The sequence below is a fragment of the Lampetra fluviatilis genome, chromosome 28, assembly GCF_964198595.1.
Source record: "Lampetra fluviatilis chromosome 28, kcLamFluv1.1, whole genome shotgun sequence".
NCBI lineage: Eukaryota > Metazoa > Chordata > Hyperoartia > Petromyzontiformes > Petromyzontidae > Lampetra > Lampetra fluviatilis.
In genome coordinates this window covers 12866158-12938246 of record NC_136302.1, presented here as the reverse complement: position 1 = coordinate 12938246, position 72089 = coordinate 12866158, and the positions used below count along the sequence as shown (strand labels likewise).

Below are 72089 nucleotides of genomic sequence, written 5' to 3'. Positions count from 1 at the left end.
CGCAGGGCGCGTGTCGACTGCAGCATCCGTGGGAAGTGTGGAATAACTCCGTGCGGGTGAGGCGCGGTGCATTCAGTGGCATGGGCCCTGTTGACCCTCCACTGGAAACGCTAAGCTGCAGCATAACATCGGGTTGGCCATCATGAAACACGAATATGTTACCGCCACTGAATGCACCGCGTGTCAATGAAACGCGCGTCAATAAAACGTTGTTGTTGACCTACATCTCAGGACGCGAATGCTCTTCCAATTCGAAGGCAATGAGATGGCACTGAAAAAATACTGGGAGTGAATCGAGGGCGTCCGCCCAAGGTTAAACCAGGTTTATGAACGAAGAGAGTTTCACGATAGGAGCGTGCGTGGTCTCCGGCGACTGCACAGCCTCAACAACCAACCCGTTCAGTTTACTCTCTTTCTGTTTAATCATCAAACCAAGCACTTAGTCCAGTCACACTCCGCGCAGCTGTCAATGGGAGATTAGCGAGCTGGCGTGATCTGTGCTGTTGTGGGATTTTGGAGGGATGCTTGTGATGCTGTTGATGGGTATTTGTAAGCGGTGTCGGAGGCGAGGGCAGCTCTATATCTAAAATAAATGATCCCATCATTGGTATAATGTCATGAATGAACAACAAATAGTTTTGGCTGTGTGTTGGCACTGACTCACCTTTCACACATGTGCATTTCCACACTTACTCTTTGGTTATTTCGGTAAAGTCACGTAGGTATAAAATAAAATAAATTAAATCACGACGTTTCGATCGCAACACAAGCAACCGATACAGCAGGCGAAACCGATACAGCAGGACAACTGCTGATTTAGGAGTCAGCATGACAACTGTTGATTTAGGAGTCAGCAGTTGATTTAGGAGTCAGCAATTGATTTAGGAATCAGCAGTTGTCCTGCTGTATCGGTTCCGCCTGATGACTGTCGCTTGTGTTGCGATCGAAACGTCGTGATTTAATTTATTTTATACCTACGTGACTTTACCGAAAGAACCAAAGAGTATGGATCCCTGCAGTCACGAAAACTTCAAATCTAGATTATTTCCACACTTGCTCCAAAAGGGGAAGTATTTTTGTTTCTCTCTGAATATCTCATTATGGGGTGCAGCGGTGGTGCAGGTGGATCCCCAGCCACGACTCACATCAGTGACAAGTGAACCGGTCTGGAGCCCCCTTGTCACCATCCGGCACTGACCAGAATGGATAAGTATGGTCAAGCAGCCCCCTTGACGAACACGGTGTGCGAAGGCTTTTGTTCAGCGTTGGATTAACCTCGGGTTATACATTATTGTTATTTTAGCTTGTATGTATAGTCACCTGGTGAAAAAAATTGCGATGCATTGTGTGAAGTATGATTTTGCAGTTTGGCCCCCAGTAATATTTCGAATATCTTGTGATTATCCTGCTGATAAAGCCGTATTAGAAACAACGCTTTTCACTCTGCGTCTACGTAGGAGATGTTATCTGCAAGCCGCCATGCCAAAAGAGCAGATGTGGGCTCTTGCATCAAGATAGATAGAAATCCTCCATTCAAAGCGTGAAATCTCGTCAGAGAGCTTGAGAACGCTCTGCCTTTAAATCTTGACATTTTGTGATTACAATGCATTCTTATGTAACAAAAACACAAACAAAAGCAAAAGAAACACGTTTCAAAACCAGCGTCAACCTCGGCGAGTGACGTATTTTGGTGTGAATTCACCACTGGAGCTAAAATATCTCAATAATAATTTTCATTGCGCCTCCAAGCTAACGAAACATCTGAGAGAGCATTTTTCTTAGCACAGGGGACCACCCAGTAACAGCTGTTCCTGTGCAGTACAAGCTAACGCAGCACTGGCCTGCAAGTTGGCATTAGTCTGTCAGTAGAGGATGATGATTGCTAAGAGTAATCCCAATTAAGTCATTTGCGTTGCTCACTAATGACCTCTGTGGTTATGTATGTATGTTGAACTTCTTTCGCACCGTACGTAGCCAACCATGTTCATCGGAGGTTCGGGGGAAGGACAACACACTAAACACAGAAAGCAGTCCTAAAGAAAGGAGTTGTCAATCTCGATTTAAAAGTGCACAGCTCCAGCGGATTCCTCATATTGGAAGAAAGAGCGTTCCAGATGGCCACAGAAGCACATCTGAAAGCACGCGATGCGGTGACCGTCTTTGTTCGATGGCCAGCAGCCAAAAGCCGCTGCGAGGATGGTGGTTTATGCTCCTTGACGAGATCAGCAAGGTATTGTGGTTCATTTGTGGCAAGCACTCTGTGTGTAATGGGTGCATCATTATAATGTTTTCGTTCGGCAACCAGAAGCCAATGCAGCTCGGTGAACACTGAACATCATCGCTTCTTGCAGTACCCATCACGACACGTACCAAATAATCTTGTACACGCTGCAGCTTGGTAATGGTTTTTTTCCAGACGTAGAGTAGTGAGTTGCAATAATCGAGCCTTGTCGAGACTATGCAACACGCCACCGCGTTGGCTATGTCACGACTACATCGTGACATAGCCAACACGCCACCGCGTTGGCTATGTCACGACTACATCGTGACATAGCCAACACGCCACCGTGTTGGCTATGTCACGACTACATCGTGGATACTACTCGCAATTGCAGTGCAACGCTATTCATTTTCACAATCTTCGCGAAAGGATATTCATCGTCATCACTTAACACCACGATGACATTCCGAGCACAGCATCTGTATCTTTGGGACACCCTGAGCAGTTCAGCCTAGAAACTTGAACATGGACGGGCAGGAATGAACAGATGTGATCGGATATCGAAACATTCGGACATGAAGATACTTCGGCTGGAGAAGCATCATCTTGGTGAAACATTCCCTTACCCATAATTATTAAGATATTGAGACCACCACCATAACAACCGCAACATTAATCACTGAGAGAACAACTAAACCCCTCAAACAATCTCCGTTAAACTTATCTCCTGCCCTGGAGCCACAAAAATGTATATTCTGTCGAAATTTACTCAAGAAATACATTTAAAAATGCAATTAATATAGCCAGCACCCCATTCCCGGGAAGCTTCTAGATTCGTTTTCCCAGAAAACCACGCAGACTCACATGAGAACAAGTGTAGCGATAGCCCAACGGAACACACTGGAGAATCGATCGTTGCATTGTCATCCATCTTGTCCTCTGTTAAGTTAACTGCTTACGTAACCTACAATTACAGAACTCGAGGTGGGGTTTCCCGCCTGCTGTGCATGAGAATGTGGGTGCGTGGGTGTCGGGGCACGCACCTCCACACGCGGACATGCACACGCGTGCTCGCTTTACTGTTTCTCGAGGCACAATTCCACAGCCAATTCCAGTAGCAGAATGGAAGCTCTCGTCATTAACTGGATTGCCAGCTTGTATGGCCTTGATTCGTAATTGAAGAGTGGGATCAGCCACGTAATGATCTGGCCAAATTTCTGTGAAAAAACTCTCCACAACCCAATTACTATTGTTTCAGCTCACGGGCAAGTGCAAGAACAATTCTCGCAACCAAATACAAATTGCATCCAATTGCTACATTTGGTTGTGAGAAATTACCGATGAGCTGGAACGATAACAATTGGCGTGTAATAGGCTTGTACACCACGTGACAGTCCAACTTGTTTGGCCATGTCAGCGGGTGCAGGGTCTTACACAGAAACTTGGCCAGAACATTTTGTGGCATAACCCAAACTCATGCCACTCCATGACATTGTCTATGACACGCGACTGGGTGGTGTTGTACGATAGTGCGACATCGCGGTGTGTGTTTTAGCAGTCACTCGCAGGAGCCTGTATTCTCTTCCCGTTTTTATTTCGTATAACATGCGACTCCTGGGAAATCACAACAAAGTAATTCCACGACATTTGCTTATGTAGTAACACATAGAATGTGGACAGACTGTCCATGGATAGACTTGCCCCCGCCATAGGAATGTGGAAGTTTGCTTCCACTGACTGTCAAGAGGCGATGGGCACCATTTGAGCCTGAACTCACGTTGAATGTTGGCGACCACAAAATGCAGTGAACGCCTTGATTACATAGTAACAGCACCAATTCTCAGAAACATTTATAAGGTGTGTAAAATTAAGCAGGATAACTACTGTTTCAATGGGTTTTACTACCGCTGGATATTTTTATGAATTCATTAGTGACATTTTTTTTTACGTGCCTTTCCTAAAAAAGGGAATGCCTCACAAGTACTCCGTTTATATATATTTTTTACAATTTAAAATGCCTTTTTAACATAAGCTGTAATTTTTACAATCTACCGAAAATCTACTTTAGTTTTACGACTTCATGCGTTGTACGGGAATGTTTGTAACAGGTGTGTTGGCCGTAACTCAAAACATGACACCACCTGCTCAACTGAGACAGCCAGAAACGTTGACATGGATACTGTGCTGCAGAGGTGTAATCAGGGCCGGTGCTAGGCGGTTCTGGGATGTTCCTTTGCCCCTTCCAAGTTAACTTTCTTGCGCTGTATTATTCTAACTGTTATTGTGGCGCACACAACAGGTCTGCTGGGACCCTCATCCAAGAGGAGCTGGAGCCTGGTGTGATATTGCGTCGTCATCCATTACCACCGATTCTTAAGCTCACAACACGGGCATTAAAATGCACGTGTCAGGATCAGTGTATTGGATTGCCCCGGGTAGGACAGGATAGGTGAGGGCCGATTGCCGAGACAGGCATCGGAGTGGTCTCCACGAATCCCACGACCTGGCGGGACAAGAGAAGACCGAGAAGGGGAGTCCAGGGACCAAGGGGAAGAGAAGAACCAGACGGTGGCAGACTGTCATGGCAAGATCCTGCCGGTCGTATGTTGACTGTGCTGCAACTGTGGGATCTGGCAGAAAGTAGAATGTGTCCTGACATTGATCGTGCACTGGAACGTTTGACCAATTATTTCTTAAGGAGGGTTTAGCTTATGAGAATAAATCAGAGAAACCCCACTCTTACCAGATAAGCAAGTGGTTGTATGAGCCTGTTAACAAACCCAGTTCCTGTACTGCGGGTTTGGGAGTCTTGCAACTATTCTTTGGTTCTTTCGGTAAAGTCACGTATAAAGATAAAATAATAAATTAAATAATAGCATACTACGACGTTTCGATTGCAACACAAGCAATCATCATCAGGTATAAAAGAAATAGCAACACAAATCTAACCAGAAAACTATAGACAGACATATAAGCAGGCAGACATCATAAAGATACACAGAGAGAGAACACGTATCGGCACAAAGATTAAGATTGAACCACTTGAACCACTTCTACGGGGAAGTTTTAAGCTTATTTTTTCTCTCTCTCTCTGGTTTTTGTTTTCTCTCTCTGCCTGTGTCCTCTCTTTGGAATTTTCACACTTAAATTCTAACTTAGCAATCTTTGAAATACGTAATCAACCGGGCTATGCGTTAATGGTGTGTTGACCGACTCTCTGTGTTGCATTACATTACATTTCGATATTTTACTAGGTTATTTAATTTTAGTGTGTCTTTCTCCTAATTTTCAAGCTTGCGTACCGTACCACGTTGTTGTCCACTCATTGCCATGCTAATTTTTTCTCTGCCCCCTCCCTCTTACTTTCACAGCCCACACCCTATCAATTTAACATTTCCCATTATAATAACGCAACATGTTGATTCTCTCGTTTCGTTATTATATTTAACGTTTGTTATCCAGGAAAGCCTCGTGGAGTGTCTGGTGGATTTTAGGATAATATCCACCCTCTTTAGAATGTAGGTGTTGAATTTTAGGGTTTGCACATTTTTGTTGGCGTGTCACTGAACTTTATTTCTTGGATTCTTAGATTCAATATAATGACTCCTGTATTGTCAGGGTCCTATGGTAAGAAAACGTCACGTGATGCTTTGTTTTTATTTGCTGTTGCCGCCGTGTGCGTGTGTCGCTGTTACGCTGCATTGCATTCTCTGTCAATGATGCTGCGTGTTATATTTGTTGACTGCGGTCTCCCCGAGTGCTTATAGAAGTAAAGCGGTTGGATAATTATGAAACACAGTCCGTATTTGACTTAGGATGGGTCCGTTGTATCTGAAAAGAGGCTCGTAAAATCGCGGGAATTTAAATCTTCTGGCAGACCACATCCTGCTGACAAATATCACAGGGAAATATTTCCAACACTTCTAATTTTCACTTCAGTTAATACCGTGGATGTATTTACAATAAAAATGCGTGCTACCTACGCTCTAAGACGTGTTATTACATTGTGGGCGCAATATATGCAAATATTATTATTATTCAAGGTCAAATAAAGGTAAGTATGTAAGTGGTACATAGTACTGGGAATGATCAGTTTAAGTCTGGGTTACGTTCCTGGAAAATACGACTAAAACGGATTTAACGTTAACTGATTAGCTATTTCCCATAGGAATTAACTAAAATACAGGAGATACGTTCCAACACTCAAATACTCCATATGTAAAGTCTTAATAAATAATAAATTATCCAATGTAATGTGGAAGAATAATCTTCCATCTTCTTTCTTCTATATATAAGTCAAAAATTGTGGATTTGTGGGTTTGTGTGTGGGTTTGTGTGTGGTCGCGCGCTTGGCTCTCCAACGGTGGGGTTCACGTAAAAAAAATATCCAGATACCACGCCGTAAGCTCCGCGGTCAGCAAGCGCTATTCCTTTTTTACATCCGTCAACTTAAAATTAGTTTAATTAGCGATTCAGTGTGTTTTTAGTGCGCTTCTCTATTTTTAATGTATGACGCGTGCACGACCATACCAACTCACGCGCCTTTGATGGGGGGAACGGCCCATGCCAAGTCGCACGCCTTCGGTGGGAGTCAGGGGGACATTTTCTTTCACGTTAAAAATGCTATAAAAATACGGTGTTAAAATCACTGTGTCATGTCCCCCACACCCCGATGCGTGCAGTTACTAATATTTACAGTCGCTAGATGCTAGCACTATGGCAGTATACCTTTTATATATTTATCACGCGCGCACGACCATACCAAAATACACTAAACGCTCGGATAAATTCTTCACTGTGTGATGTCTCCCCCACCCAGATGCGTGCAGTTATTACTACTATACAGTCGCTAGATGTAGCAGGTACCACCACTGTCGCTATGCACTGCTGTATCATAGCAGGTACCACTGCCGGGACTAGGCCTCACCACGCCACTCTGTCAAGTGAGTACTTTGTGTTATAGAGTCGATAAATACTGCTATCGAGTCAGCATGTACTACTGTAGTGATAGCAGGTACCACCACAATCGCTATGCACTGCTATAATCATAGCAAGTACCACCACAGTCGGTATGCACTGCTATAATCATAGCAAGTACCACCACAGTCGGTATGCACTGCTGTAATCATAGCAAGTACCACCACAGTCGGTATGCACTGCTGTAACCATAACAGGTACCACCACAGTTGTTATTCACTGCTGTAATCATAGCAGGTACCACCACAGTCAGTATGCACTGATGTAATCATAGCAGGTACCACCACAGTCGGCATGCACTGCTGTAATCATGGCAGGTACCACCACAGTCAGTATGCACTGCTGTAATCATAGAAAGTACCACCACATGGGACTAGGCCTCACCACGCCACTCTGTCAGGTGAGTACTTTGTGCTATATAGTCGTTAAATATTGCTATAGAGTCAACATGTACTACTGTAGTGATAGCAGGTACCACCACAGTAGCTATGCACTGCTGTAACCATTGCAGGGACCACCACAGTATGCACTGCTGTAATCATAGCAGGTACCATCACAGTCAGTACGCACTGCTGTTAGATTTTTAAGAGTAGTTTTGAATTATTTTTAAGACCCGGGCAATGCCGGGTACTTCCCTCTAGTACTACTGTATATAAAAGAGGAAAGTAAGTACAAAATATATTTACACACATCAATTATGTATTATAAAACAATCAAATAAGATACGTAAGACGTACTTGTAGTTTCAAAGGTACATCAATATTTACATCGGGTATATTTGCTCACATTTATATGGGGGGGGGGGGCGGGGGTGATGTGGTCATGTACAATGCTAAACCATTGCAAATGTTTATTGGAGGAACAACTGTAAAGCATAGCAGAGTTATTGTACCTAGGGCAGCTTTCGAAAGTGGACCGGGATACAAAAGATTAAATGAAGAGATGAACTAGAGCAAGTAAGAGTGATTTTATGAAACTGAATGTGATGATGAAAAGTAACAATGTGCCTAAAGAAAATGGCCAAAACATAATGGAATTTGAGCCAAGGAATGGTATGCATCCGAGAGGATGTCTAGCAAGGAGATGGAGCGTTGACCTGATCTATACACAGCAAATCAAATTACACCAACAGACAGTGAAACCAGTGGATTAAAGAACGAATGGCAATCAAGACATCATCGTGACTGCTGAGAAAAGTGGACTTAAATAGGACTCATGACTGAAAGAGATGATGGCTGATGGAAGAGGCAGCCAAAGGAGAGAACGTCCCCCAGAGGAATATCACCAGGGAGATGGAACGATGAGATCAGCTCACGTACAGGAGTGAGAGGGATTGTGGCATTTAACGCACGACCATGAGGAATGGCGATGGCGTTGGGAGGCCTTGATAATAATTATAAATCCACATGTATTGCAAATCATGTCGTAACGCATCAAAATAGTCGCCCGGACACTACTACTATAACTGCTGCTGCTCAGCAGTTATAGTAGTAGTGTGGGCAGTAGTAGTGGTGTCAGGAACATGTCAGTTCAAGGTCAAAGGCAGTGTGAACACACATGGGTGCGATGTGTACATGACCCCTCAGGCAGGTTTCTTTGTGTCTGAAAAAAATCCCCAAAACACAAACCTTGTGGTGAGGATAGAAGCCAATTGTTTCATTTCAATATTTTTATAAACGCACGCTTCCTGGTGAGCCGTGCTCACAAGATAAAGTTCTCAACGACAGCTGAACAAAGCGGCACGCACACAGAATGACGTCGGTTGCCTTTCAGTTGTCGGTTAACTTTAAACGTGGTGGAGAGAAAACCTGAGTCAAATTTGTATTTTTTTGCCCTTTTCAGCAGTGGAATTTTTCGTCACTTCTTTTTTTTTGACAATTGATGTGAAAAATTTCCATATAATTTATTGCCATAGCATCACTGATTTGACAGGGGTGTGGAAACCGGACTCACAAATTCGCCCGAAGCTAACTATTTGAAATATTTGGTTTATTTTAAACTTCTTGGTTCTTTCGGTAAAGTCACGTAGAAGGGAAATAATACAATTATATAAATATAAAATAATAAAAAATTCTCACTCTTTTTTTATTTCCCTTCTACGTGACTTTACCGAAAAAACCAAGAATATGAATCCCTGCAGTCACGAAAGCTTTAAATCAAAATTTATTTCAAACTGTTGGCTTCGGAAGGACCCCGTCACAGATTGTTTTGAGAAATCAACCCAGAACAGCCAAACCCATGGCAAAGGCCTCAACGCGAACTACACTTGTCACTTCCAACCCGTGGGACATAGGTTGCAGCGTGGATACCGTACGGAAGAAATATTTCATTTGCATGGGCAGACAGTTGCCTCGATGTCGCGGTAACATAACATGCAAATGAGCAACATGATACAAATGCCTTACTAACATCACATTGAATAGAGACGTGGACATGTGATCTCCCTGTATTTTTGCCTTAATAACCCGGGGGGAGGTGGGGGACATGGGGACCAGTGGTCTTGAATGGGGGGCTTCTATAACATTAGGGTTGAGAACTACTAGATTAGACTAATAGCAGGGCCTGGAGGTTTGTTGGTGACAGTACAACAGTTGCAGAATGTTTCAGAAAACAATAATAGCTTGATTTGGTGGTGGTGGCAACCACACTATTCAAATCTATGCCTATCTTCTGACCCAACTCCACACACAGGTGATGTACCTGCACCAATTGGCAACTCTGACCACTGCCTAATTACTGTAAAACACCCCTACATCACTCTAAAGGCTTATTTAACTAAGGTTGGAATACTGCTGTGGAATACCCGTCAAACAATCCTCGTAACCTACAGAGCATGGGCAGGCCTTCATCCAGCAGTGGATTGACAAAGGACTGTAGCTTGATTATTATTGTTGTTGCGGTTGCCTTGCTAGTACAGGTTACCTCAAGCAAGAACACTACCATCTCTGAATAGTACGCATCTGGAACAAGGTTATTGTGTACTAGTGTATTAATCATTTACTGTAGAGGTGCTGCTGCTTGGAATTTGCCTGAAGCGAGCTGGAAATATCAAAAACAGCCTTTTCTTCTTCACTTCACAAACGTGTTCAAATGGCAGTTACAAGCGCAGAATGACGCGACCTGCAATTTTAACAAAAAACCTCACTATTTGTCATATGTTATATCTTTGTGACTCTAATTGGCAAACCTTAATACCACAAGTGTTTGAAATTTAAAGCGACTTTACTTGTTATGTGAATAACACGTCCATATCTGCTTAAGTGTTAGATAACAGGATAAAATTAAAGTTAAAAAAAATTTCTCACTGTTAAATGTCTGAGAATATTACCCCTTTACGCTCAAGTCTTGGCATCAAGTCTTAATTGAGCTCTAGGCCAGGTGCACACCTTGAGGGATCGTGCTTCTGTGCCTTTACGTGTGTGTGATATTAAGCAGCCACTTCTGGGTAGAGAACACGGCCCTTGGACAGACTCCAACTGCTCAGGAGATGGGCCCCTGAGAGGTGAAACGAGTCTTGGTAAGGTGTTGAGCTACTTCTTATCGACACGTATTGTGGGGCAGCTTTAAAGTTGTTCCAAAGAATACTGTTGCTTGTCTGGGTTGCACACCACGGCGTAGTATTGCACACCCCAGTGCCTGGTGTTCCAATTGTTCGGCATGGTAAAAAGACAAAGGTACAGACCTGTAATAGCTTGCTCACGCCACTGCTGACGGAAGGGCTTCCGCTCGAGGGGGCTCTGTAGAAACCACTTGAGATATTTTTTGGCCTACTCTTCCATGCTGGCCAGACATCTCGAGAGAGGTCGAAGCACCCTCACCTTTCCTACGGCACGTGACGTGGCGATCAACTGATGGTGGGTTAATAAAGTTTCACCGTCGTTTCGACTGCCACACTGTGGCATCAAAGTGTGCCGGCGACCTATGGATTGCAGGTCCAGCGGACTAACAATGACACCGTGGTATCATCCATCTCCTTTGGGCAGTGTTTCATCCATTATGCAAAATCCGTTGGGTTTCTGTCAGGAGGAACTGGAAACTCCGTGTTTATTGTGAGGGCAGGTCAAATTAAATAGTGAATGGGGGCATCATTGGGCAATGGACATTTTTTCTAAAGGTGTGTGCTTGATGTTCCACATGTGTTTATGAGCCACACACGACAAGCTAACCTTTTACTGTTTGCTTGGTCCACACATGGTGCATTGTGCTTGTATTTCACAGGAGACCTATGCAAGCATAGCTTCAGTTCTGTCCACAAGCTGCATTAACATTTGAGTCCTTTTGGAAGAGGAAGCTCACGTTCATGGAAGGAAGGTTATGATTGTCGATTGTCGCATGTTAAATCTTGACTTAAAGCTTGCTTGTGTTGCGATCGAAACGTCGTGATATTAATTTGTATTTATTAACTTTATTTTTATTTTTGTTATTTTATTGTTCTATCTACGTGACTTTGCCGAAAGACCCAAAGAATATTGTAGCATGTTGGGGGTAGCATTTGTTAATGCTACCCCCCTTCCCCCTCCCTTTGATGCTGCTAATCCTGCATAATGCACGGGCATAATATTAATTTGAAACCCCCCCGCCCACGTCCTACGCATTTTCCATATGCTAAATTCCTCTTGATATGCAAATTATTTTGTCAAGGCGCTCTTCTTCCCACCTCCCCCCCTCCAACCCAGCTTAAATATACGCTCCAAGCTTGGTAGTGTTTCATTCTTCACCTGAGGACGGCTGCTTGCGTTGTGGCCGAAACGTCGTGAGAATTATTTTATTATGTTTTGTTTTTATTATTTTATTACTTCCCTTCTACGTGACTTTACCGAAAGAACCAAGAAGATGAATCCCTGCAGTCACGAAAGCTTTAAATCGAAAAATAATTGGATACCTCAGGAATGATAAAAGTTGTGGTCATTATGAAGCTGCTCTACAACCCTCCTCAGCATCAGTTGGTTCACCTCTCTCCATAATGTGTTCCGGTATTTCAGCTGCTCAGTATCATAAAACATACACGTGCATCTTAAATATAAAGCAGAAAATACATCTGTTTGTTTGTGTGAACAAACTGATGCAGCAAAAAAACTCTCTGGCGTCATGAAGTTTGCACAGCTCGCTACGTCATTCCCTTCCCCAGTTGCCAAAATCGACCTTGCGTATAAGTGGGTTAAGGTTGAATTTCCTTGAGTGAAAAACATCCGATTTAGTTAAATTGATTTGTTTTGGCTTTTTTCTTTCTTGCAAGCATCAATTTTTGTCAGGGGTTTTAGTTAAATATAAGGGAATATGAAATTAATCCAAGACAAGAATCCAAGTCCCGGGTGAAGCCGGGTAGTAAAGCTAGTACTTTCATAATATCTATGGCTTTTAAAGTTCTAAAGATATTGATCTAGTTTTCCACGCTATCATACAAAATAAAGTGTCACGATATGACAATTGTCGTGATATTAGTTTCTCACAACATTATCATTTTATTTCGCATCTCCAATGTATTGTTTGTTTGCTTTTCTGTACTTCCAGTATTCATACCATTTACTAAAACATTCTACAACTGCAGTGCGCTCAACATAAGCCTGCCTGCCGAAAAAAATGTATAATCATTAGAATCTGTAACGCTTACAATGCACATGCCGTCAGTTACAAAATATTGTTCATAAAAACGATGGTGTTATAATGGCCATGCTGTCAATTACTATTGTTGCGAGTTCAACCGAGTCGAAGACGTACTCTTTAGGAGGCAACACATTTATTGATACCAACACAAAGGGGTAACTGCCCCTTTACCAAATAACAACCTATGGTGGTGGACCACCAGGCGAACTACACTAATCACACTGGGAGTAGCTACAACGGACAGGACCCCAGCTTGGGTCCAGGTCCACGTGTTGGTGACTCTTCTCGGATGTAGAACGTAGAACGTAGATTCTTCAAGATAACCACAGCAGCCGGTCACTCTCGGGGACCCGGCTTATATCCTCTGTGGTGTGGCTGGCTCCGCCCTTAGCCACGACCACCTTCGAGAACCCTCCAGCAGGATCTCGGCCCTGACACGAGACCACCCCTAGCCCCCACCTGGGGGCCCTGTGTAGACTTTACCGGTCACGTGTCCTTCAACAATTGTACAAATATAGAACGTGTCAAACATCGGCAAATCATTCCTCTTTACGTTGACATTAAATGACATTTCCTGAAATGTCAAGGTTGTTGCAGAGCTAAATGAAATTAAACTATTATATATATGCACACAAGTGTAATGGCGGTCAAATGCTTTTAAAATCGTGTTTAAAAGTGTTGCAATAAGCTACAATTAGACTTATTTTTAAGACTCGATTTTACGTAAACAGTTTGATAATGAACTTATAGGAGCTCTTCACTGTCTCCCATTTCAGTTCCAGATGAACTTCAAGATCGCACTCCTCATCTTCAAGATCCTTCAATGGACTTGTCCCTACTTGTCTCTCCCCAATGACTCGCTCTACTCCCCTCCACGCACTCTCCTACCTCTCACCTTTCTTTTCACTCTACTCCCCACCATACGCTCTCTCCTCATGCAATGAAGGCTCTTTGTTGAAGCCCCCAGTTAACGTGCACTCGGTGGGAGGTTGCTTATTCTCGTCTGTTGCCCCCATTGTCTGTAACTCCCTTCCACCTGCCATCTTTGCTGTCTACTCCCTGTCCCTGTTCAATTCCAGATTTGTTTCCCTCTGGCTGTGACTGACTGCCCCTCTCTAAATTAAGTATGCACATTGTTTCTGAAGAGCATATACGGTTGCATTTAGACACCGTGTAAATCAAGGCCGATGATGATGCATTTTGGGTGGAACGATGCATCTGTAGCAAGTGTGAGCTCACCTGTGATTGATCACACCCTGTATAACTGTGCACTCTGCAGCATATTGGAACCTAAGAGACAATTTTGCATAGTTACGGGTAGCCAGTGAATGCAATGGCGATAAAGGATTGGACCCCGTGCCCTACCTCTCTCTTCTCGTCGAGGACGAAACATGCCCCCAATTTAGATTTGGGCGGATTTCGTGCTGTTAAGCTGAATCCTACATTAGCTTCAATAATAAATAACTTAAATTGATATTAATTGACTGTTAAGTCAACTGACAGGAACTCGGTAATGGTAATTGACTGTTGATTGAGTTATTGGGTAGTCGTGAAAATATGCATAATTAAGCCTTTGATATTCAAGTTGATTTCAATATGTTAAATAATGAGGTGTTTTGGGTTAGATCGCGTCAATATAAATGTGTCATTAAACCCGCCGTCACCCGACACAGCCAACTAGTAAGGTTTGTCATGTAAACGGAACTTGCCAATTCATTACTAGTGTAATGCGGGCGTAAACGGCCTCGCGGATATGACGTCACGGGGGGTAGGAGTTAGGTCACGTATGAGAGAGGGGTGAGGTCTTAAGGGAAAGATACCGGAAGAGACGGGAGAGTGTGGGAAATAGAGATAGAGTGAGGCCACGCAGGGCGGAGGTTGGAGAGTGGCGAGATCGCCACACACACAGAGTAAGACTCGGCACCGTCGGCCAGCGGTGACCGAGCACGGAGGAACGAGGAGCAGCGGTGGAGCTGCAGTGAGGGCAGCCGGAGGACTGCACAGGGAGCCTGTAGCGGAGCTGCAGAGGTGAAGAGGCTATGGGAGCGAAGGCAGCTGTGGAGCTGCCAAGCGGAGAGGCTCTGAGCGAGGGCCATGTGGGACAAGTGTAAAGAACCCAAATAAAGGACAACGGAGACAGACCCAGTGATCGAGTCCTTTATTACACTGGTGTCAGAAGTGAAACGGCATGTCAAAACAGCTCAGAAAAAAGAATATTCCTGCGCCATCATCTGCATCATCATCCGACGACGACGACCTTCCTCAGGCGGTGGACTTGCCTGCGATGGAGGAGGAGATCCGTGCGAGAACGAGTACGGGTCCGGGAGTCCAAGATGTCGCCGCGTCGGTAGACCCGTCTGCGCCAGAGGACGCGGATTGGCGATGGAGGCAGATGGCGGCGCAGCTGGAGACACTGAAAATCGTGCTCGCGCAATTGTGCGAGCTCGTCACGCCGAGGACGGCGTTGGGGAGAGCCGATGGAGGTCCGCAGGTCGCCGCCTTGCCTCCGCTGTCGGCGCCATCGGCCACGCGGCACGAAGACGCCATCTTGGGCGTGGCAGGAGAAGAACGGTGGGAAGCCGCCATCTTGCGCTCTCCGCGGCGAGAGGCCGCCATCTTGAACACGTTGCGATGCGACGCCATTTTGAATATGCCGCCTGGTGAGTCATCGGCTGAGGACGGCGCAACAAGGAGTCGCAGTCGTCATCTCACGACCGTTAAAGAATTCTCCATTGGTGGCAATTGGAGTGCTTTCGCCTGCAGATTTTTGGCGGCGGTACGCTCAGCAAGGTGGACGTACGTTGAGGAATTGGAGGTTTTACCGACTCTTCTCGATGACGAGTCGGTGAGATTCTTCCGTTCTATAAAGGCCGAGAAGAAGAAAACATTGAGAGGAGTTTTCGACGAGATGGCAGATGCATATGAGCCACCGGATGATGCTCATCGCCGGTTTGTTCAACGTCAGCGAGCACCCGAAGAGTCGCCGGTGGCATTCAGGGGTGCAGTATTGGAGTTGGCCATGGCTGCATACCCGGAGACGGAGCCTGACCTGCTTGAACCTCTCATCTTGGGTAAGATGCTCGAGCTGTCCCGGGATTTGGGGATTCCTATGCCGGTGTGTGGCCACGAAAAGCTGACATCCCGGGCGGCCGCTAAATGTCTTGATGCCCAGTTCAACCTGCGCCGTTGGAAGCAAGTCACGGCGTGGACGGGGGGGCCCATCGTCGAAGGAGGTGCCGCAGGTTGGGATCCCAAGAAGGCGGTGTACGTTCCTGACGGGGGGGGCCCGCAGGAGCTGACAGCCGCCTCTGCTCAGTGGTCGGCCCGCAGTAGGCCGGGGCCGCGATCTGCGCCGCCGCCACGGGAGCGTCGGGACAGGGGGCCTGCGGCGCGGCGCAACGACATCGACTGCTTCCGCTGCGGCCGTAAAGGCCATTACGCCAGGGACTGCTGGGCCCGTGTCCCGGGTCCGCCCCAGCAGGAGGCCTCGACAGCGGACGTGCCATGGAAGGATCCTCCAGGACAGGCAAGTCGGTGCGCACCAGACACCCGGCAAGGCTTGACACCTCACTCATCACCGTTGTCGTGCGATCCGGGTGTTGTTAATAACGGGGGGAGGCCATCGACTGGGCCACGTCGCTCGGTAACGCAGTGGCGTAAATTGGCACGGCGGGTCGTCGCGGCCGCTACTGGTTCGTCCACTGTACCCGGTTATATACAAGGGGTGGACGTGCGTATTTTAGTGGATTCCGGGGCGTCCGCGACCATTATATCGGATGTAATTTTCCATCTGTTGGACATCCCACCTGAGGCCGTGCGTCCGGTTTACGATTCCTGCGTCGCTGTGAACGGGGGTAGCATGGGCATTGTGGGCCAGGTGGACGCTAAAATATCTATCGGGGGAGTGTCGGCCTCGGGAATTGTGTTAATTTCGAGGTCCCTTGCGGTTCCTTGCTTGTTGGGAACTGACTTCCTGGCCAAGATGCCCATTCTAATTCGAATTAATCAAAACTGCATTGAATTACCGGGTGGGCGAAAAATTACATTTCTACCGTCGCCCTGGGGGTGACCTGCTCCGGTCGCTCAGGTGCAGGCGCTGTCCGAGGTATCTGTTGATATTCCACCTGGCTCACAGATGCTTATCCCCTTGCGATATCGGAAGCCTGTACCTGGTCGTCAAGGTGCAATTGGGGTTTTGTTGTCGCCATCCGCCACCATAACGGGCGGATCGGCGCTCGTTGGGGCGCAAACTATTGTCCGGCCAGACCAGCAGCCGTTTCTGCAGGTGCTTAATGCAAGTACCGAAAATGTGTGTGTGCCGGCTGGTACGGTTGTGGCACATGCCACTACGGCATTTACGGCACAAGATCATCTGGGCAGCCAGGTCATGGTTGGTGGTGTTTCAGGTCCTGGTGCCGCAGATAATCGCTGGATTGCCGAATTGTGTGGGGAAAATTCTTCCCTTTCCGGTGAACAACGTTGCGCGCTTTGTAAATTATTATTGAGTTATTCTGATGTGTTTAGCTCCGACGATTTGGACTTGGGACGCACCTCGTTGCTTTACCATCATATTAACACAGGGGACGCTGCCCCTATTCGGTTAAACTCGCATCGGATGAGTCCGGCGGAGCGAGATCAGGTTCGAGGGGCAGTGGATGATGACATGTTGGCTGCGGACATAATATCTCCATCTAACAGCCCATGGGGCGCGCCTGTTGTTTTGGTTAAAAAGAAGGATGGCAAATTGCGATTTTGTGTGGACTTTCGAAAATTGAATAAAGTGTCTGTGGCAGATGCGTACCCCCTGCCGCTTATGGACGACTCCCTCGATGCCTTGTCGGGGGCGAAGTTCTTTTCAACGCTAGATCTCTCTTCGGGATTCTGGCAGCTTCCCCTTGACGAGCCCTCGCGGGAGAAGACTGCTTTCCGTACGCCGCAGGGGTTATTCCAATTTAATTGTCTTCCGATGGGGTTGAATGCTGCCCCTGCCACATTTCAAAGGTTGATGGAGTTGGTGTTAACGGGGTTGGAGTGGGAGACATGTCTGATATATTTAGACGATATTATCGTATTCAGCCGCACATTTGATGAGCATTTACTGCGGTTGGAGGCTGTGTTCGCCAGGATGCGTTCCGCTAATTTGAAATTTAAGCCTAAGAAATGTCACCTACTGCAACGGTCTGTGCGCTACTTGGGGCATATCGTCAGTGCGGACGGGGTGGCCACGGATCCGGACAAGACAGCATGCGTCCTTGACTGGCCAACCCCGGCCACGGTGGGGGATGTATGTCGGTTTTTGGGGTTTGCCTCATATTATCGGAGGTTTGTTCCGAATTTCGCGACGATCGCGAGGCCCTTGCACCTCCTTACGGGTTAAGGACGGAAATTTGCTTGGGGACCGCCAGAAGAGGCGGCGTTTCAGGGCCTGCGCGATCGACTGGCTACGGCACCGACGTTGGATTATCCTGATTTCGATCACCCCTTCATTCTGGATACGGACGCGAGTGACACGGGCATTGGGGCCGTGTTGTCTCAGTCAAAAGGTGGTGTGGAGCGCGTGGTGGCGTACGGTAGCCGGGTTTTGTCTCCCGCAGAAACCCGCTACTGCGTCACACGCAGGGAACTTTTGGCAATTGTTTTCTTTCTCCGCCAATTTCGACCGTATCTCTACGGTCGTTCGTTTATTGTACGCACGGATTATGCGGCCTTGCAGTATGCTCTCAAGATGGACCAACCATCCGGCCAGTTGGCGCAGTGGTTGGACACGCTGCAAGAATTTTCCTTCCAAATTCACCATCAGAAGGGGGTGCGTCACGCGAATGCGGACGCGCTTTCTAGGTTGCCGCAGCGATCCCCTTGCGCGTGCGCGTCTGGGACGCATAGATGTGCGCCGATTCAGCACTTCCCTCAGCCTGTTGCGTTGGCGGTCGATGTGCCTGAAGCTCCAAAGGAGCCGGGACCGGCTGATGGGATTTTTAATCTTCCAAGGGCTGTGTGGATTCGGGAACAAATGTTGGATGATTCATTGGTCATGTTACGGAATCTGACTGCGAAGAAGAGTGGGGGACTGGGTACGGGGGGTATGCCGGAAACCGCTCTCCGCGATGGTCTGCTGATGTGGAGGGAAGGGTTACAGGAACGCTGGCGTCTGGTTGTACCGGCATCCTTGCGGTACGAATTGATTAGGACTCTGCATGGGGACACGCGTTTACATCTGGGGGTGCAGAAGACCCTATTGACGTTGCAGCGAGACTACTTTTGGCACGGCATGACAACGGATGTCGTCGGTCACGTTCGCGCGTGTCCCGATTGTGCCCGGCGAAAACCACCTAAACAACCATATGTGCCGCCGATACAGTCTATTCAGGTGTCTAGAGTTAACGAATTGGTGGCGTTGGACATTTTGGGACCCTTCCCGCCATCCGCTAAGGGTAATAAATACTTGCTAGTTGGAGTGGAGTACCTCTCCCGCTGGCCGATGGCCTGGCCTTTGCCTGACCAGTCAGCGGCGTCTATCACAGACACCTTTCTATTTGGGTATGTTATGGACAAGGGGGCGCCAGAGAGGCTCCTCACAGACTAAGGCCAGAATTTTTCTTCTAAATTGTTGGGGGAGGTGTGTGCGGCTCTTGGAACTAAAAAGATACGGACATCTCCCTACCACCCAAAACGGATGGTATGGTCGAACGGCTAAATCGGACTTTGTCCGCCATGTTGTGTCACACCGTGAGTGAAAAACAATCGGATTGGGATTTGCATATCCCTGGGGTACTTTCGGCATACCGGATGACGCCGCATGCGGCTACAGGATATTCGCCGTTTTTCCTTATGTATGGTCGCGAAAACGTGCCGCCAATAGATGTGCAGTTGGGAACTGGAGTGAGGGGACCTGCTAAGCCTCTTCCTGATTACATTCAGGATACCGTTCGCCGTGTTACTGAGGCGCGGGAAGGGGCCCGCATGGCTATTGCCAAAGCCCAGGCCCGGAACGAGCGGTGTGCTCGACGCTCAAAGGGGGAGTGCCCCTGGAAGGTGGGGGACATGGCCTGGCTCCATTGCCCGCAGGTGCGGCCAGGTACCTCTCCTAAATTATACAAACCATGGCAAGGGCCGGTTCGCCTCATCGAGATTCCCAACCCACAGTCCGCGCGTGTTCGGTTTGGATCTCGGCGTTGGTTCGTTCAAACTTCGCGCTTGAAACCATATGTGGCCCCTCGAAACGATGCGTCATTTCCTGATGTTGCCTTGCCGGGGTCTGTTGCTGCCGACTCATCCTTGCCTGTGCCTGTTGACCTTGCAAGAGCGCCTGTCGTGCCTTTTACAGACAAGCCGGCCGTGACATTGCTGGAGACAGGAGACTCTGCTCGGGGTGTGCCTACCACGGCTGCGGGGACTCCGAGCCCCGCCGCCCTTCCGACCCCGCCGCAGACACGATCGCGACGCACCCCCGACGCTGGGCCTTCAGGGACACGGGACCGGGACGTTGACGGGCCTCCAATAGCGACAGGAGGACTTCATCCTGTCGCTCCTAAAACCCCGTCACGTTCCCGGTCTGCAGGAGGGCCGCCGCCCGTCCGGGATGGACCGGCGACCCGCACGCGCTCAAAGTCCCTTACATTTCGTTGAATTTTACTGTTGTGTTTTCTTGTTGTTATATTTATTGTATGCTTCGTTGTCCTTGCATGTGTGATGGTTGTGTTCGCTCGCATCACTTGTGTCGTTATTGTTCAGCCGAGGTCGGCTGGATTTTCTCTACGGGGGAGGGTGGTGTAATGCGGGCGTAAACGGCCTCGCGGATATGACGTCACGGGGGGGAGGAGTTAGGTCACGTGTGAGAGAGGGGTGAGGTCTTAAGGGAGAGATACCGGAAGAGACGGGAGAGTGTGGGAGATAGAGATAGAGTGAGGCCACGCAGGGTGGAGGTTGGAGAGTGGCGAGATCGCACACACACAGAGTAAGACTCGGCACCGTCGGCCAGCGGTGACCGAGCACGGAGGAACGAGGAGCAGCGGTGGAGCTGCAGTGAGGGCAGCCGGAGGACTGCAGAGGGAGCCTGCAGCGGAGCTGCAGAGGCGAAGAGGCTACGGGAGCGAAGGCAGCTGTGGAGCTGCCAAGCGGAGAGGCTCTGAGCGAGGGCCGTGTGGGACAAGTGTAAAGAACCCAAATAAAGGACAACGGAGACAGACCCAGTGATCGAGTCCTTTATTACACTAGTACCGCACACCGGTGTGTTGGAGAGCAAATCCACAACATTTACAATCTGAGTACGATGTTTCGGCAGTAATTACAACATCAGGCAGACAGCCAGATTTGTGGAGAAATCCTCCTGTTTTGTTCCTTAAATAGAGGGATAGATGTTATGCCATCACTTGTGAGCACTTCTAGTGTGCAGGGGGGGGCATTAACGAATGCATATACTTTACAATGGGTATCTATTGCCGGATTGGGTTATTCATATGGTAATTAGCGTACATTGTGCATGCACATTATACATGTACATTGTTATTGTACTTTCTGTCGTTGGTGTGCACTAAAATAGTAGTCCCTGTTATTGTCTGCGTACAGGTAATCCCTATTGATGTATGGTGACCTGTATAGGCATGCATTTAAACAATGTATTATTTGATGATTAGCTTCCAAGCAGCACTAAGCCTGTAGCTATCCGAACGGTTACAATTATTTGTATATCTCTCAATTTCAATAGATTATCTAATTAGTCTTGGCCAGTAGTACCTTGTTTTGCACAGAACTTCAACATTATCAAAATCAATTGAGTGTCCTTGTTGGCACGCGTGTTCTGCCTTTGCCAATAGTTGTATTTGGGAGTATTTAATATTTATTTGGCGTTCTTTTATTCTCGTGCTGATCATTCGTCCTGTCTGCCCAACATAGCATTTGCCGCAAGTGAAATTAATCCGGTACACACCTTCTGTTCGTAACTTCGGTAATACATCTTTAGTACCAGATATTAGTTTCTTTATTTTATGTACCATGCCAAATCTGACTAGGATGTTTTGTTTTTCCAAAAATCTGGCTAGTTTATCAGTTAATCCCACAATGTTCTAAAATATTAACACTGGCACTCAATCCAATTAACAGAGGAATTCAGCTGCTGTGTTTGGACGTGGAAGGTATTTCTGATCGCTATTGCAGGTGTAATGTAGCACTCAGAGATGCTGTCTTCTTAAGTTATATATACATTTATTATACAAAACAGTCCACCCGACTTGATTACGTGTTATCAGATGGACGCAGATTGACTATATTACAATTGGGTGACTCTATGTCGCTGATACACGACGTTCACTCCATAGCTGACTGACTATATAGGAGCCGTCGATGTAGTAGCCATGGCGTAGATATATCACTTCCTTCGCTAGCTTTCCAAGACGACGAGGGTGATCCACAGCGATGACAGCGACGACGGGCTCGACTTTGATTCCCCGCGGCAGCCTCGAGCCTCTCTCCGTGCTGCCTTTTATCTCCCCTGGGCTCGGCCCCGCCCCTTTTCCCGAACGCTGTCTTATCGGAGATTCTGTAGCCTATCTAACACCTCGTGGGTTCCACCCCTCCCCCTGCGGTCACTCCTCACCCAGATACCTCACTTGATCTTGCCTGTCCTCATCGCTGCAATCCTTATTTGCGGCCATTAGGCCCCGTACTGTCCTTACACAGGTACAAAATATTAACTTGTTTTTTAGTTGTATATATATATTTTGTAGTTTTTGCGTGGGAAATCGAATAATACGATGGCGTGGCGCCATGTGGTGAGTTATTTAATGTATTATTACGTTTGTTCATGATTTATTTATGTTGATAAATTCAACCCGAAGCAAAATATATAACGGAGTTGGAAGATTATTAGAGTGTTTTGGTGATGAAAATATAAGTTTTGTAATAGTTTATAACATTTGATATTGTGTTGCGTTGTACTGTTCAATAGAAAGGCACACAATGGCTGACTTAGAGCTTAATTTTAACATTGAGCTAATGGGGTGGGCAGCACAGGTGTTCTTGCAGAGGTCACGTTCCCGATTCGAGGATAAGAAAGAATAATAGTTTTTATATGTATTGTCAGTAAAACATAATTTATAAAATTTACATATTGTTAATATAATTTGATGTTAAAATTGTATTTATTTTTGTGTAATGACCGAAAAATTACCCCAAGCCATAATGTGAACCTTATGGCGGGACCCTAGGGTCCCATAAGCTCCCGGCGCTCACATAAACTGCGTTGCGACGTAATTTTATGTCTGTTGACGGTGAACAATACGGCAATCTATTCCTCTAGACGAGCTCTCCACGATGCGCCAATCAACGTTTCAAAGTTTTGTTTCTTCTGCGCATTTGTTCTCGCTGCACTTGGACGACATGACAACAGAATGATCCGTGCCAGGTGGGTCGCAGCATTTATGTGCGTGGTGGGACGAAGTCACCTAAAATAAATTACTTCATTAAGATTTTGACTTCCATTTATTCGGGACCTCTGGGTCCCGCCATAAGGTTCATATGCAGCCTAAACGGCTATTTAAAAATAAACAACGGTCTCCGATTGGAGGAGAGTCCCTCACTGTGATTGGTCGGGAGGCAGACTTTAAAGGGAACGGAGAATAGTGTTTGAGCGGGCAAACAAAAGGGATCCATTAAAGGGAAAGTATAGGGATTGGCTAGAGCTAAAAACAAGGACAAGAAGGTTCAAGAAAGGGGGCTGAGGGAGATATAAGGGAAGAACACGAGGATTGGGGACGTTCGGAGGAAGATACAAGCTGGAAGACAAGCACGAATCCTAAGGTCCCTTATTGTGGAAGTCTTCAAATAAAAGTGGCTCTTCATATAACTTGTCGTTGAGTCGTTATCATTGTATAAGTATGTATTCTTGTTTATGTTGTGTTAGCAGGGGCTGTCGGATGCGTTCCAGATGTTTTCGGCAGATGTTTGATGTTATTGATATATTAAAATGTTTCCTGTTAAATAATATGTATGTTAAATATGACAAGCGGTTGTTATCATAATTGAGATTTGGGCTGTCTTCTGGACCGAGGAATTCAGCTGCGGTGTTGTGACGTGGAGGGTATCTCTGATCGCTATTGCAGGTACACAATTGCCCTTCTGAAGAGGACTTTGGAAATAAAGTTTTGCCGTTTCACAAACTCCTGGTGTTCAGCCGTTGTCAAGTCGCCCACTTCTCCGGAGGACAGAACACAACGCAGAGTCACTACTTGTCGTCTTTATTTTGTTCAGTTTATTTTGAAGTATCCTGTGAGTCAAGAAGCTCTTAAATCGGGTTTCATCATCACCATCGGGTGGTTGTTGCCCCCCCCACTCCCCTCGAAAGGGTTCCTGGCGGGAGCAGAGTGGACGGGGTGGATCGGGTTACACATCATTTCATAAATTAAAATCTATTATGTAAGCTCGAGATGCATGCATCAAAACACGAGTAATCGTCAACCAACCTGTTTAGATTCGTATTATATGTATTCACATGACATGTGCTGTGTACAATGGTCATCTTCACCAATGTACAAAAAGAAATTGGACTCTTAACTCCAACCTTGACCCTGAATCACGTCACATATATTTGAAGAGTGACAGGTTGTGTGTCATTCCTCCACGGCTGTGTTTAGAATGTTGAGGGAGCACGTTCAGAGTTATGTTTTGTAACGTCAAACTGCCAAAGCAGCATTAACAATAAACAGGAGATTAGATTTACTGTATATGTTTGATGTCAGCTTTTACGTCTTGGGTGCGTCACGTCGCACTCAGACGCCTGAAAGATCGGGCAGTTGATTGTCACTCAGTCTATGGATTATTTACAAACGGGGCAGCTGTGGTGCAGTGTTCACGTAGTGAGGAAAGAAGTTAGAGATAGCTGAGTGTGTGGAGGAGAGTATAGTGAGATGAGAGGTAGGAGAGTGTGGAGGGGAGTCGAGTGAGATGAGAGGTAGGAGAGGGTGGAGGGGAGTCGAGTGAGATGAGAGGTAGGAGAGGGTGGAGGGGAGTCGAGTGAGATGGGAGGTAGGAGAGTATGGAGGGGAGTATAGTGAGATGAGAGGTAGGAGAGAGTGAAGGGGAGTAGAGTGAGATGAGAGGTAGGAGAGTGTGAAGGAGAGTCGAGTGAGATGAGAGGTAGGAGAGTGTGGAAGGGAGTAGAGTGAGATGAGAGGTAGGAAAGTGTGAAGGGGAGTAGAGTGAGATGAGAGGTAGGAGAGTGTGGAGGGGAGTCGAGTGAGATGAGAGATAGGAGAGTGTGGAGGGGAGTAGAGTGAGATGAGAGGTCGTAGAGTGTGGAGGGGAGTAGAGTGAGATGAGAGGTAGGAGAGTGTGGAGGGGAGTAAAGTGAGATGAGAGGTAGGAGAGTGTGGAGGGGAGTCGAGTGAGATGAGAGGTCGGAGAGTGTGGAGGGGAGTAGAGTGAGATGAGAGGTAGGAGAGTGTGGAGGGGAGTAAAGTGAGATGAGAGGTAGGAGAGTGTGGAGGGGAGTAGAGTGAGATGAGAGGGGGAAAGGTAGAGGAGTGCGTGGGAGTAGCGAGCTGAGAATGGAGTGGTAGGAGGGTGGGTTTCAATGGGCTAATTGAAACTGACACTGTTATTGAAAATTGCTTTGTGCTAAGAGTATGCACGCAACGCATGAGCGAGGTGTGGTTTTAAGGGCTTTGGTCATGGTGACATCTTGATACTTTAAGCATTTTTTTTATTTAAAGCTTTCGTGACTGCAGGGATTCATATTCTTGGTTGTTTCGGTAAAGTCACGTAGAAGGGAAATAATAAAATAATACAAATATAAAACAATAAAAATACTTTAAGCATTGTTTACTTGATGCAAACGGATGCTTTTAATATATTTTTTACAAACCTCAAATACGTCACGTCAGTTTCAGTCTCTTGTGAAAATTTTAGTTGAAAAAAAACCCAAGAGTAATAGTAAAGGCCGTGTGTGGCATGGAAGTTCATAAACATATTTTCTGAAAAAAAATGGTTGTCTCATGCTTTGCTCACACTCACATTTCCATCACCACAGAACAAATGTGTTAGTTTAAACACACGTAAAAGCAAGCAAACCCATCTCCCGATGACAAGAGAGGCTATTGACTCAACCCATGGGTGAAGGCCTCATTGTTTTGTAGACGGCGGTGCTGGGCATGGACGAGTGCAAGTGCTTGCTCACAGCGATGTTCCCTCTGCCACTATTCACCTGTCCATAGTAGCACGTCTTGCCTTAAGCACAGTGCCAATTACACCATAGCAACTGATTTGTGTTAAGACCACCCGGCCACCGGTGGCGGGCTGCATGTCTTATTGCTGTGCCACGTTACGGATGCAAAACACGCGTCTCTTCCACTGCAACGCCGTGAGGTGCCAGGTTTTCCACTTCAGAAGGCGAACCATGCCACTGACGTTACGTGCGATGAACGCGTCGAGACGCGTCTAGTTGAGGCGTGATGCACACACTCGCCATGCCAACACGGTTCGTCAATACTATTGTGGTCTCAAAAGGTACATTGTGTTAAACGAAACGTCGCCTATTATATACGTGTCCTTTTAAGGCCACAGTATTATTGAAGAATGTGTTGTTTATTTTGTTATTTGTGGCTGTGCACCACTTTCCACAAATGCAAAATGTAACACTGTCCAATGTGCGACTGAGGTCATCGAGAACAGACCGTCCAACGTATAACGACGCAATGTCCAATCCACAAATACGAAGGGGACATCACAGCGATTACACTCTGCTGCTCCTGACGTGGTTATCTGGCCTGACCACCTGAAGGTGAAACATTTTAGTTGTTGTTCTGCATCTACATCAGCTGCCGTACGAAAGATGAAGACAACCACTGCCAACATAGAAACACCGATATATCGTTTAATACTGGCACGTTAGTGTGGCGGCAGAAGGGAGACAAGGGCTTTAGAGTATGTGGCTGCTGCTATAAATGTCCACGTGATGATACGCCACTTCGTTGAGCTATCATTTGTGGCCAGGTCGCTTCTGAATAAAAACTCCATAGCTCAGTGGGCCTTACCTGGAAAAATAAAAATAAATCTAGTTTGGATAGTTTGGGGGCGGAGGGTACCACAAAGGTTGAGAATCAATGAGACATCAATTGCGGTAATTTTGGGCCACATGTCCAGACGATATATTTTTCCCTTGCCCAGTCTTTGATGTTATCTCCATCTGAGCGCCAGCTGTGCCCGCCGGGCTATTGTGCCTTGATCTACGAGCCCAAGCGAGCGCTGGGTCCAGGGTCCAGATCTCGCCCTCCCTGGCCACGAGGCTTGGCTCCTGTGGTGCCTGAACAGTTGGGTTCTAAATATATTGAGCGTTTAAGCCCCATCCTGTTCAAAAACAGTGACTCCTTCAAGACAGGTTTGCCAACTGTTCGGATATTAATAGCTCAGTTGATATTAATATTGTGTTGACTGCAGTGCGCCTTAAGTCCATTGTTTGATTTACGTCATGATTTAATTTTTCAGCCTCCATTATCACAACTATGGTTAATGCTCTGTTTGCAGTGTGGATTACGAGCGTGGCTTGCATAGTTACTGGAAGTGCTGTGCAGTCTGGTGGCAATTCAATGTACATGATCACACCTTAGCAATGTGACTTTTCACCCCTGCAATAAAACACGTTCACGATTCAATTCCAAAACTGAAGAGGACACAGCAAGAAAACCCTAGTTTCGATTCCGAATTGGCATCTGTCTGTGTGAAGTTTGTATGTTTTTCCCCTTTTTGCATGCGTTTTCTCTGAGTTCTCCGGTTTTCTCCCATAGCTAACATAGATATCACACAATGTAACTGCTATTAGATAAACATGCCAACGCTGAAAAAAGTACCAGAAAATTACTCAATTGTGACAGCCCATGGCAGTATTGGCTCTTCCTGCAACAACTTGATCAGAGCCAGCAAGGCTTTCCTGGATTAAAAAAAAGTAATCAGAATTCAATCTTGGTTATCTTTTTTCCTTTAAAAATTTGCTCTGTCTATACTATTTTTCTTAACTATATTTTACTGTGGCTTGCTCGCCATGGTTTGTCGCATCCCTCACAAACCATGGCAGTAGATACACATACCTGATACACAAATGAAAAATTATAAACTCTCCAGTCGTAGTGTGCGACTGTGGTCATCCAGAACAGAACGTAGTACGACGTGTAACGACGCAAGGCCCCGATCCACAAACACGAAGACATCACCGCGATAATTATAACTCCGCTGCTCCTGAGGCGGTTATCTGGCTTGACCACCTGAATGTGAAATAGTAGTTGAAGCTCTGCATCTACACCAGCAGCCATACGAATAAAAAGTCGAATGTATACAAGTCTCTGTAGGCTTTAATAGTATTACACATATGTTCTTTGGCAGTGTGTATTTGATCTATGACTTCTTTGAGGGCAGCTGCACATTAGAAGGCCGTCAAAACATTTCCGTGCACTGGGATATTCGCTGGCAGATTGACGTCACGTCGGTTACGCGGGAATTACAGCAAAGTGTTTTCAGTATTGCTCCGGTGACTGCAATGACGAAGTATGTTTTTGTAACTGTTCGTGTTGGGCGTTGATGGAGCTGCAGATTAATTATTGCTTATTCATGTTGATGTCAGCTCACGAGAGAAATCTAGATCGGCACAAGCGCGGCTGATTGATGACATCGGCCAGTGGTTTCACAACACCTGGCGTGGGCTTTTTCGACAGATTTTGCTGTCAAAGCATTCCAGAGAGGTCTCTGTCACCCCCCCCGAGGTCTTGGCTCTCCTTGGTGCAGCCCCCGAGGGGAGGGGAGGGGGCAGGTGAATGTCACAGAGCTACCTGCCGAGTCTGCCTCCAGCCAAGTCAACACAACGTTTGAGGAGCTACTTCAGTTAAGGGATAGATGGCAGAAAGAGATGTTTAACTTTTTTTTATTTATCAGGGAATAGTTGTTTATTGGGCTTTCTCCCACCTTCATGAGAAGAGATAAAGACTGGGGTTGTTGAATGATAACCGCTAAATCGGTAACCGTTTTGAGCATTGGTTACCGGTTCTAAACCTCATGAACCAAATGTGGTGTACCCATTTATAGGGGGGGGGGGGGGGGGGTTGGACGTTCTTTATCGTCAGACATTCCTCCAGGACTGGTGTGGAGAATATGAAACCGATTTAATTTTTTGTTATGCAGTTACTGGTATTGCAAATGAATCTGATTTGAACAGCCCTGAGTGAAGATGGCCACAGTTACGGGCTGCAGTGTGGATACTTTTCAGCTGCTTGGAGTGTACATGTGGAGTAAATTGTTTCAAAGTATTTCATCGTGAAATAACTTCCAGTCATTCCTCGAAAAAACTCCTTCTCACTGCGCAACGCGACTTCCAGGAATGGAGATACGCCCATCCCACACATTGCTCTCTAAACGTGTACTTGAAAGTTTTCCTCGGGCAGTTCCGAGCCCCGCAGTGAGCCGTCGCAGGTGATTGTCGTGATTACACGCGGAGGGCTGGCTGGCCGTGGAGAGACAAAGAAGGGTTTAGATTCATCTTGAAATAATAAAAATAAAACAATAAAATAATATTATTTTATTATTTCCATTCTACGTGACTTTACCGAAAGAACCAAGAAGATTAATCCCTGCAGTCACGAAAGCTTTAAATCGAAATTTAGGGTTTAGATTATTTCCGTAAAGGCCATCTGGCCTATGGGATGTAAACAAATATACTATTATTTATTTTATGTGGATGAATTGTCTGCTTATTTATTGTTACTGAATCTCTCTATAACGACAATAATTATTGTGATATATCCACTGCTAGATTAAAGCCTCCCCAGCCGTTGCCATCTCTCATGGTCTCGCAATGTATTTAAGTACAGTACGTTGAAATTATTTCGCACCGTACGTAGCCAACCGTGCTAATCGGAGGTGCGGGGAAGGACAACAAATTAAACACAAAAAGCAGTTCCAAAGAAATGAATTTTCAATCTACACGAGCTGCCTTCACCGCTCCGTCTTCACGGTGGACGTTCTCTCCGTCGTCTTCCTTTGAGTGCCACTCCTGCGATCGTTCCCATCACCGGCCCTCCCGTATAGGGGACGCATCCTGACAAACCCAACCACTTATTGTGTGCAGTTTGAACGAGGTCTCTAATTTGCGCGTTCTCTAATCAATGTGTTGATATTTCCATCTCCGAGTGTAATTTCAACTTTGTGCACTTTTCAATGTCCGTGTTTCTGATCCACAGCAGATTATACCCGCCGATTATAACCGCTCCTATATATGCTCGCTGATTTTAATCTCGGTATAAGGGGCCATCCATTTAGAACGTACGCATGGAGGGGGGAGGGGGGGTTGATCCATATGCATACGCTTGCCCTAGGGGGGGTCTACTGACAATGTCCGTACGTGTAGTGGGCTCCACGGAGGCACACACTTGGAGGCAACACGTTTATTACACGGCCCCAACAGGGCTACTACTTAAACGTGCACAGACCCCAACAGGGTAACTACATAACCGGGTCAGTCAGTAACATTCTGACTGATCCACGATGCCGAGCGAAGTCCGAAGATCGAAGAGACGCAGCACCGAGGGTTGATCCCAGAGAACAGCCGCGATCGCTCTCGGGACTTCCCCTTTTTGCTCCCGAGAGGCGTGGCCTCGCTCCACCCTCGACCACGCCCCCTTCTGGATCTTACCAGAAGGCTCTCGTCCAAGCACCACGTGTCCCTCGAGCCCCCTTTGGGCCACTTTGCTACCCTGCTCCAGTCACGTGCCCTCTCGGGTTCACTCATACTGCCATGTCTTTACTTGCCCTCTCTCAGACCATCAACAGAACTATGCCCCCTCAAGCGTACGTACGCAAGTGGGGGGGGGGGAAGTATGCGTGCGTACAGGGAGGGGGGAGGGGTCAAGTTTTGAGCGATTTTTGCGTACGTACTAAATGGATGGTCCCTAAAATGGATGGTCCCTAAAGTTACGTTTTTCAAAAGTATTGTGACCCGTTCTCGACCACCACGGGGGACGCTGCACCTCTGAACCCCCCAGGGGTGGAAGGGGATCTGTGTAGAGCCTGGGCAGCAGAAGCAGCAGCCTCTCCTCATAGTCCATTGTGCTGCCGCTGGTGGCAATGAATCGTGCTCTTTGAAGAGCCGAACCTTTGTGGCGGTGTGGTGGAAGGCAGCCAATTCCTCCAGTCGTAGCTTGTACCATGACATCCAATGGCAGTGTGCACCACCTTGTAGGGCAGCAGTGAACGAACTTGTCCGTACGAGACCATTCTGTCTGCTTATTTAATTCCATATGCTCTATTTATGTCGTGTTGCCAAAAAAACCATGACTGTGTGGGCCAAGAGGATATGTAAAGAACGACTTATTATCTGCGTAATTATTGTATCGTCAAAACTGAACGCTTTCGTCAATATACACGTTGGCTTTAAAATAAGAACTGCATAATAGGAAATGTTTGGGGCATGAATTGATTTACATACCATGAAGGGTCATTACACAAACGTCGCCCCTATCATATTGGTTTTCTTTTAAGGTCAAATTGTTATTGACGAATATGTTGAGTTTTGTGAGTTGTGCTTGTGCTAATTTTAACCCGAGTTCTTAAAAGCTGGTCAGCAAGACTGGCGACAGTGAGCGATTGCTGGAAATGTTTGATGGCAGCACGAACATTCACAAGTCACCTACCTGAATGTCCCCAGAATAGCACGGCATTGTTGCACAACATTACACAACGTTACACGACTTCACGCAATGGGACACGGCAGCTTGTGCAACAAACACATCGCCCTCAACCGATCAAGAAAGTGGTTTAGTTTCCTAGCCGATGTTCGTTTACATGAAATGTGTTTTCTTTATTTTATCACATTATTTTATATATATATTATATTTGAGCAGTTTTTGATTTCCTCTGCAACACTTTTTTCTTGTTTTTGCTCTGGTTTTTATTTGCTTCATCGTTGTACTTGTTTTTATGTTGTATTTGTTTTTCTGCTATTGCCTTTGAAATGTTGGTAACCCAGGTTACTCTTGTACATGAGACTTTATCAATGTTAAACCAAATTAACCTTAAATTGTATTTAAGCCAGGGCACGGTGGCTATGCTTTGCTTGCTTTGGAGGCAGGGGGTTAGCAGCTGGCAGAGTGAAACTCCCCAACGTGCTGGGTCGCTTTGTGGCCTCGAGATGGCAGTACAGCAAGTGTGTTGTTGAACCCATCTGTACGCACCTTTCAGGATTACGCTCCCATACGCGTGCTGGGTTTTCTCCGGTCCCTCTAGGATTTCACTTACATGAAGACAGACTTTGCTTAAAGTGGAATTTGTAAACTATGCCACGGTGCAGTACCCTCCTAATGAAAGGGCCTTGAGAATCCGTGAAACTGTCCCCTACATATACGACACTGGAGTTCTTTACATTGTATACAATAAAACAGCACCACGTTTAATGTCAAATAATTTATTTCTGCTTGTACTGTAGGGGATTTTAACCATTCTTTTAAAACAATGAAGAAATATGAATAAGTCAATTATACTGTTCAACAATGCCTCAACATGTAAACTCAAATGTTTCTCAAACGTTCATCCTGTTTTATTTGGCTACATTCCTCTTCATTTCTCACTTTAGATAACTGTGGGGTAAGTGTGTAATTTTAATAATGTGATTTATTTGAATATTGGTTACATTTTTATTAAACTGTCTTTGTTCGATGTTCTGTCATTATGAAAGTTATTTGAATTGTTCCTCTCCATAATAAAATAACATTTCAACAAAACAACATTTTCTGTATAAACATTCCAGTTCCTCATAAAACGATGGTCACTCTATTGCCAATTTAGTTTCAGTGGGATTTGTTTCAGTCTAATACACAGTAACTGTACGAATGTTCACATATATAGTCTGAGGTCCAAACATGTAAACCTTACAAGAACAAAACTTCCCTTCCAGAAAACAGATATATATGTTTTTACTCAATGCACATGTTTTTAAAAACAAGACACATTATTTAATATTTCTTCAGCTCGAAGTTTCACTATAAATCCCATGTGCCTTGCAGAAATACATGCATTAATTAGGGTATTATAAGCATGTGTTGTGTGTGAACACGCGCCAAGTGGCTCATCAGCCACGGCAGGGGCTCAGCACGTGTCTACACTCCTCTAGAATCACATTCACATGCGATGTGAATCACACAGCAGTGGCTGCCACGAGGCTCCAGATTGAGGAGGCAATGTTGTTATCACAATTGAGTGATTTGTAAGTAATTTTTCAGCAACGGTATGTTTGGTTAATACCAGTTGCATTCTACGTTTTTAGAAACCCATGCAGGCAAAGGGTGAGAATATACAAATCCCATATGCAGACCGGCGCATATGTCGTAATGCGAACCGAGGCCCTTCTTGCTGTGAGGCGCAAGTGTTACCACTGCGCCATCCTGCCGCCATACACGTGGAGCAGTGGAGGTGGAGTCTTTCGATAATTAGAACACAAAGGCATTGTGAAATAATTGCAGTTCCTTAATTCATATCTAAGCACGTTTCTGGATCTCCATGCGAGTTCAAGTGTATCTGTAAGATAATCTGGGTCTGTGTGTAAGTCTATGTGCGTCTGTGTGAGAATCAGGGTCCCATGTGAGTGGAGTGGAAGTGAGATATCAAGACTTAATGGCATCATCACCCCGGCGACCGAACATCGATCAATGATCTCCTGGTCTCCAGAGCAAAAACTTAACTGTGTGAGTGGTTCAATTTGTGAGTCTATTGGTATCTGTGTGAGATGGAACTGATAATGAAACCAATGCATTTGAGTGTCTCGGTGATTCACCACCTGCGTGCATCATCACCTGAGAAGTGAAAACTCCGTCGGACTTTGTGTCTACCTTAGCCTGGAGCCTCGACGTGCCTCTTGCGATGTAGCCGCGTTAGTTACACATTCCAAACATATGTATACCTGGTTCAATATGTAACATTCATATTGTACATCAACTCATGTCATGGTCATGATTCGAAAATGTTAATCTAAGCACTGTAACATGGACCTCTACAAAGTGGTTTTGTTTACTTAAGATTAAGAATTGCACGGAATTCACCACCGATACCGTGGGTCCACGAACCACGGGACTTGAGTAGGCACTTCAGTTGCCCCCCACCCCCCCCCAAAGAAGCCCCTCCCCGTTTCCACGTTTATATTCAACTTGAAGTTGGCTGGCAATTTAGGCTGGAGCCCGCAATCTCTGGGCCGGTTTTTCTTCATGGGCAGGCCTGGGATTCCCTACATTCGAATTTTTTGGACGGAATCAAAGTTCGACGCCATGTGGAAACGGGTTACAATGCTACAGGCCATTTAGTTTTCTGCGTGTAAATGCAACACCACAACTTGTGAGTGAATCATGGCATGTGATCGTCATGTTACAGTTCTCGGTTATCCCACGTAACGCACCATGACCCGCATACACCGTGGTGGACGTGCTTTTCCTGTGGGGCAGCCCACATGTCGGCGTCTTGTGGGCCTTACACAGATCGCTACTCGTACTGGCTCATCGCCGGGTTGTCAAATGCTGTCGCTCTTGGCAGACGCACCTAAATGGGAGATAGGGGTTTGATGTAAATCCACAGAAGCGGCGCGATTTATATTGTCGTGAGACTCCATGCACGGTGAGCAGACTGGTGTGGGCTTGGTGACAGTGTGAGAGTGAGCGAAGGCCAAAGTGCTTACACACAGTCACGACTTCATCGTAAGCCATTGTCTCTCCGCTGCTGGATGCTGCAGGATGAAGGCATCCCTTACGGTCCTGTGATTTTACAGTTCATCTCAGTCCTGCACATCTACCTATCCTGACGCCGGCACACAATGGCCTACTCTTGCGAAGGACGTCAGGGGATCTTTACCGTCCCCTGCGAGTGAAGCAGACTGCACGTGGTACTATTTTGGTTATTACACCGACAGTGTTAATCAGGCGGCCGCTGAGTGCAAGCACGCCACGTTCTCACCTCCTTGTGAGGGTCGGGCTTGCTGTTTTCACGATAGGACAGCGTCTTGATTCCTGCAGCGTCGCTCAAAATCGTGCTCTCCGGCATTGTGGTTATCCCTGTCCGTGTACACACGTGCAGTCAAACACATCAACACGAGATCGTAATGCGTAATACTGATTTTCATAGCGCGCTGCTTCCCTTTACACCGAGACGTCTCATCTCAATACATTTGAAAGGGCACCCTGCCGAGGCGGTAGGATCCCGCCCAGTGTGCCGAAGAGGGTGGCAAGAACACTCGCGAGATGAGCATCACCTCTTCACACCAGGTTCTCTGGCCTGCAAGCGGACGTGAGTCTGCCAGTAGGGGGCGATGATTGCTACTACGTGTAATCCCAATGGAGTAATTTGTTGGTCATTTTGCGGTTTAGGCAAATTTGGACCGTGACGCCGGTACCCGATGGTCTACTCATTTAGAATGTCAGGAGATGTTTTATGTCCACTATGAAGCAGACGGTGCGTATTTATGGATAATAAAAAGTCGCAGTAGTAACCAGAGTGGCCTGTCGGATTCGAATTTCGAGCCTCTGCAGCAAGTGGCGAACATGATATCCCTGGGCCGTGTCACCGAAACTTACACAAGGAAGACGCGGTGTGATGTGATTTCCAATGTCTATGATCGTAGCCAACAGGGCAGTGCAGCAAGAACTACGGTTGTGATCTTGTACCTCTCTGCCTTCACTGCCTTCACCAACCCACATTGCACTATACCTGCACTATACCTGCACAACCCACACGGTATTGGGGAGGCCCTTATCCACAAGCTGATTGTCAAAGTTATAGGTTTAAAATGTCTGTATTTGTGTCATTTGCTATGAATGTGTCACTTGAAAAACGAGATGTCCAATCTCAGGAGATTACCCAGGTGAAATGTTGTAAAAAGAATGCACAAAAGTAAAGAAAAACGGCCTGGACACTTACATAAGTATTTCAGGGTCGTGTGACAAGCCAAATACATAGACGCATGTGACACACATTTTGAGTGTAAGATTCTGACAAGTGAGAATTGTTGATGTAATAAAATAGCGCAACTTACAGGGGATGTACGAGCCTTTCCTTGAGAAACTTGGGAACCGCGAGCGATTCGTCCCAAGGCTGTTGAGGAACAAAGACTATTTAAAAAAATATTTTACTTTGCGTTCCAGTTACAATCCGTCCCTAAATACATAGCGCATGATATTAGCACGTATGAGGTTGAACATGTTTTGCACTAATTTTGAGTACTCGGCATTTTTGTCATATACCAATTCGTATGTTCACCTGCAGACAGGTGTATACAATGTGATGTGTTGGGCCAGATAAATATTTGGCATTACAATAAAAACATGCCATTAATATAACGATGCGTTAATCACCGAGTGATACGGATCGTGGCTTCGCAGGGCCATGACAGATAGCGACAGCCCGGGCAGGCCTGCGTGCAGCAATGGATAGACAGTGGCCGATGTCGATGCTGATGAAGACGAGGATAACGATGACGACGAATAATCTGCGGCGTGTTGTCTACGGATCACGCTTCACTTGTGCGGCCCTCCCAGCTGCTGTGGGTTTGCGTGGCCCCCGTTGGCGGCTTTGAAGAGGGCCTTGTAACGGTCCAACTCACCTGCCCGTGTCACTGAAGCGGTCCCAGGCCTTCTTGCGGCGGTACAGCATGTAGCCAAGCAGGCCTGCGAGCAGCAGCAGTAGCAGGATGCCACCCAGTGTGCCAAAGAGGATGGCGAAGAACACTCGCGAGATGAGCGTCACCTCTTCGCACCGGCTTCCCGTCGTCTGGTAAATGCCTTTGTTGTTACACCTGTGGGGTCGCCAGGTATTAGTTCATGAGTTATTTTTAAACGCAGTTGCTGGGCACAGGGCTCAAATGCCGAAACGGTAAAGCGACCAGCAACAAACAGCACTGTAAGACGTGTAATACGTAAGAGTGTAACACGCTGTTTGTATGAAGAAAGATTATTATAGGAATTTGAGCAACAAGACGATGAGATGGAATTACAAAGTGGAGCAGTGCGAGGGAAGACGCATAAAGCTAAGTGTTGTGACCTGCAATATCGTGGGTGGGTATGTGATTGAATGCTTTATTGAGTGGGTGGGAAGATGAGCGAGTATGTTATAACCTGCAGTGTTGCGACTGATCACAGTATGGAAAAGATGAAACAGTCTGGCAGACCCGAGACCTCCACATGGTTGGAGGAATCAGTGAGTGAAGCTCACGGGAACAGTAACTATGTTAGTAGCGATATCGATAGAAGAGTGATAATGAGGTGACTGACCACCGGTGAGCGAGTTACTAGTTTAAAGCAATGAATGCTGGATCATCAATTTGTCAGTTGCGTAAAGATGGAGACATGCTGTTTAGTCTCAGTGAATTACGGAAATAGTAGTTTTGGCAAGCACCTCTGAATGCCAATATGGCCGATGCAAGGAGTGCTGTAACCAGTGCCAATCCCAGACACTTCCCACCCCACCCAACCCACCACACAATGCTCATGTCGAGACACAAAGCAGCAGCTGCCCACTTTAGTCTAACAAGTCAAGCCCAAGCCAAAGGGAGATATCAATCGCCACTGCTGATTTACAAAGTATAAACCGCTACGCCGCCACCCCCCACACTTTAGACACGCACGCAATCGTCCCGCGAAGGGTTCCATGGACCGTCTGCGAGCGACTGCCGCCGTGGCTGACGTGATGCACAAAGCGCGTGGCGGGGGGGGGGGCAGCACCACGGACAGAGGTGTGCGAGCGATGCCGTTGCTTGTCGGCACGCTGGCCGCTGAGTGGTGCGAGCGACTCGGAGCTGCAGGGGCGTTACTCACACACACACGGTGCCCGTCTGGAGGTGCTGGCATTCTCCGTTTTTGTTGCAGTGGTTCTCGTTGGCACACGGGGACAGGCAGACAGGGCCGCTGGTCTCCGGCAGGCTGAGCGTGTAGCCCGTGAATGTGGTGTTACAGTTGTACACCTGGTCCAGTTGGTTTTGCGGAACTGGAATGCATCAATGCCGTGGTGATTACAGTTGCCATTAGTGATGCACTCATCTCAACAGCAAAGTAGTTTGAGATCACGCTGCCTACGATTAAATGTTACCAATTGGCAGATATTTGTCAAACTGGCAGATATAGGGCTGCCTACACAATGTCAGTCACTGAGTTGCTTGACTATACTTCACCACACCGGTCAGTGCTTATTGGCTACTTCATAATTTATTGGATAGAGGTTATTCAATGCCAAATCTAAGTTTAGTCCGTTCAGATGCATGAAAAAAGATTTCTATTCAAGAACGATTACTTAATTACGAGCTCATTGCCGCAGGTCACCTGCTAGAAAACTTACACACAGCCACACATCTCAAAAGTGGCGTATCTCACCGACTGTCTGCTGAATGTCTTCCAGAAGAATGTTCCCCAAGTATCGCATAAACCCAAACTTGGACCTGATGAGGGCCAGCTGGGTCCCATTGTAGATGGCATGGATGCTGCTGTCGAGTGGGTAGTCAAAGTTGGCCATGCAGTTCGATTTAATTGTGGAGTTCCCGGTAGAGCTGATGAATATAAAGGACAGAAATGAATACCAGTTAACTTAACGCGTTTCATAATTGACGTTTGGGTTAGGTTATGTCACGATCGAGCCAAAGTTAGGCTACGTTATGATCTAGCCAAAGTTACCCTGTGAACCCTCCACCACCCGCCATCGCCAACACAAATTAAAGGGTCACCTGGTGCACAAGTGTTTAACGCGCCGCCATTTTCTGTTCTATCAGCTCATCAGTACGTTGAAGTTGAAAATGTAATTAACGCCATACATTGGTCATTACATGGTCTAACCAAAAAAAATATATGCATCACAAACACCAGTGTTAAAAGAGAACATATATTATGACTGCTCCACAACCACGATGCTATTGTGTGTCCATTGTTATTATTACCTGAAGTTTTCAAGAGATACTGCGTTGAACCCGGATATTATTTTCAGTTTGTTAATGACCTGTGAATCATGCAAAAATACGCAGAGTAGTGTTACAACCCAATGCTGCACGATTTCCAGCTTTTGTAACATTTCCACGTTTTATTTGCCGTTTGTTGGGGAAATTGACAGAAACTGTAAAAGAAAATACGCTTTCGAAAATTCGTGTTGCTCATGAACAGGGCTCGTAGTCAAAACGGACGGTGATGTGGCCCACTGTATCGCGTTCGCTGCTCGCTGCAGAGGTTCACGGTTTGAATTCAGAGGCTGCCCTGATTATTACTGCGGTGTATACTAACTATAACAATACCACGCACCATCTGCCGCACCCACAGTGGACGTTAAAGATCCCTGTGTCGTCATTCGTTAGCGGAGGCAATTGTGTGCTGGCGTCAGGGTCCAAATTTGCCAAATAAAAAAAATGACCCCCAAATCACTCAATTATATGCATGTTGAACTTCTTTCACACTGTACATAGGCAACCCATGCTAATCGGAGGTGCGGGACTGTACACAGCAATCATCGCCCCTTACTGGCAGACTCATGTCCCAAGTCACTCTTACAAGTACTAATTTATACTGGTCTCTTGAATTCTTAACTTGTTTAGTAATATAACTTGAACTTAAGCCAATCAGAGAGTGGTCTGTACAGCAGCGGACTGGCACTGATCAGTATAGCAATGCACTGTCCTCTGAAATAGGGGCAATGCCCGACCAAGTGGGCAGTGCCCACAGATATGTGGGAGAAAAGTGGCTCTGCGCATCGCTATAAATTCCTCTATTCGCTTATTGAAGATCAGGTTGGGGTCAGGCAAGAAATTCGTATTGGTTAAAATCCTGCCAGCTACATCTGGTGTTACATTTTTCTTTTACCTTAAAAACATATATATGTAACTGAATAAAATAAAGCAATTCTCCACTTGGGAACTGAAACCAGAAGCAAGATTCTCAGAAAGGGGACTTAAACCCCTTACATTATCAGTGTAAATATATATTGATCCATCAATTATTATTCATTCTCTGAGCTCACAAAATGTTAGTCGAGTGACACACATACAAATTTATGTTTTTTCCTTTTGTATATGTTGTATGTCATGTGTTCCCATGGACCGCTACACCTCCGATTAGCACGGCTGGCTATGTACACTGCCAAAGAAGTTCAACATACAGACACTAGTGATTGCTACATTTACCACAATGTGTAAGAGAAAGAATACTTTTTTGAATTTAATCGTAACCCTGAATTTTAGAAATTATCTATCAAATCGTCGGGGTGTCGAAGGTGTGAATCATTACTCCCCAATGTAGGGACAGTCTGGATAGGATTTGTCTGCTGAGCAATCAGATATGAGAAAGCTAGGACCAGATCTGTTTGGTTGGGAATCGGATTGATTGTACCTAATGTATTCAGGCCATATCAGTGCACCTTGATAAAATGTGATTTATATTTCTCATGTTTAAACTGGTCGGTTATTGTTACAAACAATACACATATTGGTTTAAGCAAGTTGTATAGTTATTAAATTGCTTCACGAGCCAGCCTCAGCGGTTAACCACCACCTTGAAGCAAACATCAGTGGCGGCAATGCCAACTTACCGCATTCGTCAGCTCAGCTTTGACAGCTTCTGTAATGCTACTGTATTTCTTGGAAATGAACCATAGTTTCAGAGCGTATTTCACCTTTGCAGCTCCTAGATGGGGTGCACAGAGTAACAATGTGAGATGACAACTGCCCATGTGCGTGTCAGTATTACAATGCTTGATATTTCTTTATTTGAATGCACAATTTTCACACTGGAGATTTCTCGTATGAATAAGAACTCAATGCTTTTGGCCACAATGCACAATGTCCGCACAAATATGACTCATAAAATGTGGACCGGAAACTCGGTGGTAGAGCAGCTGTCCGTGACCCATTTGTGACGCGATCGAGAGCGTGCACAGCACACGGGATGATCACTCTCCTTTGTTGCATGCTGCTCTCTTCTGTCCAACGAGTGTTTCACCAGGCACAAAAAGCGGCACCAACCTGGCTTGCGAGAGACTGGGACGGTGAGGGTCCCGAACTGACACTTGTCGCCTTGGGTGACCGGCGTGCACGAGCACTTTGCCGCGCTGCAGCCTCCATCCGCGCCGTCGACGTAGCACGCTCCGCCGTTAACGCACGGGTCACTGGGGCACGGCACGCTCCTGCACACCGGCTTGCATGACTGCCCGACGGCTGGGAGGAAGAGGAAAGGGGGGTCATGTGGGCAAGCAAACGGTAGAGGGCGGTGAAGAGAAAGAATCGTCCCCGTGTGAGCTGCGGCAAGGCTTGTTTTGACGGTCAAGGAGCCTCGCTGCCAATGCCCCCTTGGCCCTGGGTTCGGCCTCCCGTTGACATTTAAAAGATCACGCACACGCGTGTTTGTGTTTGCAAGGAGCAAGTGCGCCCCTTGAGCAAGTTAACTTCCTCCTATGTAGTGTGACCACAAGCTCATTAATCATGTTGCCTCCTTTGTTGAGTCTAAGCAGGCACTTGTAACATAAGAGCTTGCATGGTACAGATAAAGGACTGTTTGCATAAACTAACATTGAAAGCTGTTAGTTGGTAGAGGAAGTGCAGTGCGGTAGCTTTACATTTGAATTAAACAACACTCAGTGGTGGAAATGTGTCAGTATCCATATACATTTTAGTTTAGTGGCCACATCTGAGTCAGAATTAAGGTAATTTTATCAGGGGAAACACCGGTCTGCTGCAGCTGCCAAGTTGTAAACAGAGCGGCTGCAGGAACCCGTTGTGACTCTCCTCTCTGACACTCATTGCACTTTTCTGCCAGGCTAACCTGTGTAGTTTTCATTGCAGAAGCAGGTGAAGCTGCCGAAGGTGTTCTGGCACTGCGCGTTGGGCCAGCACGCGGTCTTGTTCTTGCACTCGTCAATGTCCACGCAGGCGTTGCCACTTGTGACCATGCCCGGCCTGCATGAGCAGCTCTGTACTCCGGGGACGTAGAGGCAGACTTCCATGCGCTCGCAGACGATCCCGTTGCCTGGGTGGGGGAAGAGGGAGGAGGACACGTGCTTGGCTTGCTTAGAGGTTTCAGGTGTAGAGAACTCAAAAGACAAGGAGAAGTCTGTCTGGCAAGAGTGAACTTGGTCGGCAAAAGATTACAAAGGCAAAAGCGTAAAAATAAGTACAAAAACGAAGTGAATAGAAATCAGAGCAACCACAACCAAAGAGAAAGTATGTATCATAATGGAGTGCCCTGGCAGCATTACGCTTGAGAGATATTGAAATATTGAACACAACTTCAAGACCATTTGGAACAGATTAATAACCCATCTCTATGAAACGTAGTATTCTGTTTAAATTTATTGCAGTCATCGTCACTTGAACCCATATCGCCGCTCGCATTGAATCGTTGCGGGTAGGGAGGGGCGGAAGTGAATGGCCACACACGTCCACACACGTAACCTCCAGCATCTACCGCGCTCTATCCAAAGACGCGCGTCACATACGCCGGAGTGGCCGTCACCTGTGAATCCCTCGTTACAGCTGCACGTGTAGCTTCCGTCCGTGTTGGCGCAGGTGGCGTCCGCAGAACAGGCGTTGGCCTGCGAGCACTCGTCAATGTCCAAGCAGCTGCTGTTGTCCGGTTTCATTTGGTACCCAGACTTACACCTGCAGTGACACGTGGAGAGAGCATCAGTGCTTATTTGTTCAATGTGCATTTATGAATTAGGCTACTTGGTTTAGCAGTAGAGCGAGTGGATCGCAATCCAAAGGTTGTAAATTTCACATCCTGGTTGGGTGTTGCCCATCATCTTTCTGGGGTCAATAAAATAGGTACCACTTTTTGTGGAAGTCAACAATGGTAATTTTATTGATGACCTCACAACCGTCATAGAGATGCGGAATTTCCACCACTGGCTCAGGGCTGTAAACAGGAGATGAGCACCGGCTCAATGTTCATTTGAACAGAAACTCGCGACCACTTGTTATAAAACAGGTCTATATTTACATTCTCATGTCTTCGCCGTACGTTCTGAAGAGCCATCGCCAGACATACCAGTCCGTTTTTCTGTATAGTTAAGAATGAACGAATTTTGAGCTCACAATGCTTGCATCAAATCGCGCGTGTAACAATCTTAGTTTTTACATGCACGTCGTTTGTAATGTGTTTAAGTGACCTCTACAACCACTCCTAGTAGGAGGGCAATCGAGAATCGCAGGCCGAATGCGACAAGGAGTCGTAATGCTACGTGCGACGCGACGTTCATGTGACCGCATGCGCACCCTGAGCAGCTGCGGCTCCAGCTCCTCTCGGATTGGGGGGTGGGGGGCAGTTGGACTGTAATGTTGGGGGGCCACCGTGACAGTCATACACGCCATTGAGAAGAGTGAACATGAGTGGACCAACGTGACATCTGATCGTGCAGGGCCCACGGCAGCAAGCCGCTAGTGCCGGCCCGGACACAGTGGAAAAGCCGCCTGCACTCGTGCCACCGACAAGGTGACGGCGATTGTGCCGGAGATACTCACACGCACACAGCTCCCGTGCGGAGGTGCTGGCAATTGTGCCGGAGATACTCACACGCACACAGCTCCCGTGCGGAGGTGCTGGCATTCTCCGATGTTATTGCAGTAGCTCTGATTGGCACACGGGGACAGGCACACGGGGCCGGTCTCTGGCAGGGTCAATATGTACCCCACGAACGTTGTGTCACAGTTGTACACCTGGTCCAGTTGGTTTTGTGGAACTGAAAAACAGATGCCGTAGTGGTTACGGATGAGTTAGAAATGCACCTGGTCTCACTGCAACATCAAAGCATACATGGGAAGTCAATATATTTTCAGAAAGACATGCTTAAATCAAGTTTTCTTGGAGGAAGCTGGGCAACTTATGAGTCAAAAAGCACTTCAATAAAGAATGTGTAACCTTTGTTAAATACATTACCTGTTTCATTTAGATTTATTCAATCATGTATAGACACTCATGAATGGAGTTGGTCAAACATCCAAATATTGGGCCACAGAGCTTCGGCAATAGATGGCGCCAGATACGGTTTGCTTCTCCTCTTGTCTGTGGCTTCCCACGCCTCTGCATTACAAAGTCAACTTACAGCATTTGAGATGCAGTTCGTATGAATGGCGCGATATGAAGTCAAAATGAAATCGTTTTAAATAGGACCCTACATTAACATCAGTAATAATATTTGGTCTCAAGGGGGATGCGATCGACCCCATCGCACCGCCCCCCCACCGCCCCCTGCCCCCCCTTGGATCCGCCACTGTAGGCAGCGGGATAACAAGAACCCCTTGAGCCTGGACTTGAACAGCACGGAAAGATGTGAGGTGAGCCAGGTGAGAAATCAGATGCAGAGGAAATGTATCCGCATTCGTGGAAAAAAACTTGCAAGTTGAATTCCCAATGCCTTTCCCAACTCTATCGAGGAATGGCTTTCATGCATGTTGCAATTATGTCCTCAAAATGGGCAGTCAAGCACAAATCTTGCGGTGATCTTTAGACCAGGGGTGGACATGCGGCGGTGTAACCCGGAACGCTGTGGTCATGGATGTGAGATCTACACCAGACTCGGTCGTTCCGGAAGGAACCAGCGGAAAGGGCAGTAGCTTGGCGGGTAGTCTATGGTGTTTCTATCTATTTAATTCACAAGTGTCCGTCCATCACACTCTGGGTGTCCCAAACTATTTGTGGGGGGGGGGGGGGGGATAAAAACAAATATACAATTGTGTAAAAGGTGTATGAACATACTTAACAAATATATACGTAACGTTGCTGTATTATTTTAAATTAATGCCGCTGCTGACACAGGCGAATTTATGTTAATTGATTAGTCAATACTCGTATCCCCCCCCCACCCCCTTGTGTTCAGGCTCAGTTGGTACGGTCCCGATGTGTTTTAGAAACTGGCTGCTCATTGCCGCAGGTCACCTGCTGGAAAACTTACACAGCCATACATCTCAAAAGTGCCACATCTCACCGAGTATCTGCTGAATGTCTTCCAGAAGAATGTCCCCCAAGTATCGTGTCAGCCCAAACTTGGACCTGATGAGGGCCAGCTGGGTCCCGTTGAAGATGGAATGGATGCTGCTGTCGAGTGGGTAGTCAAAGTAGGCCGTGCAGTTTGATTTAACTGTGAAGTTCTTGGTAGAGCTGATGAACGTAAAGGACAGAAAAACGCCAGTGTTAGAAGAGAGCTGATGTTATCACAGTACCACAGGCGCTATGTTGATGTACCTGCATTGTTATCGTGGCATGATATTATTACCTGAAGTTTTCAAGAATTACTGAGTTGAACCCAGATATTATGTTCAGTTTGTTGATGACCTGTGAATACAAGAAGATAACATTCAATGCCACATGATGTACAGATTCAGTGAACTTATTAAGAAGTTGATGGTGAAGTATGACCAAACAACCCCTTTCGACCAAATGGGCACGGGGAAGCCTTTATCCAGCAAGATCTTATCAAAGACCCGTACATTATTCACAAACTTTACAGTTAATTTAAAACATTTCCCCTGTGCTTCACGTACCAGCCACAGGGGTTAACCCCCACCTTGTAGCAAACAGCAGTGGCGGCAATCCCAACTTACCGCATTTGTCATGTCAGCTTTGACAGCGTCTGTGATGTTGATGTATTGCTGGGAAATGAACCATAGTTTCAGCATGTATTTCACCTTCACAGCTCCTAGACGGGGGGCACACAGAATAACAATGTGAGGTGACAGCCCCCCCACCCCACCCCACCCCGTGCTTGTCAGTATTACAATGGGAAGAGAAGTGTCTTTTATACTTTTTATATATTCGAATGTTAAAATGTATGAAAACGAATATGCATCCATGTCAGGGGATTTTCCAGGTGAAATATAGAAATGAATATTCCTCATGAAAACAAAGAGCCCTCTGGGAGTACCTATTTCAGCAGCATTGATTCAACACAGGCTATACTCTTGATACATTTTAAGACACACTTTCTCATCAGCAGAATCTGTCTTGCTTGAATTACTGCTTTATGACTGCCAGATATTATAGGCAAGGGCCATCTTCTCTCCATGATGTGGGGGCCTAGTTTGACGCCAGATTATACAACACACAACTCAATAATCATGGCACCAACCTGGCTTGCGAGAGACTGGGACGGTGAGGGTCCCGAACTGACACTTGTCGCCTTGGGTGACCGGCGTGCACGAGCACTTTGAGGCGCTGCAGCCTCCATCCGCGCCGTCGACGTAGCACGCTCCGCCGTTAACGCACGGGTCACTGGGGCACGGCACGCTCCTGCACACCGGCTTGCATGACTGCCCGACGGCTGGGAGGGAAGAGGAGAGGGGGGTCATGTGGGCAAGCGAACGCCAGAGGGCGGTGAAGAGAGAGAGAAGCGTCCCGTGTGAGCTGCGGCCAGGCTTGTTTTTCCGGTTACGAAGCCTCGCTGCCAATGCCCCCCAGGCCGCCCCGGGTTCGGCCCTCCCGTTGACATTTAAGAGATCACGCACACGCGTGTTTGTGTGTTTTTGCTGACTCCTGCAAATTAGGCTATTCTGGGCTCTTGATTTCTTATTTGATTAAACAAAATAATATCAACTATGTGCAAGGAGTAAACGTGCCCATTGAGACTGCTGAACAGCACTGTGACCACGAGCTCTGAACTGCACCATCATCTTCTCAATAGGCCGTCTTTTATTAAACCGTCCATTATAAAAAAGATTGGACAGGCGCAAGTGACTTAAGATATTCAATGACTCATACAGCAAGGTTTGATAAATTGACATGAGAATGTCAATACGCACAGTGATTGCTGTAACCTCATTCGTTAGTTGTGCAATATTTCTGACTGAACCTGGACTCGTTCTCTGTCATATTGATGTTTTTGTCTTTTGTTTTTGTTGTTGCTGTGTTAACGTACCAAAAAGATCCCTTTAAAAATAGCCAAGAAACTGACAAAACGCATTTATCCGTGTAACAAATCAAATCAACTCAAACTTAAAACTGAGTAACATTCTGCGGAATTGCAAAACCACGTTAAATCAGTGGAGACATTAGTGACGCAGCGGCGACCTGACTTAATTCCCAGCCTGAACTAACATCAGATCCATAGTTAGCAATATCTGAACCAGTTCTTATCACCCCCTTCACAAACATGCACTGACCAGCATGGTGAAGTATAGTCAAACGACTCCCGTGACTGACACGGTATGGGAAAGTCTTTAATCCGGCAAAGAATTAAAAACAAGATGAGAATTATCTTGAATAAATCTGTTCCGTAAAAATAATATAGTAACCCCCCCCCCAACCCCCCAAGTATATAATGGTAGGTAAATGCAAATAAGGTTTTTATTTCTCCTCTCCTCTCGTGGTTTGGAATTCCCATTCCCCAGCCATCCCTTCTGGAAGCTCAAGACTCAAGAAAGCGTCTTGAGTCGGGAATTAATTGAGAGGAAGTGTTTTAAGTTTTAAGTTGTCAAGACAGCGTCTTGAGACACGGTTGAATTGTTAGCCTCTAGATATCCACTTTGTAATAGTTGTGCAATGAGTGATGAAAGCTATCGGGAGAAACACCGTGTGCTCGCCTGCTGCAGCTGCCTCGTTTTAAACAGAGTGGCCGCCGGGACCCATTGTGACCATCTTTTCTGACACTCATTACACTTTTCCGCCAGGCTAACCTGTGTAGTTCTCATTGCAGATGCAGGCGAAGCTGCTGAAGGTGTTCTGGCAATGCGAGTTGGGCCAGCATGAGCTTTGGTTCTGGCACTCGTCGAAGTCCAGACAAAAATTGCCATTGCTGACCATGCCCGGTCTGCAGGAGCAGTTCTGCAGCCCGGTGAGATTGAGGCAGGCCTCGATGCGCTCGCAGTACGTCCCGTTGCCTGGGGGGAGGGGTAGGAAGAGAAGACGTGTTCTCTGTTGTTAGAGGTCCCACATCGGAGATCTCGTAAAGCTATCCATGGGACGATTCATCTTTTACAACTGAGTTTTCACATTAAAGATTCACACGTAACATTGTTCACGTAAAAAAAATCGACGTGCAAATGGAGAGGAGTACGGAAAACAAGAAACAACACAGGCAAGATTGTATTCATAAGCATATACAGTGTGGAGTAGTGGCACACAGTGGTTTGCACATTGTGCTAAGAAACCGGCCACCTGGTGATAGAAATTACAATTTTAATTTTACCAGGTAAGGCTCACTGAGCTATTAGCTCTTTTTCAGAAGCGACCTGGCCACAAATGATAGCTCAACAAAGTGGCTTATGATGGGGAGATTTATAGCAGCCAATACTCAAAACGCATGTTTCTAAATGTGGAGAGAAAACTCGGAGGACCTGGAGAAAAATCGAAGCGACCACGGGGAGAATATGCAAACTCCAAATATACAAGCGTCAGGGTCGGGATCGAATCCCGGCAAGGGAGATTACATCTCGCCACCACGGCATCAATACTGCTCCAGGCCCTCGATCCTTCACCAACCCACATTTAAAAGAGTGGTGAAGTGTGGTCAAACAACCACGGTGACTGACATGGCACGGCTAGAGCTTCATCTACCAGTGGATTAACAAAGAACTGTAAATTGTCGAATTGTCTGCATGAAGTGCAACTTTGGCAATGATCAGCGATTCCGTCGGCCGTGCTAAAGCCACAGACCCTCGTCGCACCTGTGAATCCCTCGTTACAGGTGCACGTGTAGCTTCCGTCCGTGTTGGCGCAGGTGGCGTCTGCAGAACAATCATTGACCTGCGAGCACTCGTCAATGTCCGCGCAGCTGCTGTTCGCCAGCTTCATTTGGTACCCAGATTTACATCTGCAGTGACACGTGAAGGGAACGATAACGGTAACAGAGTCAGTGATTTTGTTTTTTATAGAGCTCCGTAAACTTACGTCTAATCTAAATGGCCGCTCAGTGCAGAGGGCAATGCCATTGACAGCGCAAACATGTATTCACCGATACATCAACGCAAAACATACCGCGAGGCATGTTCTGAAGAAACGCGACCTTCACGAGGAAAAAGCGAAAAACAAAAGCGGCGAAATGCGATTTCCTTAGATGCATGTGTGGCACATTAGAAATGATCACTCTTTTAATTATATCCTTGTGCAGCAAGGGAGTAAAGTGTGGTTCTGTGAAAGTCCTGATGTGCTGTGCAGTGCATCAATGCATGTGTGTACAGCACCATGTGATGACTGAGTTGGGCCTGTAGGTGGCTGGCAGGGTTAATGAATAACCGCACGTGTAAACCAGCCACATGGTTAATGGCGACTGAAGACATGCTGTTGTAACACGTGCTGTTGCATTTTACAGAGTTACGGTGCTGTTCTTCACAAGATTGCTATTAGCCACAATAAATGTGCTTGCCCTCGATTTGGAGCACCTGCCCACGTCCTTCATTTCGAGTGTGCAACACATGGTAGAAAAGACGAGGTGATTGGGCGAGGAACAATCAGTCGAGGGAGGACGCTGCAGAAGGACGGTTGTTGCTCGTGTTCACTTACAGGCAGGCCGGACCATCCTTGAGATTGACGCACTCCATGTTGGTACCGTTTCCACAGTAACTGGCGTTGGCACATTGGGAGTGGCACTGCACGCCCCCATCGCTGCCCCATGAAACAGTGTAGCCACTATAATTCGTGTTGCACTTGTAATAGGTTAAAAACTCTTCTGCCGTGATACCTGTGAGAGCGAATAAAAACGAAGTGTTCGATCGCATCTCACTGTTGTACATCCATTTGCGCCACGTGCATGCAAATTATTCCCATTGAACACGGCTGCCCGATTTTAAATGTTGCAAAACAGTGGAGCACACTGATATTTTACCCAGAAAAAAACAGAGGATGCACATATTTGTTTTAATGTTTGACAAACCAAAAACAGAGCACTTTAAAAACCTAATAATCTCATGGGTAGCTTTGCCTCTGAATGAAGGTTAAACATTCTGCTAAACATTAACGCTAGAGTACATGAAAGCTAAATAGGTACAATGCAATAATATACAGATTCAAAGTAGCAAACGGCATGCGCTTATCCGTTATATGTTTTTATATCAGGGCCCGTGGCATGCGTGGGGATATTGTAAATGGTGGAGCGGCTTAGCAGCGCCGGGGCTGATAAGCCAAATGATACTGGTAGGAACGAAGTGGACCAGCCACCAATAGATTATTTCGTCCGTCCGTCCGTCCGACCGTCCGTCCGTCCGTCTGTGTAGCAACATCGCCCCCTACTGCAAACACTTGGCATGACCCTACAAACATCTTTAAACTCAGTGACGCTTTCCTGGCTAAACAAGTGTAACATTCCCTCATAATTCCCTCAGATAGCTTTTAATTAAAACATTTAAATTAATTAGGCTTTCCTGGCTAAACACGTGTAATATTCCCTTATAATTCCCTGAGATAGCTTTTAATTAAAACTTTGAAATTAAAAAATAATATCGTCCGTCCGTCCGATGTCCGATTACGTGTAGCAACATCGCTCCCTACTGAAAACACTTGCCATGACCCTACAAAAACCTTTAGACTCAGTGAGGCTTTCCTGGCTAAGCAAGTGTAACATTCCCTTATACTTCCCTGAGATAGCTTTTAATTAAAACTTTTAAATTAAAATTTAACTCACAGCGCCATAAAGCCTACAGCTAGGCCTAAAGCCTCGAACTACGCCTATCACTCTCCCTTCGTATCGTACCCCCGCGTGTGTGCAAGGGAGTTAATGTTTAACAATGTTACATTCCCTGATGCTTTTAAATAGAAACATTTAAATTTAAAGCTTTTACTTAAATAATAAAAACATTTAATTTTAAAATTAACTCACGGCAGCCTAAAGCCTACAGCTAGGCCTAAAACCTAGAACTAGGCCTCAACCTCTCCCTTCGTATCGTACCCCCGCGTGTGTGAAAGGGAGTTAATGTTTTACAATGTTACATTCCCTGATGTTTTTAAATAGAAACATTTACATTTAAAGCTTTTACATAAATAATTAAAACATTTAAATTACAAATTAACTCACAGCGGCCTAACGCTGACAGCTAGGCCTAAAGCCTAGAACTAGGCCTCACTCTCCCTTCGTATCGTCCGATTCGGTGTAGCAACATCGCCCCCTACTGCAAACACTTGGCAGGACCCTACAAAAACCTTTAGACTCAGTGGGGCTTTCCTGGCTAAACAAGTGTAATAATACATTATGCTTATATTCTTTGGTTATTCGTTCCTACCAGCCCACCCCGCAGGGTTCTGTTTAATTGTCCGGTCAAAGCTAAATTTTTATTGAAATGTTGCCCTCTTTTGCATACACTATACATCATAAACTTTCAAATGTCTTCTCAGTCATTCAAATTAGTTGGGCGAACTAGGTGGCGTTCCCTGGAAAATCACGTGGACAGGCTAGCCACTTATTTTGCAGATTGCGGGATGATTCACAGCCACCTTTGTCCCATTTTGTGCCAGCAAAGTGCATGGTAAAACAAAACTCCTTACAGGGAATAAAGATTTATCTCTCAATATGACATTGCCTACTGATGTGATGTGATGGCAACGTCCAAAAGCGTATGTTTATTTTGTTTAACCAGGTGATAACTTAATAGACCAAAATATCCTCATTTGTAAAAGTGACTTAGGTCACCCCAATGATAAAAACAAAGTACAACAATGAACCAAATAGAAATCGGAGCAAACAACCGTGTTAGAGGAAAATTATATTTGATACACTACTTTCTACAGAAGCTCTGCAAAGACATTGACTTGGCATGATGTTGAGAATGGCGTCATTGGCTGCAGGATGAAGTAATTGAGGATGTTTAGGATTAACGCTGCGAACCGAGCTCACTTACCTGTGCCGTTCTCGTATATGTCTGTTTGATTCGGGAAAGCAATTTGCAAGTCGCTGCTGTTTTGTACTTTGATTGATTCGGTGATGGCAGAAAATATTGATGGGATGAGATCTTTTGAGTAGAAGTCGAGAATGGTGCGGTTTGGCGTGTAATTGTAGCGTGCCTCGCTCGTCACGGTGATGCTGCCTTTGCTGTTTATGGCACACAGGCAAAAGGAACAAAAAAACCCCGTAGTAAGTGAAAGACATGGTTATCTTAAAGTGCAATAATGGGAAACCCGTGTGTCATCACAAAAATGTAACTCAAATGTTCACGTGATTCTAAAATAACAAATACTATAAATTGCCGACAAATTAGGGACAACAGCATTTTATTAAACAGTAGAGAATATATCATGGGACCTCCTTTGCCAGTACCAAAATATGAGAATAGGTTTTGTTGCCAGATAAAAGGGGAAAACCTATTCTCAGTAGAGAATATTTAACGATATAACTCAACACAAAATACACCTTCCCATATCTTAGTTTTCACATCCTATCGACCACACGGCCTTCTAGGAATTAATCTTTTCCATCAGCATTGGTTTCACACAAGTTTTATCATAACGAGTCTTCATCAGCCTAACGTTACCCACAATCACAAAATGGTGTGGTGGGGTGGGGCTTGGTAATAAATAGGGTGGGCATTCATGAACAGCTAAGTATACAGTGCTATCTCCAATCCGATATAGAATTTTGCATACCGGTCAATTTAAATTTCCACCCACCCCAGTCCACCAACCTTGAATTAGTGTGCCGACTATAGCCTACCATACAGTAGTTTACTTAATCTAGGAAAGCCTCACCGAGTCTCAACACTCTTTTTATAGGAGGGTCTCGGATCGTAGTCAGAGACTGGAGTACTCTGAGAAAACCCATGCGTATGAGAGAAGAAACACATGAAAGTCTTGTAAGTTTCACAAACCTATGTGATGCACCAACCCTTACCTCTAAATATATTACAAACAATACCATGCTCATCTCTGTTGATTAAAATGCATTTATCAGAAGTTATGGAAATGACGTACCTCATTTTGCGGATTGACATATCAAAGAAATCGCTGAGCAAAAAAAGCAATAACCTAAGCATCTGTAAAGTAAAAATAAAACATCAATTAGAAATGTCATCTGTGATATAGAAATATATATAATTTAACATCATGTAAATATTATTTACAGCCAATGCTGGATGGAGGCCTCTCCACACTGTGACGCTCATGTAGCTTGAACCATACTCCATCACGCTATCAGGTGGGGCTGAAGTATGGTAAAAACAATTCCTATGTCATGGGGGTCCTTCATCCAGCACTAGATTGACATAGGACCAAATAATATTATTAATACGGGATATGTTATCTCATGAGATTGCACTTACACATAAAGCGTGCAAAAATTGTGTTGCAGAAATTGTGCGTACCCGTCTCATGAACTCGTCTTCAAATAGATTTATGCTTTCCTGGTCTTTCATACAATCCTCGTAGTTCCTGTTGGTGACTCTGACCACGATGACGATGACCTTCGTGTGCGGCACTGCAGACGGCACAAAGCATCAACGGCCACAGTGAAGCGAATTCACCAAACTCACAGAAACCTTCGCTAGGCCTGTATTTACTATTTTTATTTTACCAGGAAAAGCTCACTAAGCCATTTGCTCTTCTTCATAAGCGACCTGGCCACAAATGAAAGCTCAACAAAGCGGCCTATCATGCCGATATTTGTAGTATCCGAACACTGTACTCTCAACGCATGTTGATTCTAAATTTCGAGGGGAAAACCCAAAGACTCGGAGGAAAATTCACACGACCACGGGGAGAACGTGCCAACTCCAGCTATACAGCAGGCGTCAGGGTCGGGATCGAACCCACGACCTCCTGTATACCAGGCAATGGAGATAACATCTCGCCACCACGGCGTTCCATGATGCTAAGCAGATGGTTCTCCTTAGCATCATCCAACCTGGGCCTATTTCCATCAATACACAAGTGGGCCGAATCCGGGGATCACTACACGACTGCTGCTGGTGTAGTTCACGACCGCCAGTGCACTCCGAGCAGTAGTCCACTACACCAGGAGTAGCAGCTGCACACCATAGTGCCACCACCACGACACTGCCAGGTGTAACCTTCTAAAAGAGCACCTGGCAGTTGGACTCTCTAGCTGGTGCTCATTAGGGTTGATGCGGATTCTTAGGGGCCGTCCATAAATTACGTCACGCACCTGGGGGGGGGGGGGGGGTGTCAGACATTCGTGACGATGTGTGACGAGGGGGGGAGGTTAAGAAATGTGACTTCACATCAAAATGCGCAACTTTAAATAAATATAGACAACACGTTCTACTTAATTAAATATTCTTTTTAATAAATGTTTTCTCCTACAACATCAGAGTGCAGCGCCACATTAAATACGCACTACAATGACAATAGTTTATAGCGATTTGAAGCATATTTAAATTTTTGGGGGGGGGGGGGCAGAGCTTTGTGACGTCATATTTGAGGGGGGGTCTGACTTTTTGTGACGCCGTGTGACGAAGGGGGGGGGGGGTTCAGAAATTGTCCAAAATCGCGTGACGTCATTTATGGACGGCCCCTTATTGGCTGGAGAGAATGTTCGTGTTTTTGGCGGTGTGAGATTACCACACAGCTTATAAATGTGTTTTTTCTTCACATTGTGGCGAATGGTAGCACCTCTCATTGTTACAGGACCTATGCTTTATTTACTTTGTATTTATTCTGCTTGTTTACTCAGGAAAGCCTCATGGAGTCTCAAGACTACTCTTCAGCAGGAGCCTGACAAGTGGTTTTTTTTCAAGTTAGTAATTTTTCAAATTTGGAACATTTGGATCATTGCCTAGTTTGCTTCATCACGAAATGTTTAAGACGGCGCATATGTTTCGCCATGTTTAATACGCCCACAATATGAACTAGGGTGGCATGTCAGATTTGTGAACGTTGAACCTGCGACTAGTGGTGAACGCGCTCCTCGTGGACGTCATTGCATCCTACCGTCAAATGGGACGGCCGGCACGAACGTCTTTCCCCTTGAACAGTCATCGCCGGTGTAGGCGTCTTGGCAGATGCAGCTGGATCTACAGTCGTCATTCGTCTGACAGGATCCATCGTTGTCGCACTTTCTCTTGCCGCAATCTGTAACCACACAACGGAGTAGCAGTATCGTTTCACATCCGTGACATTACCACATTTACGGGTAAACGCGCGGCCTTGCAATCGTTCGCTCACGCCACCGCTGGCAGAAGGGCCTCCACTGCAGTGAACTCGGGAGGGTATTTGGTCTACTCTTCCACATTGACCAGACGTCTTGAAGAGGTGGGCATATCCACACTTTACCCCACCGCACGCGACCTGCTTGTGCTGCTGGGTGGACAGCAGCATTGGGGTGGATTTGGGAGACTCTCCCCCTTGTTGTTAATACTGCTGCGTTGTGTGCTCTCCATTACTGCACGGCAGCTACACCAACGTACACAGCAATATTAATAATAATTCCCTTTATTTAACCTGAATCAGGTTGGTTCAGTAATGGAACGCTTGAACCAGTTCCTTGATGACGAGGGTTTGGCGTGTGGCAGGAATCCAGTGTGGCTGGAGGAACCCGACGCAGACGGGGGATTAACGTCCAAATCTCCTAGCCCCCTTGCAGCCCAACAGGTTTAGCATTTTTCAAATCTCTGCGTGATCCACCAATCCTTGCTTCCGAAGTGCTAGATTACAGGTGTGCGACACCATGCACTACTGGCACAGGGAAGCTGGTTGGGATGTAAACACAGTGCCATTCACGTACACAATTTGTACTGCGTGTTTGTGTGCCTCGTAGTATACTGTATGTATACCGCAATAGGGTACATTAATCAGAAACATGGGGTGGCTACAGTCTATACTCTATACCAATAAACTACCACTGCATCTAAATTCCACTTCATCAGTAGTCATGAGCTTTGATTAAAACAATTATATATCCATGTTCATAATAAAGTAAATTAAATATATATATATAAAACATCTTACCATCCGTTTTGCACTTGCAGTTAAACGATCCCTCTGTGTTTATGCATGTTTTGCCTGAAGGGCAAATGTTCGATTTGGTGTCACACTCATTCACATCTCTGCATACTTTTCCATCTCCCACGAAGCCGCTCTTGCAGATGCAGTCATAAGAACCGATAGTATTTTTGCATTTGGCATTTGGGGTGCAGTTGTTGACTGTTGCACACTCATCCACATCGGAGCACTTCTTGCCATCTCCCTGAAATCCGCTTTTGCAGAGGCAGCTGTAGGAGCCAAATGAATTTTGGCAGCTTGCATTAACGCTACAGTCGTTGGCTATTCGACACTCGTCCACATCCGTGCAGACACCATCGTTCGCCGTGAAGCCAACCTTGCACGTGCATGTGTAGCTGCCAATGGTGTTTCGGCACTCTTTATTGCCAAGGCATAACCCTCCCGCCTGACATTCATCGATATCCACGCAAGTTCCTGTGACATCTGCAATACACATCAGTATGTTTAGTAAATTAAGGGTATGATGATTATTACAGAGCTGAAAACGACCATTCTCCCAGCTAACAGCTACCATTCCTCGCATGGGAGCACTGTGGGAACACTGATGTCTCGACTGGACATATACGAAAAAGACCTTCATAGCTCATCGGCACTGCTGTGGCAAGATGTTAACTCCCTCGCCTGGTATCCATGAAGGTCGTGGGTTCGATCCCGACGCTGACGCCTGTGTATTTGGAGTTTGCATGTTCTCCCCGTGGTTGTGCTGATTTTTCTCTGGGTGCTACGGTTTTTCCCTCCACATTTATAAATATGCGCTTAGAGTGTTTGGGCTGCTATAAATTTCCACATGATGAGCCACTTTGTTGAGCTATCATTTGTGGCCAGGTCGCTTTTGAAAAAGAGCTATAGAAGCTCCGTGAGCCTTACCTAGTAAAATAAAATAGTTCAGTTTTAGTTGTATTCTTTCCTCCAGTCTAAATACAGGCGCGGTTCATCCACGAGGGGCGTTGGGGCGCCGCCTCACCAAGCAGCTGGAGATGAGAAATTATTTTTCTCATAAAAAGACTTTTCTATAAATTGTTTTGTTGTGTTTACTTTTTAAAAATATAATCATTCTTTCAACGCGAATATCCTCCTGAAGATAACATTTTAATTTGTTCATATTATAAACCGCTGCAACACAGTCTGATTTGTGCCTCGGGGAGGTCTCGGGGGGGCTGCGAAGGCGTCCGAGTGAGAGATATCCCTTCATTCATTGAGATCAGCTTCGCATTTTAGCCACGCTGTTTGAGACCCATTCAGGGCGGTGAAAAAGGCGCCCATGGCTGTAATGACGATGTCACAACGCTAGGGTGCACTGTGCAAATATAGCAGGTCACGGTCTACACGCTCAAGCAGGGAGTGTTTAAGGGGCCGTCCATAAATGACGTCACGCGATTTTTGACGATTTTTGACCCTCCCCCCCATCGTCACACGGCGTCACAAAAAGTCAGACCCCTCCTCAAATGACGCCACAAAGCTCTGCCCCCCCCCCCCCAAAATAAAAAAATGCTTCAAATCGCATGAAACTATTGTCATTGTCGAGCGTATTTAATGTGCAGCTGCACTCTGATGTTGTAGGAGAAAATATTTATTAAAAAGTATATTTAATTAAGTAGAACGTGTTGTCTATATTTATTTAAAGTTGCGCATTTTGATGTGACGTCACATTTCTCAAACCCCCCCCTCGTCACAAATGTCTGACCCCCCCCCCTCCTAGGTGCATGACGTCATTTATGGCCGGCCCCTAAGGGGTTGTGCAGCGTTGACTTGAGCGTCATGAGGACAGCATTTGAGTTTATTTGTTTTGTTTCGTATTGTTTATAAATGCCTACCGTTGGTAGATAAGACAGTTATATCACTTTCATGGGAAAGACAATAACATGACGAGGTTTTATTTAATTAAAATACCATATTTTCAGAGGTCACTCACAACAGCTCCACCTAGTGTAAATGTCACGAGCCGCACTAAAGAGTTGAGAAGCAATGCACAACGCCGAGTGCCTTGCCTGTTAACATCTTGAGATGTGTACGCATTATAAATCCCCACCGCATTGTAAGTTACAAAAAAATCCAGGATAAAGTAATGTATTAAAAAAACGGTATACATTGTGAACTTACTCTTAAAGCCGCTGTTACAGATGCAATTATACCCGCCGATCACATATTGGCAATAGCTGTTGCTGGGGCAATTGTGGGTGTTGCTCTTGCAGTAGTCGACGATCACACACTTGAGGCCGACAACTCCATAACCCGGCAAGCAGAGGCACGTGAAAGAGCCCTCGTTGTTGATGCACTGGTGTCCCTTGCCGCATGCCTCGCCACCCGCCATGCTGCATTCATCGATGTCTGTGCAGCCGCCGCTGGAAGTTTCTGCAGCAGGACAAGAGGGCTGTGACTGCGGCTGATGAACATTGAAACAATTGGTGCACCTTCCGCGAGCTCACGGCTCAAAGGGCACCATCTCTGGGCAAGTCTGTAAGAAGGCGTAGGTGGGCACTGCCATGCAAAACACTGCTTCAATGAAAAATACACTAGTTCCGCCAAACAGAATTGGTTAAGGGGCCCAACGGGGCATGGCAATTTGTGCATTATTGTTCATGGGTCTACCAGAGCAATGTGTCTGAAAATTGGTACCGGAAGAGTGAGTGAAAAGATCGGGATGGGGTGGGGTGGGAAGGAAGGAGGATCAATTGGCTCACGCAAAAAGAGGCCCCAGGAGGGTAGGAGGGATCTGGGAATGTTGGAATAATGTGGTTCCACGTCTGCCCCGAGCCTCGAGGAACCCCTGGGCGGACATGGTTAAGGATTGCTCCGCAACTAGTGTTCAGTGGTGCTGCAGTATTGTGCACTATAAAAATGTAAGTATCACATTCCCTTGCCCACAACCTATCAGAATCTTTATCAGAATCCAATGAGCCATGAAGCTCTTTTTCACAGATCTCCAGTCGGAGCAGGTCAGTAAGTTACAACAACAAACAATACGTAAAAACGATAGCGCAAAATAGATAAAAAGGTAAACAAGTTACTAAAAAAAAGTATATAACCTAAGATGATGGTTTCAAAATAAAGTGATGGAGAGGTTGTTATATATTTCCACTTACTGTTATATCCAGAAGTGCATCGGCACTCATATGATCCCACGGAATTCGAGCAGTTGGAATTTATGGGGCAGGAATTAGTTTTGGACAGACACTCATCCACGTCTGAACAGTTCTTGCCATTTCCCTGAAAGCCGGTCTTGCAAGAACAGCTGTAGGAACCGACTGAATTTGTGCAGTTGGCATTCTGGCTGCAGTTGTTGTATCTTGAACACTCGTCGATATCTGAACAGTTCTTGCCATCTCCCTGAAAGCCGCTTTTGCAGAGGCAGCTGTAGGAACCGATTGAATTTGTACAGGTGGAAAACATGCTGCAGGTGTTTGCTGTTGTACACTCGTCTATATCTGAGCATTCCCTGCCATCTCCTTCAAAGCCACTCTGGCATGCACAGCTGTAGGAACCGCGTGAATTCGTGCAGATTGCAACCATGCTGCATTTCCCTTCTTGTAAACACTCATTTATATCTGAGCATTTCTTGCCATCTCCTTCAAAGCCAGTCTTGCAAGTACAGCTGTAGGAACCAACTGAATTTGTGCAGGTAGCATCCAGGCTGCATGTTCCTTCTTGTGAACACTCGTTTATATCTGAGCATTCTTTGCCATCTCCTTTAAAGCCAGTTTTGCAAGTACAGCTGTAGGAACCAACTGAATTTGTGCAGGTGGCATACACACTGCATGCTCCTTCTTTTAAACACTCGTCTTTATCTGAACATTCTTTGCCATCTCCTTTAAAGCCAGTCTTGCAGGAACAGCTGTAGGAACCAACTGAATTTGTGCAGGTGGCATACACACTGCATGTTCCTTCTTGTGAACACTCGTTTATATCTGAGCAATCTTTGCCATCTCCTTCAAAGCCAGTCTTGCAAGTACAGCTGTAGGAACCAACTGAATTTGTGCAAGTGGCATCCACGTTGCATGTTCCTTCTTGTAAACACTCGTCTATATCTGAACATTCGGTGACACTGGGAAGAACTGAGTACCTGGAAACACAGAAAGTAGGGTTAGTCCCATATGGTACATTTCATTTCAGTAACATTTTGTCATGCTGTTTTAGGCCAGGGGTTGGCAATCTTTCAAATAATAAGTGCCATTTCTTTTGTTTTTGACCAAAATAGTTCGAGAGCCACATCACACGCATAGCTCCTTGTACACAAACACCAAAGCAGGTTTTCAGCAGATGACAACAACACACATTCTGACTTAAATAGACAATATAGGTGATGGAATAAACTATCTATTTAGTTTTTCTTCCATTAGTTATTCTTTAACAATACAGTTTGACTGTACATTTTGTTGTCACCAAGACATGACATAGTGACCCATTCCCTGGCATACTTAATAAGTGATCTTACGTTAAATTACGTTAAATATATTTTTGTAAGCGTCTGCTCACAGGAGGGCAGCAAAGAGCCGCATGTGGCTCTGGAGCCGCAGGTTACAGAGCCCCGGCTGTGTCTGTCCGTGAAACATGTCCGGCTTTGGTCTGTGAATAAAGTGGCAACTCTATCTGAAACTCCTCGTGTTGCTTCCATTTTATGCTCGGCAGCAACTTTTAAGGTGAGTTTGAAGCCACGTTTGTAGATATTATCAGCAATGTGTTGCTAAAAATTTAGCCGTTTTATCGCTCTCATTGCCAAACATATTTCTGTCGTGTCGTAGCAAGTCGTGCCACTGGCATTGCGCAAATGCTTACCCCGTATCGCAGACGCAGCTTTGAGAGCCGTTCAAGTAAAGTTGGCAATTCCCGTGATCTCCGCAATTAAGATTGCATTCTAGAAACGGAAATGCAAAGAACTGTGGTCAAACAGTGTTACTCAATGTGAAAACGGTAAAAAAACACATTAACACCATGTGCACACAGAATTTGTTTTTTTTTGCTTTTGAGCCATGCGGCCAGGATTGAGCAAAATGTAGCCCACTTTTCACACAAGGCAACTGGAGAGCACAGACTAAGTGTTTCACACATAACGTTAAATCTAACAATGTCAAATTTAAGTGCACGAGTCCCTGAAAATGTACACGTGCACAAATGGTCACATCGTTGGTGAGCGAGAAACGCACGACAAACCATATTCAGTGTCGGAAAACGGCCGCAATTTTATTTTAGTGACTTAAATTTGCAAGCCATGTCAAGCAACTGCTAAATGAAGGTCTCCACAATTCGTTTCCATCTGGCACAAATAAGTAAACTGGCTCTATCTCTGCATCGGACGTACATTTGGTTGCATTCCCTCCTTGGCTGCCACACCACCGTTAGTCTCGACCACCGGCCATCATCAAACCCACTTCCCTTTCTTAAGTCAATATGATGTCTCCAACGTGTGCTTCCTATGTGTTACTCTATCTCCTACTTCTGCTGTGTGTGACTGCACAAACAGCAGACAGGCACAACTCTCACCATGCCTTGCATGCATATATTGTGAATACCACATTGCATCCACAACACTGTCAGCCTTATTCAGACCACTAACTCAAGAAATGAATGTGATCCATGTTTATGAGAGATGTGCCTTCCTGCTGTTTGTGTGTGTACGTTGAACTTCATTCGCACTGTGCATAGCCAACCGTGCTGGGTTTAGTCAACATAACTCTTTCCACCCTGAATGTCTTCTCGTGTTGTGATGCAATTTCCATCATTTACAGGAGAAACTGTTGCATTTGAAACTCAAGATCCCTGAAAACAAAGCGTCTGCACACAGCTGATGCCAAGCGGTAGCTAAACGGGGGCGTTCTTGAGGCGTAGTTTCAGAAAATAACACCACAGTGAGGGCCACACCGTTGCTCACTCACTGCCTTGGGGTCATCGTCACAGCCGAGAAAGCAATATTTAAAAGAAAAATCACTGTCAGCGTTGAAGGTGAGACGGAAAGTGCAGTGTTAGCACCACGTGATGTGCTCTCAGTATTTATAATTTGTAGTTATACGTCTTTGAAATAGCTGAAAGTGCTTAGAAATTTCACTCAAAGGTGAAGGCCTCCTCACACCATGTCAGTCGAGGGGAGTTTGACCTTACATCACCGCACTCGTTGGTACGGGTTGGTGTACAGGGGAGGGGGTGGTGGGGTCGGATATCACTTTGCCACTGATGTAAGTCGTGCACGAGAATTGACCTCAGCCCTTCAGCCCAGAGTGCAGTGCTCTAACCACAAAGCCACCACTCGATCCCTCTTCCGCTTTGTATAACCAAAGATAAGTTCATAAGAGGTTTTTGGGTTAGATCGCGTAAATATATAAATGTGTCGTTAAAACCCGCCACCACCTAACACAGCCAACTAGTAAGGGTTGTCACATAAACAGAACGTGCCAATTCGTCACTAGTACAGCCCACCGGTTACAAACTGAGTACGACGTTTCGCCAGTAAATACAACTAGCTTCATCAGGCAACAGCCAGATTTGTGGAGACGCCCATCTGTTTTGTTCTTTATATAGAGGCGTAGTAGATGTGGTGACCACCCTTCTGCGCTCTAGCGCCACGTGGGGGGGGGGATTACTGAGGCAACGTACATTATGCATGTGCATTATGCGAGCCCTTTGAACTCGTCCTTCCTCTCTGTTGTGTTTATTAAAATAGCCCTACCAACGGTAATCCTATTGAAGTACGCTGCCCTTTGTAGGCATGCATTTAAATAATGTAATATTTGATGATTCGCTTCCACGCAGCACTAAGGCGGTAGCTATCTGAACGGATAAAGATATTTAAATTGATTTAAATTTCGATAGATTCTCTAATTAGTCTTGGCCAGTAGTAGCTAGTTTTGCACAAAACTTCAACATTATCAAAATCAATTGAGTGTACTGGTAATTGTTATTATGGTGACATTAATTCCACCATGTTTACAGCGTGGAAGAGTAGACAACAAACCCTCAAGAGTTCCCTCTGGGGCAGGCCATTCCACCAGCAATGGCGTGAAACAAGTCATTGCAGGGCCACACCTTTACATTATAACTGTGAAATGAGGACACATGTATCATGCTGTTGTGCTAGAAGTTTAACGTGCGCGTACATCATATCTCCTAAAAATAATTCCAATCTATGCCTCAAGTTTCCTGGCTGGCTGCTGGCTGGGCTCCCCTGCACTGTGCGCCATTGCCACAGAAGCGAGCTGGGTACCTGGCTGAACGGGATTTTCCGCATAATAAACACTGACTGTGAGACGGTACAAGTATGGAAGACTTAGTAAAGAGCCAGACCGAAGACTCGAAGAGGTTGAAGTAACAAACACAAAAGACTGACACGGTTCATTTACAATTGTCCTAACGTTTCAACCTGTGCTCCTAATACTACAATTATTTCACTAGAATATTGTTTAAAATCCTAGAGAATAAACAACAATCTTACAATACATATTATCTTGGCATTGTATTATTAAATAAAAAAGCTGATTACTTGTAGTGCTCCGAATAAAGGATTGTGAGAAGAATATGAAAATGAAAATTGGTCCGATGAGTGTGTGTGAACAAAGAGGCTGAGTATCAGGTGTGGGTGATGTCCGCTGCGTTTCAGTGGAATCACGTGGCTGGAGATTGTAAGGAAACTCGTGGCTGGTGTCTTCTAAGTGGCGAGGTGTTAGCTGAGTCTGGTGAGGTCAGATGTCAGGTGAATGACTGGCATTGGTGTCAGGTGAGTGGTGAGTATCTGAGACAGTGGTTTTAAATCGATAGCGTGCTAATTATCGTTCGAGAAACCTAAGGTTTTGTATGTGATACGTAACTTTTGATAATCCATAACACTGGTCAACACAAAAAAAATTCTGCCCTGGACTTTTGCAGCTGTTTTAGACTAATTTCAGGGTGCTGATTCCAAATCTGATCTCAGATTTGCTCTATCACATCATTTTTATGCTATCGGCATACCCCATTTTCATTGATTTTACCCAAAATTAACTCTGTAACTTATGATTGCAAGTTGTTGCGAGTCAGTGACTGCTTTAGTGTTAAAATATGGTGCTGTATTTTTAGGATAGTGTGTTTATAATATAATTTTATGTAGATATCCACATTTATTTAATATTTTTCTTCTGCAGTTTTTATTGAAAATGCAATATTTGATATCTCAAAAACCTGATGTGATAGACAAAAAACGATGCCAGATTTGGAATCAGCACCCCAAAATTACCTTGAACCCGTTGGAATACCTTATGCCAGAAAAAGTGTGTTGACCAGTGTAATTGATCTTAAGTCAAACTATGCTGCCTGCTTTGTTAAGTTCTGCCACAGTACTGTCATTTAAATACTGTATTTATGCAGGGCCGGCCCGAGGCATAAGCGAACTAAGCGGCTGCTTGGGGCCCCCTGGCCACCAGGGGGCCCCCGAATCGTTTTTTTTTTTTACAATTAAATAACTTAAACAAGTGATATAAATGAATTAATGTCATTGGAGGATAGATTTAAGTCTCTAAGTGAGGTTAAAGAGAACTTTGGAGTGCTGCTCAATTTTAGGGAGCTAGATCAAAAGGTCCGGAGGGAACAATGTGAGCTTCTTGGGGAAAAACTCTCTTGTGGAGAGGAGGCTGATATTGATGGTAGCGCACTGGCAGTAGAGATAGAGAGTCTTCCTGAACTTCCCCAAACTATGATGACTGCCTTTGAGCTTCTCACATACCTCTCACAAAATGAGATGTGTGAGCTTTACCCAAATCTTTGGGTAGCTCTCAGGATAGCCTGCACTCTGCCTGTGTCAGTTGCCTCAGCAGAGAGGAGCTTTTCCAAGCTCAAATTGATAAAAACATATTTGAGATCATCAATGGCCCAGGAAAGACTAAGTGGACTTGCAGTCATTAGTATTAATAACAAAGTTGGCCAAGCAATACCATACAATGATGTCATTAGTGACTTTGCCTCCAGAAAAGCTAGGAAGGAACGATTTTGAGGTCATTGTTGTACAGTTGACATTGTTGAACCCTTGCTGTTCTTATGTTTGCTTTCATTATTTAAGTATCTTTTTTTTGTAACATTCTATTTTTGATTAGATTAATGTTTGTCTATTTTGGTTTTATTTAAAAGATTGCACATTTAATGCACATTTGCAAATAATTTATTTAATATGTTTTTTGTGACCGTTTGTATTCAGAAGTTTTAATAAAAGAGTGAAGTATTTTAAGTGTTGTTTTTATTTTTTATTAATACATAACCTCACTGTATTCGTTTATAATATTCGCTATAACATTATAGTGTGACATTTGTGTCAATAATCTTCTAGCACAGATGAGTCTGCGTGGTGGGAGGGGGGCCCCCAAATCAAATTCTGCTTAGGGCCCCCAAGAGGCTCGGGCCGGCACTGTATTTATGACCACACTGTTCCTGTGGCTCAGCATGGAAAGCCTTACCTTCAGGAGATCGAATTGGTGTGGTATAGCTGTCGTGGTGTCTACTGCCCGTGTGGACGATGTTCTACCTATTATATACGTCGATTTAGACGTTGGCGTAACTGCAGATGATGACGTCGAAGGCAACTTTAATGGCGATTGGGTCGTTGTTGGTAATACGGATGTTGTCAAAACTGCAATTGAGGATCTTGCTGCAGTTGTTGCACCAACATTTGTTGATGCAGATGCTACAGTTGGTGGTGTTCTTGGAGTTTGACTAGCAGTTATTGTAGGTGATAGAGTTGTCGAGGTTGCAGATGAGCCTGAACTTTCAGTTGTAATAGTTGCGCTTGATTTGGTTGCAGGTGTTAAACTCGTGGTTGCTGCAGGTGTTACATTTGTTGCAGTTGTGCTTTCAGGTGGAACTACAGAAGATGCATGAGCTACAGTTGTCATAGAGGCTACAGATGTTTGTCCTACAGTTTTTGCTTCTGCACTTGTGGGTGGATTCATAGTTGTTGTTAACACTGCAATGAAGGATGTTGCTGCAGTTGCACAAGTATTTGTTGATGCAGATGCTACAGTTGGTGGTGTTCTTGAAGTTTGATTAGCAGTTGTTGGAGGTGATAGAGTTGTCGAGGTTGCAGATGGGCCTGAACTTTCAATTACTATAGTTGCACTTGATGTGCGTGCAGTGTTTGAACCAGTGGTTGCTGTAGGTGTTACATTTATTGCAGTTGTGGTTTCACTGGGAACTCCAGAATTTGCCTGAGCTGCAGTTGTCATAGAGGCTACAGGTGTTTGTGCTACGGTTTTTGTTTCTGCACTTGTTACATTTACAGTTGTTGTCAACACTATAATCAAGGATGTTCTTGAAGTTGTTGCACCAATATTTGTAGATGCAGATGCTACAGTTGGTGGTTTTTTGGAACTTTGACCGGAAGTTGTAGATGATAGCGTTGTAGAGGTTTCAAATGGGCTTGAAGCACCAGTTATAATAGCTGCAGTTTAATTGGGTGCGGTGTTTGAACCAGTGGTTGTAGGTGACATATTTATTGCAGTTGTGAGTTTAACTGGAACTCCAGATAATGCTGGAGCCGCAGTTGTCATAGAGGCTACAGTTGGTTGCCCTATTTTGTTTCTGCACTTGTGAGTGGAATTACAGTTGTTGTTAAGACTGTTATCAAGGATGCTCTTGCAGTTGTTGCACCAACATTTGTTGATGCAGATGTTACAGTTGGTGGTATTCCGGAACTTTGACTGGAATTTGTAGATGGTAGTTGTTGTAGAGGGTGCAGATGGGGTTGAAGATCCAGTTACAATAGCTGCAGTTGATGTGTGTGCAGTGTTTGAACCAGCGGTTGCTGTAGGTGTTAAATTTATTGCAGTTTTGGTTTCACTGGGAAATCCAGAAGATGCCTGAGCTGCAGTTGTCATAGAGGCTACAGGTGTTTGTGATACGGTTTTTGTTTCTGAACTTGTCGTTACATTTACAGTTGTTGTCAATACTGTAATCAAGGATGGTCTTGAAGTTGTTGCACCAATATTTGTAGATGCAGATGCTACAGTTGGTAGTATCTCTGGAACTTTGACCGGAAGTTGTAGATGATAGCGTTGCGAATGGTCTTGAAGCTCCAGTTACAATAGCTGCAGTTGATTTGGGTGTGGTGTTTGAACCAGTGGTTGTAGGTGACATTTATTGCAGTTGTGAGTTTAACTGGAACTCCAGATGATCCTGGAGCCGCAGTTGTCATAGAGGCTACAGTTGGTTGTCCTGTTTTTGTTTCTGCACTTTTGAGTGTAATTACAGTTGTTGTCAACACTGTAATCAAGGATGTTGCTGCAGTTGTTCGTTGATGCAGATGCTACAGTTGGTGGTGTTCTTGAAGTTTGATTAGCAGTTATTGTAGGTGATAGAGTTGTCGAGGTTGCAGATGAGCCCTAACTTTCAATTACTATAGTTGCACTTAATTTGGTTACAGGTGTTGAACTAGTGGTTGCTGTAGGTTTTATATTAATTGCAGTTGTGGTTTCACCTGGAACCCCCGAAGATGCCTGAGCTGCAGTTGTCATAGAGGCTATAGCTGTTTATGCTACAGTTTTTGTTTCTGCACTTGTGGGTGGATTTACAGTTGTCAACACTGTAATCAAGGATGTTGCTGCAGTTGTTGCACCAACATTTGTTGATGCAGAAGCTACAGTTGCAGGTGTTTTGGAACTTTGACCGGCAGTTGCAGAAGATAGAGTTGTAGAGGTTGCAGATGGGCCTGAAGCTCCAGTTACAATAGCTGCAGTTGATTGGGGTGCAGTGTTTGAACCAGTGGTTGCTGTAGGTGTTATATGTATTGTAGTTGTGGCTTTACCTGGAACTCCAGATGACCCTAACGCTGAAGATGTCAAAGAGGTTACAGATGGTTGCCCGACTGTTTTTGTTTCTGCACTTGTGGGTGGATATACAGTTTTTGTTGACACTGTTATTATAAAAATTTTAATGCAGCTGGTAGTAGAGGAACCTTTCTGAAAGCCAGCCTGCTCCTGTGGTTGATAATTGTGTTTCCAATGATTTTTGTGAATAATATCTATACTTGTGTAATAAAAGACTCCTTCACACGATGTCACTCTCCTTGGTCCTTTATTGATGTTCTTCTCCTCCGCACCCCGCTGGCCTCCTCCTCGGCTCAGCGTCGTCTCTCCTCGCGCCCCGCGCACTCTGCAGCCACCCCGCTGCTCCGTGTGCTCCCGCAGACTCTGCAGCCACTCTGCTGCCCGTGCACTCCGCACGCTCCGCTAGCCCTCCGCCAGCCCCGTGCAAATCGCACGGTCCCGCTAGCCACTCTGCTAGCCCCATGCAACCTCGCATGCCCTGTGTGCCCCGCACACTCCGCTCTCTCTCCGCACACCGCTAGCTGGCGGTGTGCCAGCCCTATCAGCCACGTGGCTGATGGCACGGCGGCCACCCAACGTGGTCTCGCCTCTTCACTCCATCGACTGCCCCCATCTCTTCCGGGCTCCCTCCTATAACTTCTCTCCCACGTGACCCTGACTCCTCCCTCTCACATGACCCTGACTCCGCCCCCACTCACCCCGACGACCAGGCTCCGCCTCCCCTATACTCCGGCCCGTGTGAGTGGTGCAGAGGCAGCGCCCACCCTGTCCTTGCTCGCATTACACTTGTGAGAAGTACTTGTGAGAAGTGCCATTTACTCAAATACAATCTTCTTGGAAAAATCAGTTGGAAGAATATAATGCACACGTACAAAAAATGTATACCATTCGAGAACATAATAAAAACAAATCCACATGTCCTTAATATTTATTTGAATACAATATCTGCATTTATTAAATTAAATGATTGTACCTAGGGGGGAACAAGAATTAGATCTGGACATCGCTTTTATGTTATGGTATTGTATTTTGTTACGTTATTCCCCTTTTTCCCGCTCTTCCCTTTATTTCCCTTCTAGGCCTCGGCAAGGTAAGGTAATTTATCCTTTTTACCGGGTAAAAGGGTAAAGGTAAAAGGTAAAGGTGTCGACATGCCAAGGGGTAAGGTAAAGGGTAGGGTAAAGGTAGCTCGGAAGAATTACCCGGTAGGGTAAAGGTAGCGCAAAGTATTACCCGGTAAATACGGTACCTTGTTTACCGCTAAAAGCTCAATGGCACAGTCCATGGCCTCCACTTAACAAGTAATATAAAAAAAAACTTCAAAAAAACACACTTTTATGAAATGTACTAGTAATGGCAGAACTCCACGACTCCAGGAAGTGGCCCCGAAAGCTTGCCATAACGTTAGGGACCGTGGCCAATTACAGCCAACGTCAGTTGACCATGGACAATTAGACCCAAGCTGAAACATAACATACAAAAAAGAATGTTTAAAAATATTTAAAAAAAAAATTTATGATGGAATATAGTATTGTCATCAGTATGACATAAGTGTAATGTGAGGATATATCCGGGTCGTTGACAAATCACAACTCGTCACGATGATTGGCTCTGCCGGTCCTGGTCCATAGCCAATGGGGGGAAGCCTAGGGTCGTGGCCCTGACGTAATGGAAAGGTGACCGCTGTAAGTAGAGGATTGGTTCTGCTGGCTTTAGCCACAGCCAATGGGGAGATGAGTCAGGGGCGTGGTCCGGGGAGCCTACGGTGGAGTCTGGAAGATTCCATAGAGGCTAACCAGGATTGGTGGAAACGTACCACATGACCCGGGTATTAAATAGGGGTGGAGACGAACAACATGGGGTCTGAACTGGAACGAACGAAGGGAAGAGGCCACGCAAGAGCGGGGGTCCAGGCTGCCACGTGGCTGCGCGCGTCTCTATCTTTCTATCCCTCTCACGCTGCCTGTCAGCAGCGTGAAGGAGTGTTGTAATGAAAGACGAATAAAGACCGGATTCCAGAAGTCGCTTCAACGACCTTTATTACATAAGTATACCAAGTTTTCAGTCGATACCACATTGGGAAGTGGGTTAAAATTGAGTTACAATATTTGAGGATACAACAACGACAACAGACAGAGTGAGTTAAAAGAAAGCGTGTAAAATTGGAATCATTGAGAGTATTCTATATGAATAAAGCGCTCTACCTAGCATTTACCTGTTATAAACCTGTTTCATGTGTAGTACCCCAGTAATTACCCTGTAATCGGGTAATGTGTATGGGGTAAGGGTAAAAGGTAGGGTAAAGGTAGGCTCGTTGTTTTTACCTTTTACTTTACCTTGCCGAAGCCTATTCCCTTCCCCGTTAATCTGCTGCTTCCCATCGTTGTCATCACTGTGGTAGGGTGATGAACCCACGTGTCCTTAACTCACCTCCATTTGGAGTTTTGTTCTGATTTCGTTATAACACGTGCAAACTGTTACGATTATTTTTTGGGTTTCTGAAGTTAATAAAACATGTAAATAAAAAAAATAATTAACTGTAAGAGGTTATAAGCTACACATGATAGATTCTATCCTATAAGTTATAATTAGGATGCTACTGTAAAGAAAGTGCGTACAAAAGTAAACAACACCAGAGGTATCTCACTACTGGTGTTGTTCGAATAAGCTGGGTTTATTTCTTCTACTTACTGGAAACCCAATAAATAATGAACCAATTAAAACGAGCTACATCTTAAACAATCTTGGTGAGTGGCCTTGTTAATAGACAAATGATATGGCGACACGCAACCTATAAGACGATTTACAACACATTGACTAAGCTGCTTGACAACAACTCCGACTACCACCTGCTGTGGAAGCTGCCTCTGGAGCCGAGAAAGCAAACAGAAAAGGTAGACCTCTTATGTCCAACAATTCGTAATGCACTTGATGCTCTCAGAGTGGCAGTAATTGCATGGAAGGGTTTTGATTCTTCGTCCTTTTAAATTTGTAGTGAGTCCAACTAAGTCGCAGACGTTCCTTTTAAAGGCAACACATTTATTGTAACACTATAACACAAAAGGGTAACTGCCTCTTTACCAGATACAGCTTAGGGTGGGGACCCCCCAGCTAACTACCCTATACAGAGGAGTTACTGCTACGAAGGGTCGGACCCTCACTCGGGTCTCCGACCACATGGTTGCCTCGTAGGATGAAGAGCTTCAGCTTGAGACGTAGAGCTTCCCGCTTCTAGATGTTGAGCTTCCATCTTGTAGAATGCAGCGACCCCGGTCCCTCCCAGGGATCCACCTTTTATCCCCCTACGGTCGGGGCTGCTCCGCCCTCGGCCCCGCCCGCCTTCTCGAGCATTCTCGTTCCCTCTTGATCCTTCTCAAGAACTCTCCCCAGACACGTGATGACCCACTAGCCCCCCAACCTGGAGCCCCCTGTGTGGACACTCTGGATCAGGTGCCTACGGGGTCAACCAGAGTGCCATTGCCCGGGGCAACCCTGCCCCTGGGCTGATGCTCACCCACTCCCCCTCGTGGGAGCCCCCACCACATGCTGTGCGTGGTGCCCGCAATATCCCAGTGCTTACCAAGCCCCGCTAGGGCCGGTATTACAGCCACCCACACGGTGCTGTCCACGATGTAGGAACATCGAACGGCACGGCTCTTCCGGGCCGGCACCATACAGTGACATCCCCGATGTCACTACATCACCCCCCCCCCTTCGTAGCATCCAGCCATCCCAGTTGTCAACTCTCCCTTTAAACGAACAATACGTGAAATTCAACGAGAAAAAAATAAACACTGTGCCTCAACAATAACAAGAACAGAAATAAATACCCCAAACCACCTGTACAAAAATTACACTATATATAAGTGTACAAACTAACAGGGAGAAGGGTGGCAACCAACGAACCAATAATAACCACACCATCTCAACAACAATATAAAAGAACCGTGTAACCCACGGGATCCCCCATTACCATCACACTTCCCACCTTCATCGTGTAACGACGGACGCGAGTGCAATGGCGGCAAGGATCAACCAATAACCGCCGTGACTCAGCGAGCACGACAGGCAACCAACAGCGTGGGAGCTGTGAAAGGGAATCATGAAAACAACACCGTCGCACTTCCCACCTTCACTGTGTAACAACACTCATGAGATTCAATGGCGGCCAGGTTCAGCTAATGACCGCCACGACTCAGCGAGTGTGACAAGCAAGCGACAGCGTGGAAGCGTGTGCCAGAGGATCACGAAAACGAGTCTTAGAGTGAGTCCTTGATGCTGGGCCCTCTCAGGGGAGGTGGGCTCGCTCACCCTGGAGGACCCATAGGGAATGTGCTAATGTCCTGCCGAACCCGGCTCCTCATGAAGAGCAGTGGGCCGGGCCGACGGATCCACCGCTCTCAAAGCCCATGAAACCGGCATGCGTGGCCTGGGGCCGAACAGAATCACCTCATCCGGGAGCAACCGAAGCGGTCACCCACCCTGGGTCGCCGGATGCACTCGACACTCGACCCCAGCGATATGGAGATGAGATGAATTCTCGTGGGGCGATAACCAGTTCAAGGCAAGAGGAGCGGACAACACAGCAATTAACCACATCCTGGGATTGTCGCGTGCAAGGCT

At 45.8% G+C, this 72089-nt stretch overlaps 2 protein-coding genes and 1 long non-coding RNA gene across 3 annotated transcripts; all 3 read right to left on the bottom strand.

Annotated features, from left to right (window-relative positions):
- Nucleotides 1-33956: 33956 nt before the first annotated feature.
- LOC144942818 (uncharacterized) lies at nt 33957-38780 on the bottom strand. The gene is made up of 7 exons (XM_078869799.1): nt 38727-38780; nt 38170-38342; nt 37618-37786; nt 36408-36599; nt 35841-35899; nt 34766-34863; nt 33957-34354 (listed from the first exon to the last, which is right to left on the bottom strand). The coding sequence occupies exons 2-7, from the start codon at nt 38306-38308 to the stop codon at nt 34298-34300; spliced, it is 714 nt and encodes a 237-aa protein (XP_078725925.1). The 5' UTR covers nt 38309-38342; nt 38727-38780; the 3' UTR covers nt 33957-34297.
- Nucleotides 38781-40336: 1556 nt separating this feature from the next.
- Nucleotides 40337-45012, bottom strand: LOC144942671 (thrombospondin-3a-like). Its single transcript, XM_078869471.1, has 7 exons — nt 45007-45012; nt 44750-44966; nt 43339-43504; nt 42280-42425; nt 41590-41793; nt 40794-40985; nt 40337-40455 (listed from the first exon to the last, which is right to left on the bottom strand). The coding sequence occupies exons 1-7, from the start codon at nt 45010-45012 to the stop codon at nt 40337-40339; spliced, it is 1050 nt and encodes a 349-aa protein (XP_078725597.1).
- A 66-nt stretch (nt 45013-45078) lies between these two features.
- Nucleotides 45079-46055, bottom strand: LOC144942819 (uncharacterized). Its single transcript, XR_013639416.1, has 3 exons — nt 45890-46055; nt 45366-45460; nt 45079-45096 (listed from the first exon to the last, which is right to left on the bottom strand). It is a non-coding gene; the product is annotated as an uncharacterized LOC144942819 (long non-coding RNA).
- Nucleotides 46056-72089: the final 26034 nt, after the last annotated feature.

Excerpts from the sequence above, each read along its gene's own strand:
- LOC144942818 (XM_078869799.1), bottom strand. The coding sequence starts at position 38,308 with ATGGCCAACTTTGACTACCCACTCGACAGCAGCATCCATGCCATCTAC. Across the intron at positions 37,787-38,169 it reads AGACATTCAGCAGACAGTCG|TTCCGCAAAACCAACTGGAC; the intron begins GTGAGATACGCC and ends GATGCATTCCAG. Across the intron at positions 34,355-34,765 it reads AGCCCGACCCTCACAAGGAG|GTGCGTCTGCCAAGAGCGAC; the intron begins GTGAGAACGTGG and ends TCTCCCATTTAG.
- LOC144942671 (XM_078869471.1), bottom strand. Across the intron at positions 42,426-43,338 it reads CGCACGGGAGCTGTGTGCGT|GTGTAAGTCTGGGTACCAAA; the intron begins GTGAGTATCTCC and ends GTGTCACTGCAG. Across the intron at positions 41,794-42,279 it reads CTGTAACGAGGGATTCACAG|GCAACGGGATCGTCTGCGAG; the intron begins GTGACGGCCACT and ends TCCCCCACCCAG.